Here is a 72,089-nt window from a genome sequence, read left to right as displayed (position 1 = left end):
CCATCACAGTGGAAGCGCAATTAGCTCAGAACAACTTGGACAGGGCATCACTTTGAGAGCGGAACCAACCGATCTTGAAATCTATCAATCAGAATCACCTTTAGATCAGCACCTTCGAACCCTTCCTTAACTCCAACCGGGATCATAATGAGTACACCCACAACTGAGGCCCTTTTCAGCGTCATCTGACTGATATTATTTGGTTGGAAATGCCAGCTCTCAGATATCATATCACTAACGATGTCCAACCACAACGCCCAGAACCTACCCTCCAAGAATATTCATCGAACACCAGGCCAACCAATACTTATAGAGGATTGGTCCCGTGAATATTCATTCCCTCATGACGCTTCACTTTACTTTGTAACATCACGAGGGAAAATCTTTGTCTCCAGGTTGAACCCACCTACAAAGTGGGCAACCAAAGTATTGGCGCTGATAATGCAGCACAGATAGAGGCAAACCCCTGAAACATGGCACCCTTCATTTGCCTCTTTTTTCATCTTCTGTCCATCAGATAAACAACAAATTATCTTAGCCACTGACGTCTGGCCACTAGGAACTGTTACCAAACGACAGTGATGGCAAAGGGAATAGGTACACCACCGAAATAAACCAGGTATCTTTGAATTATATTCAACAGTGGCCTCATCTTCTCTCCACACCTTCAATACATATTCATTACAATTAAAACATACTCAGCATTTATGAAAAGAATCACACATAAGGATTGCGCTCTTGCGGCCGAACCCTCACTATTTTATGAGGCTGCGTTTATGCCCATATTTTGTTATGGCGCTGGTTCCTTGATCGTCAGGACCACCCATGTCAGAAATACACAGAAACTCCAATCAATCCAATGCCCCAGGCTACTAATCATTTAGAGTGGCTGTCTGGCTATAGTCAGCCTCTGATGGTATTTCTCATTGAAGGCAGGCTTCAAACTCCTTGTGCCCTAGCCTTTGATTCTGCATGATCCATAATGCCATCAGCGGGTCCTGCATTTCTCTAGGTCAGATTGCATCCAGATAACAGTGCTGAACTCCTAGGTGATCCATAATAGCTTTTGGAGTTGAGCCTCAGTTGCTGCATAAAGTTTGAGGTCATCCATGTACATCAAAATGAGGAGGATGTGCAGGTTTTTCCTCCTTTTTTTTAGGGTATATCGTACTTGCTGTTATTGAGCGCGGTGGACTGTGGATTGAGTGCTAGATAGCACCACAGTTGGTTCAGGGCATTCCCTGACAGCCCTGGAAGAATTACCTTCTGATGGCAGTTGATCTGGTCATGGTGTTGTCAACATTTATTGTGGTCATCCATTTCGCCATGGTTACTTCTAGGAAGTTTTTCAGTGCTGGATTGAATCTGTAGGTCTTCAGCGTCCCTAACAGCCAACTTTGGGGAACGGAATCGAAGGCCTGGCGGTAAGCGAAGGCCGTGTACAGGTTGTGTCGCTTCTTGTAGGCTTGCTCCATAACTGCCCCGTCAATGATCAATTGCTCCTTGCTTCCTTTGTTGTTTGCTCGGGTACCACGGTGGTACCGTCACCATCCTCCCCACAACGGGTGGAAAAATGCCCGGGTTCAAAAACCCGTCATTGACAGTTTTTTAACTTTTAGTTTAGGAAATTTTATAGGCGTTTTTCACTCTTGGCTGAATTATTTGGTCTCAAGCGTATATAGAAAGGTTTCCCTCCAGAAACGGCTCTTTCTTCCAGCAAACAGGCAAATCGACTGAAGAACACTCGCAATTTACCGACACAATACATATGGACGATCCTAATGTAACTGTTTGTTCGTTTGTTTGTTTGTTTTGCATCCTTTACTCATCTGTTTACATTCCTTCTGCTGCTTGGCCGCAATGTTTTTGGCCATGCAGCTGGTTAGGATCGTGTACATTGTTGGGACACAGTTGATTGGTTTGTACTTCACCAGGTTTCTGGTGTCTTTGTACTTAGCCTTCAGATAAATGATTCCTAGAATAAGAAACGGTTGGGATTGTGCTAGGGTGACTTGTCATTTGAGCAAACAGTTCTGGAATGTGTGTGTGTGTCTTCTGGTACCTATAGTTGACGTTATCTATTCCTGGAATTCCTCAGTTGTAGGACTTCCTGCTAATAGTTGTACTTCTTTCTCCTGAATCTCCCTTTCTGTCATCTCTTGTATGTCCTTGGTAATGTCAGATCCTACCGCCCCATAGCTTTGCTCTCTCACCTGGGAAAAGTGTTAGAGAGATTAATCGCTAATAAAATTACCACACTGCAGGGAGCCACAAGATCCACATCCTCTCTTCAATACGGTTTTAGGCAAGAGCTTGGATGCGAAGACGCCTTATTAGAACTTCACCACCTCATTGACATCTCCACTTCCAAGTTCGTTATGGCAATCTTTATCGATTTTGAGGGCGCTTTTGATACTTTATGGTGGGAGAGTGCCCTCAGTAGACTCCGTTCCAATCACTGCTCTCTTTAGCTTTATAAACTTGTTAGAAACTACTTTGCCGATCGCACCGTCACCGTCATCACCAAAAGCACGAAGATTCACAGATCTGTCCCCCAAGGATCAATTTTGGGTCCCTTGATTTGGAACCTAGTTCTCAATGATTGGCTGCTTAGGACAACTGAATTTCAAAATGTGCAACAACTTGCGTATGCAGATGACATTATCATTTTAGTGAGTGGAAACTCAAGATCTGAATTAGAACTCCATGCCAATTAAGTACTCTTTGAACTGCCGTCTTGGTCCTCTAAGAACAAATTAAAATTATCCCCAACCAAATCGAAGATCATGATTTTTAAACACAAATTAGACTATCGCAGACCACCAGTTGTAAAACTTGACAAGAAATCACTTCCACTTGTCCGAAGCACCAAATTTTTAGGAGTCATCATCGACAACCGCTTTTCCTTTACTGAGCATATTCAACATCTGTCTGTCAAAGTTAAGAGTTTTACCGCAGTGCTGCTCCAAATTACCAGACAAGACTGTGGACTGAACACTAAAACCCTACATCTATTTTATAATGCTGCCATAATCCCAATGACAATCTATAGCCAGCCTTTGGTTTAGACGCACTGCACTTAAAACTGTACTGCACTTAGAACTTTATTTTTATTTTTATTATTTTTTTACTTTATGCTATTCTCATGCTTAATTTCTTCGTCTTCTGCTGTTCTGTCTCCTGGGAATGACTGTGTGTGTGTGTGCTGTTGCCGGCACGGGGTTCTTTTGAATGGTTCAAAATGGGTCCTTGAGGTTTCACAGACATTCTCTCAGATATGCCAGACAAACTGCACTTGCTACCTGGGAGTCTAAAATGCTGATGGAACTGATATTCGGGTGACACTCAAGTCAAGTGGACCCAATTTCGGCGAGGTCCGGATGGTCTGTGACAGCCAAATCCTCTGCTTGCACCTTCACGATGGTGGGACTGTTAATAATCCTGGGTATAAATAAATAAATAAATAAATAAATAAATAAGATCTTTATTGTACAGTTCACCGGTACACGCAGGTACCACGACCATACAATACCCTTCACGGCACCATGCCAGGGGTTAACAAACAGCAGAGATAATAAAGGAATTGTAAAGATTAAGCAAATTATATAATAAAAAAAAAAAAAAAAAAGTACTCATAGCAGATAACATTGACTTGAAAGGAAAACTAATACAAAATAACAAAAATAACAAATTGTGATAACAAAAGCTTTTCCTCAAGTCCAGTTTTCTGAGAGTCTCTTGCCCCGCCAGAACGATCTGAGATCAGTTGGTAGTTCTGGAGACCACGTGCAGATCTAGGATGATCCGTCTATACTTTTTATCATCTATGATTTTAAATAAGTCAGCATCCAGGGATTGAACCAGGTGGAGCTTCTGATAAGGGAGGAACCGATCTTTCAAATGTAGTCTTGAAGGAAGAGCAAGAAGCTTGGGAGTGGAGCGGAGACCTAGTTGGGGAATCCGCCAGCACACGGTGTCCCAAACGTTGGGTGCTGAGACTCTCCCGGAAATCATTTTTACGGTGAAGATGAGTCTTCTCTCGTGCATTAATGCTGAAAACCTGGTTAAATTCAGCGCGTTGGCCATCGGTGTTGTGCGCTGCTGTGGTGGGAGATGACACTTCCAGGTTGCCCACTTCAGGAGCCAGTATTCAGCGGCTTTTAATGCTTTAATTGTGGTGTCTGCAGCTGAGCCCCACAACTCTACTCCATACAGTACACTTCCAAAAATCATCATCCTGATATACATTTTTATCAGGTTTCTGTTGCATAACCTCCATGCACAAGTATATGGTGGGTTGTCTCCCACCACAGGACAGAACTACAACCTTAGCCACTTCACTGAGGATACAGTGACTGCCTGACATCATTGAAATACAACGACTGATAGCTACAGTTAAAATGATCACAGGACAGATCTCAACACCGTCCATTTGGGATTCGCGTTACTGGCGGATACCCAAGCCAGAACTTCGGTCAACCCCGATGCTGCTCTGCTCGAGGAATCGGAGGCTTCATAACTCAGACCGCTTCCTCCCAAACCAAAAGCTACCGGAAGTACAGCACCTGGACGCTGACTTGCAGAGGTTTTGCAGCAATAAATCTTACAGGAAATAAGTGTTAGCAGCTCGCTCCGATCCCAGAATCGAATGAGAACAAGTTCGTGCGCCCTCCACACCGTCTGCCAAGCTCTCCTGTGCCACGACAAAATTCGTTTGACAGAGAAGTGCCATTCACGTATATTTTTAATGTAAATAAGATATTTTTATTGTAAATATAACCGTACGATGTCACTTGTAAATATAGTTAATACTGTGTAATGTGAAGTGTAATGACATGGCCGTTGGCCGTGATCTTCAAAATTAAAACTAAAGCAGAGGTGTAGAAGAAAATCTGCGACAGACACGCAACCAGCAAAGGAAAATCCAGACGAGGGAGATAACGAATCGACAATTGATTCCGACCACGAGGATAATAATACCCGAGCCTCTCCCCTTACTCAGAGACCCCACTATCAGGAACCTCTGTGGACCAAATCATAGTTATTAGAGGGACACTTGATGAATATTTGGGCAAGAAATCCAACAGAGTCACTGCTGCTATCCGCACTGACATTCTCACCATCTTCAGCAAAACGGAGACGGTAATCCTAAATCTCCATATTGACCATGAACGACTACAATCCAAATTGGAAGTTCTTTAGCAGGAAAGGCGAATTTTTTTTTTTTTTTTTATGAAAACCCCAAACACGAAAGGCATCAAAAACTATAAGTACTTAGTACCGTGCATGGGTTCAAGGAGAAGTATGGGGGGAGGGGATGCCGGAAACTTTGCTCTAGAGACTAAACATGGGTTTCACCACTTCAAGCCTCCAATAAGCAAAGTGTGGTATTTCACCGGTTGATGAAAGTCATCCACCACCTTTAAATAAAATGCAACATCGCCCCCCCCAACCTTTGCAGAGGCATTGAGAAATGGCGCGCCTGTTGCACCTAACAAAGCTGACATTTCCCAGACCAAGAGGACAACACGAAAGCCAAAATCGCACATCGTTTTGATTGAACCGGTAGAGCATGTGCAGCTTGATACTAGTGAAGCCGTCAAAGGGACCCTGACAGCTAATCTAAAGGAGCAAATGAAGACTGTCAAGGTTAGGAGTATCCGGAAGACCAGGCACCCAGGCGTGGTGATAGAAACAGACACAAGGGAGGTGGTACAAACTATCCTTAACAATGCCAATATCACCAAGTTTGGACTAAGGGCAGAAGCTTCCAAGAAAAAAGGGCCTTCAATCGTAGTGTTTGACGTAGATCAGGGCGTCACCCCCGAAGAACTTGCAGAAGAAATTTACAGTAAAAACCTCAGCCTGCACCTACATGAAAATGCAGATCAAGATGACGTCATTCCAAAATACAGGACTAAATCAAAAACTCAGTCTAACGTAAACTGGGTAATCCATCTCTCCACTAGAACATGGCAAATCCCAGGAACGCAGAGCCGTATTTTCATTGGATTTAAAGAACATATTCTTGTCTCCAAATGCTATAAATGTCTTCGCTTTGCCCACACTTTGCACACGTGCAACCAGCGAGAGTCGAACTGTGGCCACTGTGCCCAAAAGCGCATGGATACAGGGACTGCCCAGCAAAAGATCAACCACCAACCTGTGTCAACTGTAAGGCGGCCAAGGGACGCCACCAGCATTCAATCAGGGACAGAAACTGTCCAGTATACCTAAAAGCTAAAAGTCTGTACCAAATGAGAGTCAACTATGGATAGACCAATAACTAAAAAAAATAAGAATTGTCCAACAGAATACACACAGAGCTAGGGGGTATTGCTGACCAGCTAAAAGTAAAAATAGAGGAAAATCAAATAGATGTGGTCTTACTTCAAGAACCCTATATCCGATCGTGAGTAGTTACAGGATATCCTGCAACGCACAAAACAGTTTATTGCACAACAAAGAACCCTTGGGCTGCAATAATAGTCAGAAATCCAGATATCATTACCACCAAGGTAACCCCACTCTGTACTGCAAACAGTGCCTGCGCACAAATTATAACTCCGCTGCGCCCGCTCTTCTTGTTGTCCTTATATACTTATCCTAGAGATGATATTGCCCCAGCAATCTCAACTGTCCAGACTGCTCTCCAACTTCTTTCAGGGGGGCAGTTGCTGCTAGCCATGGGCGCAAACTGCCGATCTGTGCTCTGGCACAGTCACACACCTGACAGGTCTGCTCATAGGAATGGTGCACGACTCGAAGATTTCTTCCTCACAATAGGACTTCAAGTTATAAACCGCCCTGGTCATCTCCACACCTACAGCGGCCGCCTCTGGGAAAGCAACATTGACGTTACAGCGGCAACTCCAGATATTGCTGTCAAGCTCGCCAGATGGACTGTTCAAGAATCCTGGACTACGTCGGACCATAGCGCGATATCATTCTCCCTGGTCCGCTCTCTGGAACGTATGGCTCTCAGTCCTCCAGAGATGTGATACGTTATAAACTTCAAGAAGGCTGGCTAGAAGCTCGAACTGAACTGTCAACGAGACTCCCTGAAGATATTCCACTCCCTGACACACTAACTCGGAATGACTGTGTGAAAAGCATTACCGCTACTATCAGAACCGTCTGCGACCTTTCCATCCCACGCAGAAGGCCCTACAGGTATGCAGTCCCTTGGTGGAACCACCACCTAGACGACCTAAGAAGAAAGATCCACCATGCCAGGAAAATATTCCAGAGGACAAGGGCGACGATGTCCCCCCCAAGAGATTACGGCAGCCAGGGAAGCTTACCGCACAGTCACGAATGAATATACTAAAGAAATTCGCAAAAACAAAAAGCAATCATGGCAAACTCTGGTGTCTATCTTCGGAAATGAGAACCCCTAGGGCATCGTTTTCGAAATTGTAACTAATGAATTACCACGTGGTGAGGTGCTCGATACAACACTGAAAATAGACGGTACTTCCTCCTATACCTGGGAAGACACTATAAATAACATTCTTGATACCATTTAGCCTGTTTAAGAGGCACCCATGCCGCAACAGCAACAAGAAATTATCATCCAAGATTTAAAAAGCCACACAGCAACGGTGGAGCCCCCGTTCACCGGTTTTGAGATGAACCTGGCAATTAACAAGATGAAAGACGGAAAAACACCAGGTGCGGACCTGGTGGACGTAGAAGTTCTCAAAAAATTCGCTGAGGCCTGCCCAGCTATACTTCTAAGCCTACTGAATAAGTGCCTGGCAGAGGGTACCTTTCCAGCTTCATGGAAGACTGCAACCTTAAAACTAATTCTGAAAAACTCGGACAAGTCACCACAGAACCCAGCCTCATATTGCCCGATTGCCGTACTCTCCGTGATGGCCAAACTACTGGAGCGTCTACTCTTGTTTCGACTTTCTGCCTTCTACGAGGAACACCATCTCTCATGAGAAAAACAACATGGCTTTAAAACAGGCTGCAGCACTAAAGACTATATCAACAATCTAATCACCCAAGCAACGCACTCAGCTTTCAAGTACTCTCTTGCTATATTGGTGGACTTTTCTGGAGCTTTCGACCATCTGTGGTGGCCCCGCGTTCGTCGAAGACTTCGGCAATGAAATGTTTCTAAAAATCTATAGAACAGTTTGAAGTCTTATCTAACCAACACAAAAGTACGAGTTACTAACAAATATAAGACAGTTACCAGGTTCATCCACGGGGATGTCCGCAGAGCTCTGTGCTTGGCCCGTTCCTCTGGTCTATTGTCTTTGACGAGTTCCTGGGCTTGGAAGTTGAGGGGGGCTGAGCTCTTGGCCTTTGCGGACAACCTTGTCCTGCTGGTGCGTACGGACACTAGGTCGTCCTTCGAAATTATTGCAAATGCGGCGCTTGTGAAGCTCCAGAACTGGGAAGCGTTGCACAACCTTACCATCTCGGCAGAAAAAACAAAATCCATTCTCCTCACGGGCAGACTACAAATTAGAAGATGAAATTAAACTTCACTCCCATCCCACTGTACACAGAGGTAAAATAGTTAGGTATCTACATTGACTCGGGTCTTACTTTCCATAACCACCTGAAATATCTAGCCAGCAAAATCCGGAAGTGTACCCCCATAATCAGGACGGTAGGCAGAGCCGACTGGAGCCTGAAACACAAAGCTCTGACCCTCATATACAAAGCAGTATATGTCCCGATTGTTTGCTACGGTGCCTCCACCTAGTACAGACAAACTAGACTAGCAAAAAACAAACAGAAGCTGGATACAATTCAAAGGTTCATGCTGCTTTCAATTAGTAGGGCGTGCCGCACTGTTAGAACCCCTGCCTTGCAAGTTCTAACAGGTTGTCAGCCACTCTACCTAGAAGTAGCCAGGCGAGGCCTATATTACCACCTTCAGAAAGGACCACCAGCTGAAATAGTAAATCCCCAGCTGAATCATGCAAATGACCCCAAGATAGAGAAGAGGAGAATCACCCAACACTTACAAGCGATATGGCAACAGAGATGGGAAACCACGCGGAAAGGAGACATCACGAGGCGATTTCTCCCAACTAATACTCACCCAGGGCCCCCTCCCTGGTTCTCGCCTGTTCTGCACATGACGTTTCTTATCATCGAACACGGGCCGTTCCGTCAGAAACTTAGAGCTATGGGGATTGAAAGAGACCCGCGGTGCCATTGTGGATAAGAGTCCTGGGGGCATCTCATGTATGAGTGCCCGGCCTATGACAACAGTAGAATCAAATTTGTTATCGCAATTTAAAGGAATCCACGTAATCAAGAGTCCTCGCTGCTGCTCGAAGAAAACACGTACTGGGCACTAACTGTGTATCCGCAGGAAATCTTAGCACCGAGGCTAGCCAAGATTGCTGAAATGAGAACAACATTGGATCATGCTATCGAAGGCCTGAATCAGACTGGCGTCGGTTAGCTCCTTCTCTGCAAGAGGGCACTGCCCTCACAACTTGCTAATCCTTTAAGGGTAGGAACACCGCTGGCACCATTCTGGTGCGAGACTGCTGGTACTCATCGAGTGCGGGATACTGCTGCAAACCCCTTATAGGGTAGGATCAGCCGGCACCGTTCTGGAGCGGGAATGCTGGCACTCTGGAGAACCCCTGAGTGCGGGATACAGAGTCCACTGGCCTCTGGTGATCATACAGGGGCACCTGTCCCCTGCTACTTTAACTCCCACTCCCAGACCCCTATTTTCAACTCACAAAGAGCGGACTGCTCCTCAACTTCAGTCCGTCCTCCTTTTCCCTGTTTCTGTTCCTTCTAACTCGTACCCCTGTTCTATGTCCCCCCTTTCTGTTTTCTTTTTTTTTTAACTTGGCCTCTGTCAGGAAGCTCAAACAACCCTGGCAAAGGCCAGCCTGAGTATAATGGGCAGCCTGGCTCACCTCCCAATTGTGGTGGGGGGTCTCACTAGGGGCTCTTCGGCCAAGCAGCCAGACAACAACAAAACATAACACTACTGTGAGTGAAACCAGACATTACACTTTTTCTGGCTTTTACAGAGATTCTGTACTTCTTTACAAAGTACCGCGGTGCAGATGTGGGAAACCACAGGTGGCGCCTTTCACAAAACACTATGCCACTATATTCCAAAATATAGTCCCCCCTTTTACTACAATAGTTTCTAAAGGCGTTTTCTTACAGTTTTCTTAGAGAAATTGGGCAAGGGACCTGTCAGGTACCCCGTCACTCTTTTTGAAACTATTTGAATTTTGCTTGAAGAATGGAATGCAATGTTTGTTTAAAGTTTCAGGTTACTTGTTTATCTGTCCTATTGGTTAATAAGCAGCTACATTCTTACCTGAGTTGTTTTCCAAAGATTTATTGTTGTGTTCGTAGCACAAAGACAGTAAACCTTTTTTAATATATTTTAATAATATTTATTTGCATAATAAGCAGAAATATATGCGCATTCGCTGCTTGAAATTGTGGGGAGGCCGCGATTCCCCCAACTATGTAACTCACGAGTGCCAAACTTAAGTCTCTGTCAAAATTTCGTATAAATCTTACAATAAAATCGGAGCCAGAATTTCTCCTGAAGATCAGGAATCTTTGAATGAGGAATGAATCCTAACATGCTAACTATACTCTCAGAATTGTTAGTATATTCAACCAATTTCTATTTCACTTTTACTTTTGATTGAATAGTACACATTCAACAAGAACCACTGTGCACAAAACACCACCTATGAACCCAAGGACTTGTCTATATGAGCTGCTCGCCATCCAGTGTCAGCAGCTGTAATGGAATTCTTACGCCAGTGTAACACAGGTTAGAAAAGAAAATTAATCCAAGCCAGAGCTTACACCTTACCTCTGTCGTCGGCAGCTTATGAGTGCCACGTAGAAGTCGCGGTAACGCTTGGACAGGAATGCTACAAGTGCTAGCTTGGACCACAGAAAAGATTTAAGTGGCGTTCAAAGTGGTGTGGTAGTCGGTAATCATTTATTGAATTTGTAGGTGAAGTTTGTCCACCGTCACCAGCGATACCCAATACTACTTGCGATTTTGAAAATGACAGACGTGGATTTGAACAGAATACAGTCAACGGACAAATATAATTCAAGTAAGAACATGTGTAGAACTCATTCAATGACTTCCATACAAAACTCAGTACACTTGGGATTTTCTTTTAGCGTATGTCCAAAGACTATTCAATTTCAAGACACTGTTTAATTTGTTTTTCCAGATTTGAAAGCATCTTTCCAATCTCTTCTCTATATTATAAGTGTCATATGTTCGACCAGATGGTGCAGAGCTCTTAGTACGGGAAAACGGAAAACTTGAAAGTCTTCTCACAATTAAAAAGCCTATAATGTTAGATTAAAGGAATCAGCTGGATACAGTAATCAGTTCCTCTCTAAATGGGATTATTCCGAAGCGATGTCGTAATCAGTTGAGGATGGAATCAACCTCACCGTATGAGACGATTAGCTCATTAATGAATAAAATTTGTTTGAACAAAACGTAGAGATTGAAACTCCCTAAATCAGGGAACAAAAAATTTACACTAACTGTCCAAAAAATTGCTAACCTTTGGCAATTAGCTTCGACCTATAATTAAAGAGACAGAAATCACGGATGGAAATCACTGGTGTATCGAAGTAACCATCTCAAAAATACACAATGAGTGTAAGACGAATGGAGAGTGCTCGAAATGAAAGATGCGGCAAGAAAGTCAGTACTCCAAGAGCTGCAGTTCCGCTATGCAATCAATAGACGGATGGTGAAATGGTTAGTTTCGATCTGTATTTCCTCAAACACTTAGTAGAATACCTACTACATTGTTTCTGGGATGTAATTTGTGTTAAAAGATGGATCTAATTAAAATACCACACGGCGTTTGGAGGGATCGTGCAGATCTTATTGGGACTTTAGATCAGTCATTCCGGATGTCCTCCAGAGAGGATATCCGAAAGCATTATCTGTTTCCGTAACTAAGTATTATTGTAAGCGGTGTGTCAGCCAGTAGTAATAAAGATTATAAGTCAATTAATATTCTAAAATCTTAAAATCTCATCTAACCAGCAAAATTGATCGCTGCTGTACTCACCTATCAGACTATTTCCAATAGCTTAAGTATACCAAACACAACAAATAAACAATTTCGAAAAAATTCTTTATTGTGAACTACAAGGTTGGAATTAATTGCTCCATTTTCTTGTGGATTCAACAAGGAAAGCCGCTCAGTGCGAAGTTATCAATAGCAATCACATGATCGCCCCCTGCAATAGCATTGGCCCTGAAGGCAATCTGTAAAACACAAAAGAAACACGTGGATTAAAATTACCCTAGTTTAATATTAGCTGCTCAAAGGTTTTCGTAATAAAGGATTGCAAAAAATTCTGGAAAATCGCTCTTACCACGGTTGAATCAGTTGTCATATCCACTTCAGCTGATATGTGTTGCCACCTGTCAGACCGAGTTCTTGCGAAATAAATATTTCTTCCGGTACCTCCATTAAAGGCGCTGAAGTAATTATTACTGTTGAAATAAAGGTCAAAGTGTAAACATCCTTTCCTTGGCCACTGCGTTTGCAGCCACTCTGTTTGAGTAGCCGCCTTTTGATTTCCGAGGGTTCCTATTTCGACATACATGAAGCTACCTGCAGAACAAAACAAATGAATAATCTCGAAAAACATCCCATCATTTGGAGTTGTAACCAATCATGGTTACAAATAAAATTATAGTGGTATATAAAATAATACAGAATATAGAAAACATATTTCGCAATCTGAAAATATGACGTCTTATGGGTATGTATTGTAAATCTTGGGAATATTCCTCTAGCCATTTAGACGTTTAGCACAGTGGATGGTTGTATTGTCGTGATGAAAGAATCCATCTCTTATGGTTGCAAATATGAAGCATTGCAAGGTGAACATGGTCCGATACGACAGAAGATTATTCATTTGAGGTAAAGCGACCATCTCACTGTATGAGTGGACCCAGTCCCATAGTACAAACGTTTTGGGGAGAGGGCGCCACCGGTGGTTTCCCACAACTGCGCCATAAGTACCCTTGCGAAGTATACATCACTCTGTAAAAGCCAGATAAAAATATTGTGTGTTGTATATGAGAAGTATTATGTTGGGTTCTGTTGTTGTGGTCTGGCTTCTGGCCGGTGGACCCCTAATGGGACAGCGCGTTGCTAGTACACACCGCTACGAGGTAAACCAAGTTGCCCATTATTCTCTGGCAGTTACTGCCACCTGATTGCCTCAGGATTCAGTGACAGGATCTACAAAAAAAAAAAGAAAAAAAGAACTGATAGAGATTGGGGAAGATGAAAGTCAAGGGGGAGGGGAAATAGTAAGAAATATTGAGACGTAGATGAAGGCATCCTCAATATTATTCGGTGGAGTAAATTGCACTGTTCGAGTTTGGGAAGGGAATAGGAGTCAAAAGATACCAGTCAAGAGAGTCTAGTATTGATTGCCACTTTGCACACAAATCAGGGTCAAGAAGCAAGGTCTTTTTTTGTGGTTTAGTCATGTCCAAATAACTGCCACAATTGAAGATGTGCAGGACACGGTTCGGAGATCAAGTAACATCAATGGTTTAGTCACTCATGTCCAGGTATTTCTCACAATTGTTTTGACTCAATGGTTTAGTCATATCCAGGAATTTGTCAATTGGAGGTTCTCAGTATGTGTCGTGTTTACGGGTTTATTCACATCAAGGTATTTAAACGCATCCAAGTGATTGTCATAATTGGTAGGTCGCAATATCAGCAGTTGGGTGTATATTATTCACTATTCAGTGATTACTCATCGGCATGTAGTTCCTAGGAGGGTTGAATGTTTCTTTGTCTTGCAAAGAGCTCCTGTGCAAAATTTGCTAATGCCGTATACTCCAAAATATTATACAATACGTGGAATTCCTGATTTCTGGGTAAGTACATGATTTTGGTGATTAATATAGAATGAAGTCCTCGTACATGCGACAATCATACATAAGATGGTGCCAGATTTCCAGCCCTCCACAAGCACAAGATGGATCTTCAATGATGCCCAGTGATGTTAGCTTGGCTTTAATGGCTCCATGGCCTGTAAGTTGTGTACAAACCCGGCGAGAACCATGGGGGAGATCTGGGGAAGATCATGTTTACATTCGGCAAGAATTTCCGGGAGATTTCCCCCTTTGTAGAGTTAGACCACCTACTCTGCCACTCCTGCTGCAGGTGGTCAGTTATGCGTTGCTTCTCTTCCATACATCCATTAGTCAGGTTGGTTGTGTAGTTGAGGATGGCATGTGAAACTCCTTTTGAGAGCTGGTATAGCAATCCCCTTAGTCTCGCCTCCAAATCAATGGACAGAGCACCTACAAGAACTGGAGGGTATGTTTGCTGACCGTATAGCAGGCGATGGTAATAACAAGCAGAATGGACCACTGTATCGAATATTTTCCTATTGGAGGCCATGACTGCTTTGGTGAACCAGATTCCTGAGGCATACCTGACAATCGGTATAAAAACAGCCTTATAGAATAATGAGAAGGTTCTTCGCTTAAGGCCCAAGTCCCGGCGTGAGACCCTGGCAACAAGAGTAGCATAGTTCCGGATTTTGGGTCGGAGGTATTTCAGATGTGACTGGAATGGGAGCTTGGTATCAAGCATTATTCCAAGGTACTTCATTTGCGTTGACAGTTTAATGGTCTTTCCATCTTTTTTAATTTGGGGTGGTCTACCAATATTTAGTTTGCCTTTCAAGAGTATAGAATTAGTTTTGGTTGGAGATATTTGAACGTTATTCTCTTTTGCCCAGTTTTTGAGAATGTAAAGAACATGATTAACAAGGGTCTGAAGGCCGGTTCTGGAGTCAGCAGCCACATCGATGATGAGATCAACGCTGTGGCTGCGATGATCTTATGGCTGAGATTTGACCCTCCCAGATCAATGATGAGGAAGTCATCCAAAACAATATTCCATAATAAAGGTCCCAGGACCAGACCCTGCCGGCAACCGCGGAAGATATTTCTGTACACTTTCTGATATGGAGCATTTACTACGACGGTTATGTTGGAGAGATATGATTTGATGATCTCATAAAGATTTTTAGGGATGGAAGCTCTGCGAAACCTACTAAGGACGCTCGGCCAAAAAAAATTAGTTTACTAAGGACTAGAAGAAGTGCGATTGAGCGGTATGATTCTGCTAACTCTGGAGGTTTTCTGAGGATCTTAAGGATCAGTTTCAAATCGGCTATTTTCGAATCATTTGGGAAAATTCCAGCTTGCAAACAGCAGTTTAGGAGATTTAAAATAACATCGGGGTATACTCGACAGTCGTTTTGATTATTTCAGGCTCCAACAGGTCTGGTCCTGTACATTTTCTATCACTAATCAGAGCACTTGCAGCGTGTAGCTCATCTAAACTAAATGAAGGCTCCAGGTTTTACATCGCTCTCGTGGCATAGTTTGAGCTGTTAAGCAGTAGAAGGAGCTGGCGGCTTTTGGAACGTCACATCCAGTAATGTTCCAAGTTTCATTGTCAAGATTATAGTTGAAGTAAGCTGTGCGCGCTTCTGAGATGCTCTTCACTCTGTACTGCTTGCTTTCGGAGTATTTCACAGGGTCTATTGTCCATGAATTGAAAAGGTTCACTGCGTTGTTTGGAAAAAATTCCTCAGACAGCACAGGTTGCACAGTATAGAATGCAACGGTAGGTAGGGGGTGTCATTACTGCGTCCAGCACGTGGAGTAGAGATAAGTACTAGAAGATTGGGGGCGACTTCTAGTACTTATCACATTGCATCCAGGAATATTCTTCTTCTTTCTCAGATGCCTACCGGTGTAAGCATCTGAGAAAGAAGAAGAATATTCCTGGATGCAATGTGAACTCTCCAGGGAGTTATATTTAAGTTGGTATATAAAACAGCCCTGGAGATGGTAAAAGCATTGCCCGTGACCCTGTTCATCCATCGCATTACCCAGTACTCGACTGCGAGGAATCTATTTATATACGACGTCGGGGCAGAAGACCAGATTGGTGATGCATACAGTGCGATTGGTTGTAAGCACCGCTGGACGTATTCACCGATTACATCGAAGTGCAGTAACCCCGTCAGCTCTTGTCAAATTGCCCACATCGCCGAGAAAGTCTTAGTTTTCATGATGGAGAAATGGTTCTGAAAAGTGAGGCCCTCGTCCCAAGTCAAGCCGAGGTCGGTGTGAGACTTCACTTTCTTTAACTGCACTCCGTTGTGATAGGCTGTGATGTCATTTTTATTCTCTTTTTTGTAAAGGTAAGTTGAGCTGATTTTGATGCATTTATTTCCAGACCTATTTGCAGTAAATATGCTACAAGGCTGTCGATCAGGATGGAGACTCGCTGATTAGTCAGGTGAGTTTGTTCAGCTTCTTTAGACGTTATGTATAATTTGAGGTCGTCTGCATACGATGAGAAATCAGTATACCTTGCGAGGTAGGGTTCAAGGGCAGCGGCGAACAGTACACAGGATAGCACACCTCCCTGTGGTACTTCTCTCCTTCTATAATGCAGTCCTGTTGGAAGGATTTATAGCTGATGATGAGTTGTCTGGGTGTAAGGATGCGGTTGATGGTTTTTAGCAGGCTTCCAGTAATGCCAAAGTACTTTTCTAGAATGTTGATGAGAGCGAGAATTGAGAGCTTATCATAAGCAGATGAAATATCCAGGAAGATGACGTCTAGCTGAGATTTACTGTTGAGAGCAGTTTGAATTTTAAATTGGGTGTACAGTAGGTTTGTATATGTAGATCTTTTGGGGATCACGGTATGCAGATGTTTCGGTCTATGAGAGAAGCATTGGTCGAACAGTGCTGATAAGATAGCTTTCTCAAACACTTTTAATAGAGAGCAACCCACTGAGATCGGTCTCAAGTCCTTAGGTTCCTTTGGGTATGGGTTGTACCCTGTACAACCCATAGCTTTTACCCTGTAGCGATTCCACATTGTCGGGATTGATCCGGACTTCAATATGCGATTAAAGATTACAAGAAGGGGCTCCACAATGAAGACACTTCACACTTTAACCATGAAGAGAAGGAAGCCGTCAGGACCAATTGTAGATTTATTAGGAAGTCTATTGATGGTATTTATAAGGTGTTGTTTTGTTAGCGTTATAGTTGAAAGGGGCTGTCTGGAGTGCATGATGAAATCACTTAGGTTTGAGGTTTTTGGGTCTAATGGCAACTCGTTGAAAGTCAGAGATACCCATTCCTGAAATACCTTCTCATCGATATGGAAATCTTTGTTGCATTTGGATGTAATACGTTTCGAGCGGTTTATTCTGTTGAATGCCGGCTGCCGGATTGCATATCGTTTACATTTGAGGAAGGTTGCCTGCTCTTTCTTGTACATCTGGTAGTCAGCTGAGTTATGGTACTTTTTCCATATTCTGAATGCTTTTTGTTTCCTCTTGATTGCTACTTGGACTTCGGCATTGAACCATATATTGGATCTATCAGAGAGTTTTAATTGTTTGGAAGCTCCTTGGGAGGCAATTTCAAGTAGCTGGTTAGCCAGGTTAGCTATAGCAATGTCTATTGATTCTTGATGTAGATCTTTCCAGTTTATTTCTGTGAGACGTGCAAGGATGATCTCTTTGTTTAAATATTTTATGGAGAATACTGTTTTGGTAATCTTCTCGTTCCTGAGATGTTCATCAACGTTTGAGTTTACAGTGACGTTGAACTCAAACGTGATGGAAGAGTGGTCAGAGGGAAAGCTGTGGTGTTCAGTGGTCAGACCTAGGTGTGGGAGATTGTGGAATAATAGAGCCAGCATCTGGTTTCCCCTAGTAGGAGGTGTGGTTTGGTGAAATAAGCCAAATGTGCCAATGGCTGATATGAGATCCTCAGAGGCCTCATTATGTCTAGGCGTAGGCATGTCGAAATCGCCTATAATGAAGGTGGGGATATTGGGGGCTTTGACTGCTATCCATGCTATCGGTTTATTTCGTGAATCTTCTGTGTGGTCAGGGGGTAGATAGACAAGACAAAGTTCCTGGTACCACTAGGGAACGGCTTAAGGAGCAGGGTTCTTCTTTTTTATGGACTTGTCACACGAACTAGTAATTATCCTTATTATCTCCCGCTGGAGTTCATTTGGCTGTTTCTGTTGGTTTTACCCTATTGTAACCTGCCTTGTAGAGGTATCAGCGAGGTCGTAAAGAGCTCCCAGTTGGCTTTGCTTATTGCGTATCTGTTAAGATCTCGCTTATGAGTAGGAAATCTGACAAGGGTTCTGGAGAGCTGGTATGTAATGATGCTGTGGTACGAAGTGGTCCACGAGTCCTCAACTGTCCATCCAGTGATTCTATTCGCAATACTTCTAGTGACAAAGGTGATGTCAATAGTTGTCTCCCACATAGTGTTGCAGAAGGTTGGTAGATTGTTCGGTTGATTTAACACTGCAAAGGGAGAGTTGGACAGGAACTCTTCGAACCGCTGACCGTTTCTTGTACCCTGCCTGTCCGAAGTGGTACTAGTCCACACAGGCGACCTGCAATTGATATCTTATAGCACCAACGATAAACTTCATCGTTTGGAAGAATTTGCAAGACATTTTTAAGGCAACTAGTGTCAAAGGCAATGTCCTCCCGTGGTCTGCAAAACAAAGATATAACATAGCAGCTTCCCATTGAGCTAATGATGTGCGCACCTACTGCCCAGGCCGTGCATAAGTGGTAGACTTTGTTAACAGTGATTTCTGGGTTTCGCACCGTGATTGTGGACCACGGTGTATCCTTCTATGATTAAATTATTTTATAGGTTAGTGGGTATCCTCTGACATGTCTCATTGTGAGTATCCGCTTCTTGGAGGATTATTATATCAAAAATTTCTTCATCGCTTTTATTCTGATTTGGGCGGCCACTGATCTTGCCCGCTGAGCATTAATTTGGAAGAATTTGGTCATTGACGTATTATATCTTTTAGGGCCTGCTGCCGTAGACCAATTTTGATTGGTGATAACTCTTGGCCTTTAGGTTCGCAGGGCATTTCTTATCCCGGATGGAGTGAGCATAATCAATTTTTAGGGATTTACGGTTCGCATAGTCAGGTTCCTGGCCTTTGTTTTGGCATGAATTAAAATCGTGCCCCTTTCTGAATAGTGACCACAGGTCGCAACAGCCTGGGAACATGTGTGCGACGTGTGGCCAGATTTACAACACTTGTAACACTTGGTCACAGCCACATGCTCACGAAAGCGGTGGCTGCACCAATTCACGCAGATCCTTGTTTGTGAACGTAGTACTTCCCATGCGGTTGGCGCTAACTCGACAATCCAATTTGTGCTGTTGCCAGTTTTCGACTTTGTCCAGTACTTTAGGTAGATTAATTTTTGTTTGCCCTGGGATGGGAGAGATCCTTGGAGATTACACTGATATATTTCTTCAACAAGTTGGTCATGGATAGAATCTCTATCCAAATGAAATATAATTATTGAAGGTCCCTTCTTTTTGGGGTACTTGGCAGACAGGCCAAGAGTGGCGATTTTTGGATTCGCCTTAATGTTGTCAGCTTCTTCCTTTATCTCAATATCTATTACTACATCTACATCGCACGTTTTGCGAATGGCTTTATTCCTTGTAGTTTTAAAGTCTCCTTGCAAGTTTGTCATGATTTTATTTATTATTTTCTCGCTTGATTGTTGAGTATTTTCATTCAGCAGGCGAAGGACAACTGGGTGCGTCAATTTGATTAACGTTTTCCTCCTAGGCTCAACTTCTTTCCTGGTTTTGTACTCTCTTTGGTTATCCTCAGCGCATCAGCGTAGGAACGGGTGGGCTGTGGCATTTGATTTTCCCGTTCCTCATGAATGGCTTCCAACTTTGCCATTGTTTTTTCGTTATCAACATGAGTTGATAACGCGCGTAAGTTGACACCATGAGGCATAGTGTGGACAACGTTGGGTCCCAGCAGGAGTCTAGCGGCTAAATGTCCAGAAGAACAACGAAACGAAACACTACACTCATATAATATCCATATACTTTTAAATCTCTGGCATTTCCCAGTGAACTGTTAGACCCACAATGCATGCAATGCGGAGATGGGGGAAACCCCATTAGACACGAATACACTATACACTATCATCATAAGTTTTAAAGAGAATGTATTGCATCTTCCTCCATATTTGCATTATATCTCCCCGAAGGGCGGTAGTAATTCTGCATCACCAGTTGCAGCTCCGACCGCAGGGCCTGAACTTGTGCCACAACAGAGCCCTCAGGCAGCATTGTTTGATCCAGTATACGTACTGGTTCAGGAGGCACTGCAGCTAGGGACATCATATCATTGTTTCGGGGTATTAAATCCTTAGACTGTGGTGACATTTAATTTACATGGGCCGTCATGTCATATATATGGACATTAGGATCAATTTTCATGGTTTTGCTCCTAATTTCCTTTGAAGACGACGACAAAATGCTTTCTTCAGTGTCATTTCCTGTCTCAATTGCAATTAAGAAATTTTATTTTCATCTGTGAAATCCACTTCACTCTGTACATTTTTCTTAACTTTACTTAATTCCTTATCCGAATCATTCTCAGGCGTACTGGTCTTAACTTTTCTCCTTTTGCTTCCTCTTAAAACAGGAGATCTACTGCAAGATGAATACAGTGATCCAACTGAGCTTTCTTCCCCCCCATAGCCTTTCCGCCTTTGATGGCGTGTTTTGATGGGACGAATTGCTGAGGAGGCTTCCATCCTGCAGTGGGTTGATAATGGCTGCACTTTACCTTTTTAATCAGAAGATCTACGTGGTGTCAAAAATGCAGCGCCCTCATCATCCTTATGATTGGCACTATCCAATTCTGCCAACTTGACAGCGTTAACCGTGAGAATCACCTCCCATTCCATAATTTTTTCACCCGCACCTCCGGAGACCGAAGCGTAAGTAGATTATCTGCTTAATCCCTTTGACAGTTTTCCTTGTGACATATTTTGATCCTGAAACTCCAGCTTACGCACAGAATTCCAATTCTTCCTCAACTTACGTGTGAAATTTTCCGACTTAGTGGTTTCTCTATTAGACTCCCTTTTCTTAAATCCATAAAATCTGCAACATCCTTTGGTTCCACACCACAAATTTCGTAACATGTGAGACCACCCCTCTGTGAATCTGACTCCATTTGACAAACTTTTTTTATATATATACAGGGTGGACCAAAAGTAGGTAAACAATACTGTATACCTACTTTTGAAACCTTTTATATCATGGAGAGAAAGTGAGGTACACCCGATCAATGGTGTATACCTAATTTTGACCCATGGTTGTACATGCCTTAACTAATTAAGCATCAAAGTCTTTAAAAATCAATATATTTTCGAAAAGATGATATTTTGTCCCAACATTGAATGTGACTAATCAGTGTGGAAACCCACCACCTAATGAAAGTCCCCTGCATCCATAATTTTCAGAATTTAAATAGCAGCTCTTAAAACTTGCAAGTATCAACATTATGATAAATCATAGGCAGCTGGAATTTGCAGTTAGAACAAGAAATGTTGTAACTGACAAAACAGACTTATTGCAAATTTAGTGTAAATGTTCCCTTTCCTTGATAATAGATAGTCCAACCTGATGATAGTTTATTATTATTATTATTATTATTATTATTATTATTATATTATTATTATTATTATTATATAAACCCCAAACAGGTGACGTACTGAAACCTATAATACTTAGTAGCGTTCTTGGGTTGTTTGGAGGTTGAGAAGACGAAAGAACATATTTGCTGACATTGGACTTGAACATCTGTAGACTGTAATTTTCAGAAAATACGTATGTTCCAGAAAACGGCAGTTGAATGAATAAACGAGGAAGATGAAAAGTTGGTTCTATGAGTTTGAAGTTGGACAGTAAATAGGTGTTGGCTGGACGTGTTCGGACTGTTTTGAAAGAGAGAGCGGGAATTATAGAAGCCAATTCAGAAGAACAGTGCCCATGGAAGTATCTGTAGAAAAGGCACGTAGCAAAATCAGTAAGACAGCGAGTGGAGAGACTCTGTTAGAGATGAGTCATTAATTAACCTAACTGCCCTCTTCTGAATGGAATCAAGAAGCCTGAGAGAGGTTTTGGGGGCACCACCCCAAATGTGGGAACAATATTCCATGGCAGGGCGGATTTGCGATTTATACAGAGTGAGCAGCTGTTTGGGAGAAAAGTAACGCCGAGAGCGATAGAGAAAACCAAGTTTTTTAGATGCAGAGGAAGCAATATTTGTAATGTGCTTGTGCCAAGAGAGATTAGATGTCAGGGTAATCCCCAAAAGAGATATATCATTTTGCCTAGAAATCGGAGTGTCACTAAAGATAAGCATAGGAGCAGAAGAATCATTTTTGTGAGATATAAGACAAGACTGAGTTTTAGAAGGATTGAAACCAACCAACTAAGTTGTCTTTGCCCCACTGGAGAATTACCTGAAGATCGGTATTTAAGGAATTGGTAGCAGATTTTCGAGAAGTTGAAGCTGATTGAGCAGGACAAGGTTTCTCAAAATGGAAAGTGGAGGGCAATGTTCTATCATCGGCAAAACTATGGATAGGATTTTTCTAGTCAATGGTAGAAGGTTATTAATATACAAGAGGAAAAGAGTGGGGAAAAGAACTGAACCTCGGGTGACACCGGCATTATTGGAGAAGTTACAAGACAGAGAGCCATCTACCATCACCTTCGGTGACCGATCAGAGAGAAAACTGGATAACCAATTACTAAAAACAGTTGGCAAACCATAAGATGGAAGCATGTTTAGAAGACCTTTACCCCAAACACGATCGAAAGCCTTTGAAATGTCAAGAGCAACTACTTGTGTTTCACCGAACCTTTCCATTGAATTAGTCCATAAATGGGTAACATAAGCCAGAATGTCACCAGTGGATCGACATTGGCGGAATCCATACTGGCGATCGTTGATCACACCGAAGGTTTCTAGATAGTTTAAGAGTGGTGGTTAATTGATTTCTCCATTACTTTAGAAAGAGTAGAAGTAAGTGCAATGGGACGATAATTGGGTCGGAGGGATTTGTCACCCTTTTTAGGAACTGGCTGGATATGAGCAAATTTCCAAGCAGAAGGAAAAACACCTTTTGGAATAAGAAAGTGAAAAAAGGCGGCAGAGAATAGGGGTAAGTTCAGGAGCACAGGTTTTGAGAACAAGTGGAGAAATACCATCGGGACCTGCAGCTTTCTTAGCATCAAGATTCGGCAAAATCCTTCTGACATCCTTTTGACGGAAGACCACAGGAGGCATTGAATGGGGCGTGTTGGGAATGGTGGGAAGTGTTTTACCAAGATCATTAATACATGAGTTAGAAGAAAACTGGGATGTTAACAGGTCAGCTTTAACCTTGGCCGAAGTGACAACAGACCCATCTGGTTTTGACAGAGGTGGGAGCAGAGATGGGCAAAAGTTGCGCCCAATAGCTTTGGCAAGAGACCAGAATGCTCGGCTACCATTAGGGCAAGAAGCAAGTTTTCTACTCTTAGCCTGTTCAAACTCTAGTTTCGACTGATTAATAACTGCTTTACAATTATTGCGAGCTTTGGTGTAGGCAGAAAATGAAACTGAAGAATTAGAAACAAACCAATTCCGGTATGCAACGTTCTTCTCTTCGATAGCCTTAGCACGTTTATTGGAAAACCAAGGTTTAGATAAAGGACGAGATTTTAGAGTGGAGTGTGAGATAAAGGATTCCATTGCTGCAAGAATAATTTCACTGACACGATCTGAGCAAACGTTGACATAAGAAGTTTTGAAACAGTAATCCGACCAAGGAAAAGAAGAAAAGAAGTCTCGCAGGTCATCCCATTTTGCATTCTTGTCATGCCAAACTATACGAGGTTGGAAATAGCCATGAGATAAAGGCTCCATTGGAGAAGAGACAATCACCAAGTTGTGACCTGAAGTGCCTAAAGGACCTCTCACTTCGACCGTGTACTTAGAAGGGTTGTTTGTGAGAAAACGATCAAGCGTGTTGGCTGCATGGTTAGGATAGTCCGGTATTCTTGTAGGTAAAAGAACAATCTGTGCAAGGTCATTAGTAACATATGGGAAACAGCAACCCCAGAGCAACGTTCTGAACTCTGTGGTAATACACTGACAGTAGTAAGGAATGAAAAGGACCTGGGGGTAATTGTGCAGGCAGATATGAAGTTCTCTGACCTGTGCAGACGGGCTACAAGAGTAGTTCATGGTGTCTTATCACTGATATACAGGAAGTTTTCTAGCAGGGATAAGGAGGTGATTATTCCCTTTTATAAGGCAATGGTCAGGCCGCACCATGAGTACTGTATACAGGTCTGGAGGCCTCATTTCAAGAAGGATGTAGAGCTGCTGGAACGAATACAGAGCAGGGCCAGAAGATTAGTGAACAAAGGGGTGCTCTTACGAAGAAAGGCTTAAGTTTTTCAAATTACAGTGTCTTGAGACTAGGCACCGGCGAGGTGATCTGATAGAGGTGTACAAAGCCTTGAATGTTTTGAGCATGCTCAATGCTGATGGGATTCTTCCTCTTGCTCAGAATAATCACCTGAGAGGGCATAAATTCAAATTGAGGAAAGACAGATGTAGGATAGATGTGTGAAATTTGCCTTTATCCAGCGGGTAACTGGTTGGTGGAACAGACTTCCATCACTTGTCGTGGAAGTTGATAGCCTAAATAAGTTTAAGGCTCAGCTGGACAGGTATTTTAAACAAACAGAGGGAGGGGTGAAGTCGAATTTGTTTTTTGTTTTTTTTTGTTTTTTTCTGGCTGCTGCTGCATAAGCTTTCCTGCATCATTTGCCTCCACTAATGCTAATGCTAATTGCAAAAGCCTCAGCATTTCAACCAGCTGGGTCGGTGTGACTTGAAAACGGAAGCCAGCTGGAGTTGTGAACATTAAAAGTTTATGACATTTCCCAAAAATAATTTAAAATAAACAACTTAAAACCATATTTATAAACGCATTTAACAAGAGGACATATAATATCAATCAACACAACTAACCACTAGTGGCGTTCATTGGGACTCTCCCAGTGAACATACCACATACTGATATCACCTTGAGCCGCTTGAATAGTGGACAAGAGAGAGTTTGGATGGATGGCTTCATGAGGTTCGCACCACACTTTCGCCGTACCATTGGAGCAAAAAAGTGCAATGAGACTCGTCAGACCATTTCCGATTGTGCCACAGTTAGCGTTGGCGGTACCATTACTTTTGAATCTTTCTATATTTTACAACGTATTACAGAAATCTGAAGGAATTCTTTCGTGAACATCGATTTTCAAGCTGTAAATGGCTTTTTTGAGAGACTAGAACAAAGCCTTTTTCTGTATTTCTCCTTTGCCTTCGAAATGGAGGTCATTTGTTGATATCCAGGGTATATGTTTCAGAAAAAAATAAGCTATGTGTCTTTGTTTCGCAGAGATAAATTTCTAAGTAAGCAGCGTCTACTCATGTAAAATGAAGCAATATTATCTGTTGCACTGTCCATTTTGAAATTTGGAAATTTCAAAATGAACAGCGCAACATTCTTTTTAAAATTTTCCATCTACACTCGAAGATTCATGAAGTGTTTTTACAAAATAAAAAGAAAATTTCTAAAAATATAAAAAATAGTAAATTACTTGTTCTTCCTCCAATTGTTCCTTGTCCGTATGACCAATTCACTTGTCCATTAACATTCTTCGTAAAACCACAATCGTCTTCTTCGAAATCGCAGGTGATATTGGGCATCGCAGGAGGATCGGGGATTTTCACACCTAGAAACAGAAGTTCATCTGTAAATGCAAAGCTTTCAAGCGGTAATCCAATGATATAACGATAGAGGATTATTTGATCTGTAAAAACAACTTTAAAAGTTATACACTCCCGCCTAAACGTTTGGGATCAGAACGTAACAGTTTTCATATTCTGATTCAATGCAGTTTTCAACTTCTAAGGCACTCAGGAGTCTTCAGAAAATTTTCTAGAATAGTCTCAAATATTCTCCAGATTTCTTAAATATTATTTCAGGATTTTGTATTTTTATATTTAACACTAGAAAAATGAAACGTGATTCCAAACTTTTAGGAAGGAGTGCATCAAGGGCGGGTACACTCTAGGAAGGATAATGGCACATACCCGGGACACACTGGTACATTGTATTCACACGCCTGATATCACTTGCGCTCATTCCTGGCTTGCGTATAACGTTTGGTAATGCCTTCCCACTTTTGGCCTCCATGGTGAATGCCCTCCCATCCTTTGAGAAGGCAGTGTTATGATACAACATTATGGAATCGTAATCGAAATTATCTACTAGTATGTTCATCCACTCGTGCATTTTTTTAAAGTTGTGAGCGTGACCTGAAAAAAGAATAAAAATGGATGTCATTTTTCATTAATATTCGGGTGTCCGGGTGTTAATGGTATTGCACGGCAAACATGCAATCAATGGATTTCTCCCCACCCGCTAGATGACGCAAAATTGATTGAAAAATTCGATTCTCACCATCTTTGATGTTATTCCAATGAATTGTGAGGTAGTCGTCTCTGTCGGATCTGTTTTGTTCGTGGTCAAATCCTAATGCGTGTAGAAGTTCGTGGGTTACTGTCTGCTTCCAGTAACAGCCAGAAGCTAGTGAAACATCCTGTCCTCCAGTTCTCATTCCTAAAGAAGAATAACATCTGAAAGCAAAAGAAAATAGAATCATGAGAATAACACAAGGGAACCATTAGATGAAAGGAGAAACAATTTTGCCAAAGGAAAAACATTTTCAAACAGCTTTATGAATATTCTGTAAGAAGAAAAAAACTTTTTCTTTGCATTTAAGTAGTCTGTATTTAATACACAAATGTATATGTTGAAGTGTGGACAAAGATATTTACCCTTTTATGGGCTTCATTATTATATAGTTGCTCTCTGTTGTTCTTTTTATGAACCGAACACAGGTGTGGTTATGGATGTCTTCGATGCCCTGCATGATGACATTAGTATATTGAGCTAAAAACACAAAATATATTATATGTGAGGAAAGTTCAGTAACCATTTCGATGCATGGTAGCAAAGAGTAGTGAAAACTTCATCAGTGTATTCAAAACCAGTTTATTACGAAGCAGGATTTGTAAACCGTGTACTACTTATCGGAAGGTGTAGTCCAGCCTTCTTCATGAAGATATATAAAAGCACAAATACAAAAATACTCTTATTGCGCCTTATTATTTAATTTAAAATTATAACCTTTTTTAAAGAAATTAACAGAGATTCAGTTAGAAATAATTCACTTACAAATTGAGGGGTCAATGATGTACGGGACCTCGCCTTTTGGCCAGTATCTCTTCAGGTTCACAATGGCGTTCCTATCCTGAAAAATGGGTGTTGTTTAGTGGATCGCATAATTAGAGTCCATTATCATAACAATCCAAAACAAGAATACTTACTCCATGTGGATCAATACCAGCAATATCTCCTTCGAACAGATCTGCAATGAGATTGAGATGTTTCCAATGATTCTTAGCGACAGAAAATAACCGGGACATTATTCTAAAACTCAAATAAGAACAGAAAGAAATGCATAAAATTACCTTATAAAATTAAATTTAGGTGAAGATAGCTTTCTTTTGCAAATACGAGGGGGTGATCATATAATTCGCGGATTGGTGCAAGATTTTATATTTACCACTCGAACTTTCCATAACTGCAACTAGAGGCATTCTCCCAGATCGCGTCTGAGCAGACTCTGTGTGCGCATGCCAGTACTTGTCCAGCTAGTGTTGCGGGATGTTTTATTAGCGGCGTGTCACTGACGATCGTTTTGAAGCAAGTATCATGTCGGACATACAGACAGATTAACAGCGATGTGTGATTTGTTATTGTGTCAGATTGGGCTTAAATTAATCGGAAACAGTTAAGGAGATGAATGAAGCATATGGTAACAAGTGGCTTGGTAGAATGGCCATATTCCAGTGTGACCGAAATTTCTAGTGTGAAGTTATTTCTCTATCAAGACAACGAGAGAGGTTCTACCACATCCACAACAGAAACACTTTGAAGTCTTTTGAAAAATGTCTTGCGAGCAGCATTTAATGAGTGGGCAGGACGGTGAGCAAGTGTGTAAATTTCAAGGGAGAGTATTTCGAGGAGAAATCCACAGAAGATTCAGATGATGGCAGTTAAGATAAGATCTTGCACCAGTCCGCGAATTAAATGCCCACCCCTCGAATTCAAATATGTTCTCATCATAAAAATATATAACAAAGCGTTCTCTCCAGTGCAATAAGAAACAAATATATTTCCGCAGCGTAATATAAAACAATCATTTCTCCTCACAGTGATATGAACCAAATATTTCTACTCAAACTATTTCATTAAAGTTTTGAGGGCTCCAGGGTTTCCACTATTCACTCATCCTATTATGAAACAAACCTCTCCCTCCAGAGCAATACGAAAAAGAAATCTTTATCCTCAAAATAATATAAGACAATCATTTCTCGCCATCGCTAAATGAACCACATGTCTCCCAGAGTATCAGGAAACAATATTTGGCCACCGTCCGTCCTATCTTCACTCAGTCATCGAAAACCATTCAAATATAATAAACTTATTAGAGACAAGTTGCAGAATCTACACCGCCGTGAACAATTAAAATCAAAAAGATATCCTCTTCCTGGACATTAAAGCCGTTTATGGCAGGATAGCAATTCAACCCCTGCTTTACTCCCTGGAGGCTCACTTTCGCATTACACGAAACTTACTCACACCCTTGCAGAAATTACTAAGAGAAAGGCACATTATTGTTAAGCATGAAGGTTTTAGCATCGATTATGCACTAGGTAGAGGCGTTCCCCAAGGAGGGGTTCTCTCTGCGACACGTTTCACTGTAGCCCTTGATCCGTTCCTCTCAACCTGCAATAACATCTTACCAACACCGACGACATGAAAATGTTCTTTTCATCCAGCAATTGTATTAGTGAGCACAAGGTTGCTCTTCAAGCCAAGCAGCAGTTAACCAACTTGGTCAACTTCCTGGCTTCGACTGGTCTTGAAATAAACTCTATCAAAACAGCCCAGATGTCCTTCTTCCAAAAGCATAAGAAGCATAACATCACCATACTCTTAAAGAGTCATGATGATTCGCTAGTTCTATCAGGCATCATCTCTCACCCACGAAGTCAGAGGCAATCATGCAGTCTGCAAATGAAACCACTGCGGTTCAACTCATGCAGAAATTCGAATATCACAAAGACCTGGGAATTATCTGGAACAAGAAGTTATCCTTCACGGAGCATTTCACTACCACTAAGAAGAAGATCCCACCTGCCATCTGGCATTCAAAACAGGAATTAACTGGGGTCCATGCTCAATTGGTTAAAGAATACAATGTTAAGTGCGTTGCTCCTGTTGCCTTATATGCTTCGGTCATTTGGTCATCCAGAAACGTACGTCAAAACCTTCCTAAGCATTGAGAAATGCTTAATTCGTGCGCAAAATTTGGTAATCTTTAGATGTTGTGGATACTGCTCTTTGAGATACACAGCTGAAGGACTTTTTTCAGCAATACTTTAACCAACTCAGGCTAGACTTTTTTCTTCGTTTTTCTCATTTTCCTTCTTTTATTCGCGAAGACTTTCTTTTATTCGCGAAGAAATAGAAGCAAAATTATTTTATAAATATTCATATGAACTGCGCAGTTAGATGCCCAATCTCCGGGATAAATTAAAAAACTGCAATTTTTGCTCACCTGGGTTTTCCATTGCAGCTGCTGCCAGGGCCACTAAAAGAATAAAAATAAAAGAAAATGTGGTTAATATTTCCGATTTTTAAATCAATTTTTTTGTTATTTTGCTTATTGAATTATTTTTAAAAAAACACACATTAATTGCATTTCGAGAAACCTACCATCTTCCTCTGTAGGGATTCGGTCACCTCTGGAGAGGGCTACCACCGCCAGTATCAGGGCGAAGAGAATTGCCATTTTAGGAACTTAATGGGTGTTCTGGACTTTATTGCTATTTATACGTTTTGGTCCCTTGCTGATCGTCCCAGGATCTGTTTATGGCAGATAACTGCTGAATCTGACAGCAACTGGAGTTGTTCCCGTACAACACAGTGAGGGTAATTTTCCTTTGCTGTGTCAGCAGATAGTTATCATAATTATCTTTAACATTCAAAAAAAACATATCGTGCAAAACATATGCCGGATTCTCAACGTTCGTTTCACTTTGATAAATGTGGTTTCATGGTCGAATAAAGTCCACAGCATGGCTGAACTTCTTCAATATTTCTTACGCTTTTAAGTTCTGTGCGTGGCCGCGATTTCGACAAAAGGGAAGTTAGTTCTTGTAGCACGATAATCCAGACTGCTTCTGATCTATTGATTTCGAATACAAAGTTGGTTTTTGCAGGCTATCTTAACTACAATATGGCTACTGTATACTGTAGTTGAATCAGTGGATGTTATATTTGTTGCTGTGCGCTGATTGGAAGAATGAACACATAATATGGTGAATACGCTGAAACGAAATGTTCTAAGTCTTCGGTTCACTCATAAAATGTTTGCACTTTTGCCCGTTTTTTTATCAGTTTACTAAATATATAATTCATGAAAGGTTTACTATTCAAATAAAAGAATACTAATAATTCATGATCTACTGTAACATTAACCATAGCAGAAAAGTTAAATACGGGTTCTATTACAACTGTTATTAAAATTGAGGAAGAAATAAGTAAATTGTAATACGAAAGCGTTGACTCATTAACTCTGTTCTTTAGTTTGTTAATCACAGAGCGTTAAATCCGTGTTACATCCAAGCGACGTTGATTACAAAGTATAACAAAATGGGGAGTGAATATTACATTGTGAGGTATCTGCAGGGAAGTGAAAATAATTACGTTTATATATTATTAGATAATGAAGTATTATTGGTCATCTGCTTCGGTTTATTTAATAATATCCACAAATATAGAAAGAGTCCTGAGGTAACTATTTAACTTTCGTTTAATATCAATAGCAAGCTGCGAAAAAAAAACCTTATCATATAAATTCTACACCTTCACAATGGAAGCGCGCGTCATGGAATTAGCTCAGAACAAGTTGGACAGGGTCGTGGATCGAGGTATTGCCATCACATCCATTCACTTCGAGAGCCGAACCAACTGATCTTGAAATTTATCAATTAAAATCACATTTAGAAAGTAAAGAAACCCACTTAGTTTTGGTGTCCAGCACCTCTAAAACTTTCTGCAACTGAAACCGGGATCATAATGAGTACACCCACAACTGGAGCCTTTTTCAACTAGCAGGAGGACGTCACTTAACTGATATTCCATAGTCGGAAATGCCATCCCTCATATCACATCACTGAGGATGTCCGACCACAAAGCACACGACCTACCCTGCAAGGATATTCATCGAACACCAGGCTAACAAATCCTTATAGAGGATTGGTTGGCCTGGTGTCGCATGAATATTCATTCATTCAATACGCCTCACCTTACTTTGTAATATCACGAGGGAAAATCTTTGTCTCAAGGTCGAACTCAACGACAGAGTTGCGGACTATCAAAGTATTGACGCTGATAACGCAGCACAGATAGAGTCAAACCCATTGGAATAAATCATCCTTCGTTTGTCTCTTTTGTCATCTTCTGTTCATTAGAGAAACAACAAATTATCTTAGACACTAACCTTTGGCCATCAGGAACAATCATCAAACCATACATCGACAGCGGTAGCAGAGGGAATAGGTCCACCACGAAATCACTTAACTTTTCAGCATTCTGCAATAAAATCAATGGATTCTGCATAGCAACGACGAACCCAGGTAAATATCAATCCCAGACGCCTCCTTTAGACATTTATCCAAAGTGTCAGAAGCCTCATAAAAAAAAAATGCAATTCCTGGTTGAAATAAAATTATTTGTATCACAGGAACCTGGTTAACTAAGACAACCACCGAGACGCTGATTATCTGGCAGCGCCTAGGTGGTTGTCAACTTTCAGACCATATCCATAATTCAACCTAATAAAGATGCGTAGATACCAGTTTGTGTAATACAGCGTTCAGTCAAAACGTTATGGAAGTGATTTGACAGATTGGAAAAAGGGCTGATTGTCGGTTACCAGGTGAAGAGTAGCAGTATTAGCAAACTTCTGACCTTGTGGGCTGTTTTCAGAGTGCTGCAATTAAAGGTGTTCTAAGAGTGGATGGATGGATAGTGGAGAGAGCAGCAGCAGCCGGACAAATGGTGGTGGTGAACTCAGGCTGTCCTCTTTTGTGCGAACCGATAAGCAGAAAACTGTGGAGCAGATTAGCATTAGTAGAGGCATACGATGCAAGAAAGCAAGCTTATGCAGCATCAGCCAAAAAAAAAAAAAAAAAAAAAAAAAAACACTCCCATTTCATCCCTCCCTTCATTTGAAATACCTGTCCAGCTGAACCTTAAATTTGTTTAGGCTATCAACTTCAAAAGAAATGATGGAAGTCTGTTCCACCAACCAACTACCCGCTGGATAAAGGCAAATTTCCGCACATCTATCCTACATCTGTCTTTCCTCAATTTGAATTTATGCCTTCTTAGGTGATTATTCTGAGCAAGGGGAAGAATCCCATCGGCATTGAGCATGCCCAAACCATTCAAGGCCTTGTACACTTCTATCAGATCACCTCACAGGTGCCTAGTCTCCAGACACTGTAATTTGCAAAACTTAAGCCTTTTTTTGTAAGAGCACCCCTTTGTTCCATTCACTAATCTTGTCGCCCTTCTCTGTACTCGTTCCAGCAGCTCTACATCCTTCTTGAAATGAGGCCTCCAGACCTGTATACAGTACTCAAGGTGTGGCCTGACCATTGCCTTATACAAGGGAATAATCACCTCCTTATCCCTGCTAGAAAACTTCCTGTATATCAGTGATAAGACACCATGAGCTACTCTTGCAACCCGAATGCACTATTCAGAGAACTTAATATCTGCCTGCACAACCACCCCCAGGTCCTTTTCATTCTCTACCACTGTTAGTGTAGTATCGCAGAGTTGTTACGTTGCTCTGGTGTTGCTGTTTCCCATATGTAGCACTTTACATATGGGTTGAGCACGCTGAATTCTGATGGGATCCTTCCACTTGTTCAGATTAAGAACCAAAGAGGGCATAAATTCAAATTAAGAAAGGAGAGATGTAGAACAGATGTGCGGAAATTTGCCTTTAGCCAGCGGGTGGTTAATTGCTGGAACAGCTGGAACAAACTTCCATCTGCGTTGTGGAAGTTGAATAAATTTAAGGAGGAACTGGACAGGTATTTGGAGGAATGGTGGAATGGTGTGATTTTTTTTTTTTTTTTTTTTTTTTTGGCTGATGCTGCATCAGCTCATATACTTGCTTTCTTGCATCACACGCCACTACTACTACTACTACTACATTTGTCAATATTAAACTTCATTTGCCACCTCTCAGCCCATCTGCTCAACCTTTCCAGATCCTGTTGCAACAGCATAGCGTTAGTAGTGTCCTTAACAACCCTGCCAACCTTTGTATGTTCTGCAAACTTAGATATTCAGCTTGATATACTGTCATCAATATCATTTATAAATACAGAAACCAACAACGCCCCAAAACTGAACACTGAGGAACTCCACTAATAACATTAGTCCACGTTGAGCAGTGTCCATTGATAACCACTCTCTGTCTTCTGCCACTCAACCATCCCTATATCCAATATTTTGTCCAGTGAGTGTATAAGATGGTAAAGTTATTTATAATTTATAATGTGGAGGGTCTCGTGAATAAAAAACATCTATTGAAATGCAAACTGAAATCCAAGATTTCAAATTTTTCATAAAATTGAAAGTAATATCAACGTACCGTGACAGTAAAGTAATAACTCCTCATGATAAACAGCAGAACCCACAAATTATGAACATGCGAACAACTTTACAACTCGCAAGCATCGAGTAGAACATTCACTTAATTTCTCCTTAGTAACCAGGTGAAAACAGTAAATTCTCTGACGTCACCAATAATAATTTGTCCAATTTTCTTTAAACGATGAATTATACTTATTAGAACAGTGGTGAGTCCTCGGACCTTTCCTCTGGTCCATCGTCTTAGATGAATTTTCCGGTAAAGATCTGGGTATGGTGGGTGCATTGCTTTTGCCGATGACCTGGTCCTCACGTTCCTTTAAATACAAGAATTCTTCTTGAACAACAAACAAAAACTGTCATCGGCTGTCTCACCCAATGAACTCCGGAATGTAAACTATCAATATCCCCTGACAAAACAAAAGCCATCTTTTTAAAGGGAAAAATGAATACCAGAAGACCACCCGTCATTAAAATTGGCACAACTTCCATTGCTTTAGTTCCGGACCTAAGGTAACTTGGAATTATAATCGACAGTGGCATCATCTTCTCTTCACACCTTCAATACTTTGCTGAGAAATTTAAAACATATTCAGCATTGATGAAAAGAATCACACATAAGGATTGGGGCTCTCGCGGCCGAACTCTCCTCACTAATTTATAAGGCTGCCTCTAGTTTGTTATGGCGCTGGGTCCTGGGTCGTCAGGGCCACACATGTCCGAAATGCACAGGAACTCCAATCAACCCAACGCCCCTGGCTACTGATCATTTCGAGGGCCTGGTGCTCAGTTAGTAAACTGCCCTCCAGGTTCTGGTCGGCGGGCTACCCCTTGACCTGGAGATCATCCCTAGCCTAGTGGACTACCTATTGTCTCAGGAAAAGCATACCATCTTTGGCAAGAGTATATAAACCTGTCTCTGATGGATTAATGGCTGTCATTCAGTGTAGCCACGTGTTCTGGAGCTCCTGAATGTTGAGTTATTTTAATGTGTTTAAAGTGTTTTCTTCCACTGGAAAAGTGTACCAGCTAAAAGAACTTCGCAAGTGGATTAAGTGAGTGAAAAAATTTTGTTATTACGAGGGTTATCTGGTCTGTACTCTCTCGTCATAGACCTAATCCCTTTAGGCTTAGCATTCTGCTAACGCTTTGCTGTAGTCACACACGCATTGTTGACAGTTAGGCCTAGTGGATAATCCTGGGAATACGATACGTACATAAAGTTTTGAATTGGAGCAAGTTCGTGCGTGTATAGTGTGTGGCAGCCTGCGAATGAGCTCCAAAGTCTCCAAAATAAGTGTATCAGCTTCCAAAAGAAGTCATCAGGTAAAGTTATTTTATTAATTTTAGATCTGCATAAGCAACCTTATTGACAAAAGATTTTCCAATACAAGTAATTCAGCTCGTACAAGAAGGGCCGATTAAGCTACCCCAAGGTCAAGTTAGCGCACATATTGGGGCGTACTTTTACCGTTTCCTCCTTGCCACTCCTCGCCATATTACTATTTAACCATCTGAGGTAAATACCTCAAGGGCAAAAACCCTTCAGGATGACAGAGGCTTTTAGTGAAGCTTTTAACTTGCCACGTGACAAAGGAGACTTCTCCATACTTGATCCCTCCCAAGAACAAACCCCCAACGTGGAAGAAAATACAGGCGCCACTAATTTGTCGGTAAACACCGATGAGTTTCCACCCCTCGTTTCTTCACAGGAACAAAGTAAGACAAGGGAAACTACAAGTGTAACCGCTCCTAAGGCTAAATCAGAACATCTTGAATCTTCAAGCAAAGTACCAAATTCTACGACCACAAATATCGTTACTGATTCTTCACAAATAAAACATTTTAGTCCGGACATGTTGACTAGGGCTGCTACTGCAACTGCCAGGAAAATTAAAATACCAAACGTCGGGACTATTTTACTTTCAGATCTTTCCCCTGTCGATGCACTTACTTTCCTGCGAGAAGAAATTGAAACTTATTTATTAAACGACAATAGTAAGGTTACAAAAACTGCCATCAAAGCTATTCTTCATTCTTGGAGCGGTCTTGAATTAGTTGTGAATGGCTTGATTACAGAAAACGAAGCTCTTAAGATGAAAATAAAGATGCGGCAGATAAGAAGTGATGACTCAAAAACTATGCCCACACCTCTCTCATATGCTTCTGTGGCAAAATCTTCAACTTCTACAGAATTAGTTGATACTTCTTTGAACGTAGTTTCTCCTGAAAACTTTTCTGAGGCTACTGCACAATCCCTTGCAAAAAATTCTATTAACCAAACAGACAGTCTGCAATCCGCTAATGTTAAAACTACTTCAACCAGAAAACCACATTTATTACTCCTAAAGGCATCCGAGAGTTCTACTCTTACTACGAGCACTGATGTTAAAGAACGTGTAGTTAAAACCTTAAAGCAAGAATTGAAAGAAGTCAAAGTTAAAGCTCTCCGTCTTATTAAAAACAAAGGCGTAATTTTAGAAACTGATTCACGTAAAGATTTGGATACCATCTCTTCCTCAAAAATCCTGTCTGATGTTGGAATCACCCCTGAGATACCTAAGAAATTGAATCCAACCTTACTGGTATATAATATTGATAATGATTTAACCAAAGAGGATATACTTGATGATTTCTACTTCAAAAACCTGAAAGAATTTAAATTCACACGTGAAGAAATCTCACAAGAGATCACTCTCCGATTTAAAACTAGCTCCAAATCAAAGAATACTTCGAATTGGGTGTTTGACTTTACCCCACGTATTTTTTCGGCTATCTCTACTTTAGACAGGTTATTTATTGGGTGGACCTCTCACCGATTTAAGCCGTTCACTGTTGTGACGAAGTGCTATTGTTGTCTTGCTTTCGGACACACTTCAAGTATGTGTAAACAAGAAAGACCTTCTTGTGGACATTGTGGCAAATTAGGCCATATCTTTGCTGAGTGCCCCAGCAAGGATCAACCGCCTGTCTGCATTAATTGCAAGAGGCACAAACATGATGCTAATCATTCGGTCAGAGATATCAACTGTCCTGAATACATAAAGGCTCAAGACACAGTAAGGCAACGAACAATTCCCTTTTAATATCACAGTCTTATCGAGTTCAAGCGCTTCCCAGCCAAATATTTCGACTGTAAACTTAAAATTTCTGCAAGCCAATGCTCACCATTCACGCACCGTGGCAGATGAGCTACGTCGTGTATCTGAGGAGGAACTCATTGACATTCTCATTCTTCAAGAACCATATCATAAAAAAGGACGAATTGTCGGATATCCTTGCTCTTCTCGGATTTTACAACCGACTCATACAGATCCTAAGGTAGCCATCGTAATATTTAATAAAAATGTTGACGTTTTACTCTTGTCCTGTTTAACATCACAGCATGCTATTTGCATTCAAGTCTTGAGTCCTAATCACTCGACTTATGTTATCTCAATGTATTGCCCCCCGTCATCTGACTTGACTCCTCACTTACACTATATTGATTCCGTATTCAGTTTATTAGGCCCTATTCCTCTGCTAATTTTACTCGACTCAAACTCCAAGTCTGCATTGTGGCATAGTTCTTTCACAGATGCGCGGGGATTACTGCTTGAGGATACCATCTTCTCCCATCAACTTACCGTCTTGAATCAACCAAACCAGCCATGTACCTTTTCCAATTCCCTGGGTGAATCAAACATAGACATCTCTCTGGCTACAGCCCGTATTGCTCCTTATATTATTGACTGGCACGTAGAAACTGACCTAACGACAAGTGACCATCGCTCCATCGTCTTCCTGCTGGGATCAACTCTTGCTCCTCAACAACCTCTTCGTAATCTCATACGTTACTCTCTTAGAAACATAAAATGGGAACGTTTTAATCGTTCCGTTCTCTCTCAATTGCCTGAAGACAACCTAGAAAATTTTAAATCTCTTACCACCGAACAACTAGCACTGCAGATTCAAAACATTATCATCACTGCAATTCAGAAATCTACGCATAAAAAGAAACTAAAAACTAACTGCACACCTTGGTGGAATAACGAACTATCCTCTACTCGGAAACTTGTACATAAAGCCAGAAGAAATTTTCAGCGTAAACGGCGTACTTGGCCTCAAGAAGAAGTCAACAGATTACATGAAGAATACAAATCTCTCAAAAGAAAATACGTAAAATTGATTTATGAAAGCAAATTGCAATCCTGGCACAATTTTGTCCGTACGTCTGGTAATAATAATCCTTGGGGCGTCATCTATAAAATTGCTAAAAATAAAATGATCTTGGGTGACATTTTTAACTCCGTTACCTCCAACAGTATGGAAACTATTACACTAACAGACTCCATAAATGCCATCTTGGACCAACTGCTGCCTAACGATGATCTCACTATTGACACTTCACACCATCTATCTATTCGTGATTTAAACCAAAAATACCTTCCTTTAGAAGAAACAAGTCCATTCACTGCAGAAGAACTTACTTCAATCTTGAATAAAATTCAGTCAAACAAATGTCCTGGCGATGACCTGATTGACAACATATTTATCAAACACTTTTATGACCTAAGGCCCAAAGTTCTACTTAAATTATTCAACAACTGCTTAAATACTGGAACGTTTCCCAAACCGTGGAAACACGCCATTCTTAAGATTTTACATAAACCTGGTAAGCCACTAGATAATGCGAGATCCTACCGCCCCATAGCCTTGCTCTCTCACCTGGGAAAAGTGTTAGAGAGATTAATTGCCAATAAAATAACCACACTGCAGGGAGCCACAAGCTCCACATCCTCTCTTCAATACGGATTTAGGCAAGGGCTTGGATGCGAAGACGCCTTATTAGAACTCCACCACCTCATTGACTGCTCCACTTCCAAGTACGTTATGGCAATCTTTATCGATTTTGAGGGCGCTTTTGATAATTTATGGTGGGAAAGTGCCCTCAGCAGACTCCGTTCCAATCACTGCTCTCTTCAGCTTTATAAACTTGTTAGAAACTATTTTGCTGATCGCACCGTCACCGTCATCACTAAAAGCACGAAGATTAACAGATCTGTCTCCCGTGGTTGCCCCCAAGGATCTATTTTAGGTCCCTTGATTTGGAACCTAGTTCTCGATGATTGGCTGCTTAGGACTCCTGAATTTCAAAATGTGCGACAACTTGCGTATGCAGATGACATTATCATTTTAGTGAATGGAAACTCAAGATCTGAATTAGAACTCTATGCCAATAAAGTACTCTTTGAACTATCGTCCTGGTCCTCTAAGAACAAATTAAAATTATCCCCAACAAAATCGAAGATCATGATTTTTAAACACAAATTAGACTATCGCAGACCACCAGTTGTAAAACTTGACAAGAAATCACTTCCACTTGTCCGAAGCACCAAATTTTTAGGAGTCATCATCGACGACCGCTTTTCCTTTACTGAGCATATTCAACATCTGTCTGTCAAAGTTAAGAGTTTTACCGCGATGCTGCTCCAAATTACCAGACATGACTGGGGACTGAACACTAAAACCCTACATCTATTTTACAATGCTGCCATAATCCCAATTACAACCTACGCTGCCAGCCTTTGGTTTAGACGTACTGCACTCAAAACAGTACAAACCAAGTTATCCACTATTCAACGTTGCTTTCTCCTCAGCCTACTTCACGTTTGCCGAACAGTATCAACTCCAGCTTTACAGACTCTTGCAGGCACCATACCACTTGACTTGCATGTTGTGTTTAGAGGGCTTTGCTTTTACATCCGCAAAGGCATTTCCGTGGAATTTCAGGGAATCATTGTTAACCCTCAGACTGATCCCAAAACTGAGCGAACCAGATGCTGGAATTTGTTAGTGAATACCTGGCAGAATAGATGGAATTCTACCGAAAAAGGAGCTATCACCAAAAACTTCGTTCCCGACGTAACTGCACTACTTGCATCATCCACCAGAAAATGGTTTTCACCCTCACTGTTTACCTCCTACATACTAACTGGGCATGGTTCGCTTAACGCAAAACTCTACCAATTCAGACTTTCCAATACAGTCTCCTGTCGATGTGGGCTACCGGAAGACTCTCCTCACGTACTTTTTGAATGCTCCATTTACGATGATCTAAGATCGGCTCTTAAGGCAACAGTACCAAACTTGTGTCCCGGAGGTGAGAAGATACTCATTTCTGTCAACAATTTCCAGGCCCTTCAAACCTTCTGCAATGCTGCTTTTAATCGCAGGAAGGCTCTCAACCTCAATGTTAATTCAAGAAATGAAACTGAAAATGCATCATAAATCATAATACAACTGTGCGCTGCCTCGTCGTCCTGATGACGTCATATACAAAATTGTTGTGGCTTTCAAGAACACACAAAGATTTTGACAGATGCTGCACTTCTCTGACTCATCCTTTATCAAGACTCTCTTCAACTAAACCTCTGCTCAGTGATACCGTCATCTACCAGAGACTTCTGACACCACTCCAGATTAACAGAATTCAGAATTATATCTAGAACTTGTTCCTGCCGATCATGATTGAATGACATTACAACTTCTGTTTGACAATACACCTTTTCTCTTTGTGGACCACTTTGGGCAGCACTGCATACAGATGTGGGCAAGAAATGGATAAAGATTTTATTTTTATTTTATTTTTTTTTTTTTTTTACTTTATGCTATTCTCATCCTTATTTCTTCGTCTTCTGCTGTCCTTTCTCCTGGGAGTGTGTGTGTGTGTGTGTGTGTGTGTGTGTGTGTGTGTGTGTGTGTGTGTGTGTGTGTGTGTGTGTGTGTGTGTGTGTGCGCGCTGTTGCCGGCTTGCTGGCGCGGGGTTCTTTTGAATGGCTCCAAATCCTCTTTGGACATTCAGTACGTGACTGTTGAGGTTGGCCATGGTTCTTGCGCAGTTGTGGCCTACCTCCCCGTGGTGTAGACGGACACTGGGCAGGCTTTCCAGGTGATCGCCTGCCTGGTGACAAAACGGCCAGAAACAACTAAACAACACAACAACACACACACTGCACGAACATAACGTTACACACATTTCTGGCCTGTTACAGTGCTTTCTGTAACCATCACAGTGTACAAAGACGGAGATGAACTTTCGTTCAGGTGCCGTCCTACATAAGATACTATACATGTCTACATGTCTACATATAAACCTGTCTGCGTGGGTAGCACAGTGGTACCGTCACCGTCCTCCCCACACCGGGTGGAAAAGGACCGGGTTCGAATCCCGTCGATGACGGGAGGAACTTCAGTGGGCTTTTTCCACTCCGTGGCTGAGTTAGTCGGTCTCAGGCGTAGATGGCAAGGTTTTTTTTCCCTCAGAAACTGGAGTTTTTTCGTACAGCAAAACAGGCAAATCGACCAGAGAACACACGCAATTTACAAACACGAATACTGGTTAATGTATTTAATTACGGGAAACCCTAAAATAATAATTTTTTTATAGTATATAAACCTGACTAATAACCTCAAACTTGAGAAGAGGAATCTCTCTAATCACCTTTATCAGATATGACAATCCCGATGGGATATCACATCAAAGGGCCGTGTTACCAAAAAATTCATCCAACAAGTTGTCGTGACCAATTAAAGCCCTCTGGTTTGCCCCGTAATTATTTTCCTCTTTCATCATCACTGGACATGGCTCCCTAAATGCCAAACTGCCCAGCGTAGGCATAATTGAAGACCCGCATTGCACTTGCGGACTTCTGGACAGTTGGGAACAAATATTTTCCCATTGGATACATTGGGACGATTACAGAGCTAATCTAATTATCGCTTGCGAGGATTTCCTTCAGTTCAGGATCACTGCTTCCTTAGCGATCAAGAGAGCTACACTGCACTTTGGCTTTCGCCCAAGAAGCCCTTACCAGCCGCAGGAATACGCTGAGACCTCATCAGCGTTGTCTGAACTAAACATTTTTGACCAAATATAAAGCTCGATGACTTGACCCCTTCGCCGTTACCCGCGTGGAACCTGCTGACATCGGCTCGCCCATATGGAACTGCTAGTGCCTGCCGTGCAGAGGAATCCATATTGCGATCACATTCTATGTCTTTTACTTTGGGCCCCCCATTTGCTACTCCATTTTCGTTCTTCATCTGGCTAATAGCCACTACTTCGAACGGCTGTCTTCACTACAACTCTCAATACACTCTCTACTCTCCTATCCATATACTTTTAAATCTCTGGCCTTTACAGTGAACTGTATCACACCACCATGGGCTGCAGTTGTTGTACGAAACCCCAACATAACTGTCACCAAGATCTCACACCTGTGTCACGAGTGGGCATCCTGTGCACACATCATAACTTCTCTAGGGGAACTCTACATCATTTCCCTGTACTGTCGTCCAGAAGCAGATATCCTCCCGTACATTCAATATCTGCATCAAGTGCAAACCGAACTAGCAGGAGCCAAGATCCTTGTATCCGCCGACTTAAACTGCCGCTCACCTTTGTGGCACAGTGAGACCCCAGAGCGTAGAGGCTCCAGAAATGGGCAACACATGGAGGAGTTCCTGGCCAATAGCAGCTTTGTTGTCATAAATCGCTCTGATAATCTACCAACATTCAGTTCAACTCTCTGGGAGGCCACACTGGATGCCACCATGGCAACTAGATCCCTAGCCGGTCACCTCAATGACTGGAAAGTGCAGGAGGATTGGACCTCCTCCGACCACAGGGCTATCACCTTTACTATGCATAGATCACTCCACCGTACTCAGACAAACTGTTACAAACAGAATAGATATGCTGTCAACAAAGCAGACTGGGGAAAATTCAAAGAAGCCATCACTAGAAATGCACAAAACTTGCCATTCAACCAGCTCCACAAACAAACTCCGGACCAACACCAACGCGCTGTCACCAATGCCATTGTAAATGCGGCTAATCAAGCAATCAGGAAAAGGACCCCTCGGCCAGGAGCCGTTCCGTGGTGGTCGCAAGAACTTGATATTTTAAGAAGAGAAATGAACCAGAAGAGACGCGCCTTCCAAAGATCCAGACGGACCTGGCCGGCCCCTGAGGTGGAACCACTCAGGCAACAGTACAGGGAGGCCAGGAACACCTATACTGCGACGATCAGGCAGCGGAAAAAGCTGTCCTGGGAGCATCTGGTCTCTACTGTCGGCAACTCTGACCCCTGGAGTATCATCTATCGGATAGTCACAAATAAGCTGCCAAGGGGGGAGGTAACCCCTTCCACCATCACTCCCCAGGGTGCTATGACCAACAACTGGCACGATACTGTAAACAATATACTAGACGCCACTTTTAAATCCATTGAAGGAGACAACACTCCTGAACAGCAACTGCTATGCCAAGCCAACGATGCATACAAATCACCCAGGACGGAGGAGCCCTTCACCCAAGCAGAACTACAAATTGCTATTAACAAGATAAGAAACAGGAAAACCCCAGGATTAGATATGCTCGAGCCGGAAATAGTAAGGAAAGTGGCTGAGTACACCCCGAATCTGCTCCTGGACCTTTACAACCACTGTCTCCACTCAGGCTGGTTCCCTACGGACTGGAAGGTGGCAAACATTAAATTGATCCTTAAAAACCCTTCAAAACCACAGCACAAGCCGGACTCCTATCGGCCAATAGCACTCCTGACTGTGCTCAGGAAAGTGTTGGAGCAGCTGCTCAGACATAGGATTGAATCACACTACCTCACAGCTAGCTTAACAGCAAACAAACAGTTTGGCTTTAAACCGGGAAACTCAACCCTCGACGCACTGGAATGTATCCTTAACATGGCGGAGAGCTGCCGACAAAAATACTTTCTCCTCATCTCTATTGACTTTGCAGGGGCGTTCGACGCCCTCTGGTGGCCGAGCGTCCTCGCAAGACTCAGGGCAGCCCAACTGCCATCAAATCTATTCAGCTGCATAAGAAGCTACCTAACAAACAGACGGATCCTGGTACAGGCCCCTTACTGCAAGGTAGATCGACAGATACACCGAGGATGCCCCCAGGGCTCAGTATTAGGCCCCCTCCTGTGGAACTATGTATTGGATGAGTTCCTCTCCCTCGACTTAGGGGGTGTACAGGCATTGGCCTATGCAGACGACCTATCCCTAGCCCTTACTGCAGATTCAAGAGCCCAACTAGAAACTCTCGCGAATGCAGCAGTAACCACACTGCAAGAATGGACGGAAAGGCATCGGCTCACCATTTCGGCCACCAAGACTAAATCTATCTTACTTAAGGGCTACCTAACCCCAACTAGACCGCCGCAAATAAGAATCAACAATAGGACAATTAAGCTAGTCACAGAACTAAAGTACCTGGGAGTTATCCTGGACCGTAATCGGTCTTTCACCCCACACCTAAAATATATACAGGCTAAGATGAAAAAATACGCTGGCATGCTTGCCAGAGTCACACGTTGCGAATGGGGCCTGAAAAGGCGCACAGTTGCGATCCTTTATAAAGCAGCCATTATCCCGGCAATCGCATACGCCTCCGGCGTCTGGTTCCACAAAGCCTCAACAGCGGTAAACCGCAGACGACTGGATATCATACATAGACCCATCCTATTGACCCTCACCCAAGCATGCAAGACAGTCTCTACTCATGCACTACAAGTGATCACGGGCGCTCTCCCTCTTGATCTTGAGGTGATTCGCAATGGCATGCTTCAGCAACTCAGACGTGGCAAAGTCACAACCTTCCAGGACCACACTACGGACCCGGCTAATAACTGTGAAGTTGAGAAATACAGGCTGCAAACGTACTTGACATCAATATGGCAACAACGCTGGACGATTTCTGACAAAGGAGACATCACGCGAAGGTTCTTTCCGAACTTGCAAAAGGTGTACCCAAAATATCCGACATGGCTCTGCCCTGGTCTCCACGTCACCTACCTTCTCACAGGACATGGAGCTATCCGCCACAAGCTACACCTCTTTGGACTGACAGATAACCCAGCCTGCGCATGTGGTTCCCTCGAGACCTGGGACCACCTGCTACACGAGTGTGAACTGTACGAAGATCTGCGTGGACACCTCATCACACGAGTCCAGTTCAACCCCAAAAATCAGGAGCACTACCTACTGGAGGACGAGGGAACCTACAATGCCCTAACCAACTTTGCTCAGTGCCTCTTTGTAAGACGCCAGACTCTTCCTTTGCCGGAAAATCTAGGACAACTAGGATAAATACAACAACAATCACAACAAATGATGAACCAAGATAAAACTGGACTGTGCCTGAACTGCACTCTCCCAAATACTGACCGAGGGAGGACACCGATTCCATTTGAGAACTGTTAACCAAATGCATTGACTACAATCGGACCTTCGGGAGTCCACCCTGACTGTGACTGAAGCCTATCCTACTGAATATCCACTAGTGGATGGACCTGGATCCCACGAGTAACTACTTAATAAAAGACCAAGCATGATCTGCACAAATGTCATACAGACCTGGACTGAAAACCTGGACAGAGATATCTTCACTCCACTCCTGGGAATACCAAATGGGGCAGCCCTGACGCCTTGGCGCCCGACTGAAGCCACCCCACATGTATGCCCTGTTGGCAAATAGGCCAGCTCCCTTGCCTGGCCTACTTTCTACCCGTCCCTGGCGGGGGATGAGGGGACAGCCCTGCTGTCACCTCCCCTTCTCGCCACCCCTTCTTTTCCTTCTGGTGGGGCATGGGCATGCCCCACTGTAAACTGGAGTTGTCTTCCCTATCTGCTCCATACTTCTATCTATCTCCCCCCCAGTCTTCAGTCTCCCTCCCCACTCTACCTGCACGCTAGTGAACGCCCCACACAATCTAAATTCCACAAGTGAAAATCAATTTCTTTTGACCTCCTAGCACTTCCTCCTCAACGTGATCACATTTTTATTTATTTATTTTTATTTTATTTTATTTATTTATTTATTTATTATTATTTTTTTTATTTTATTTATTTTTTTTATTATTTTTATTTTAGGTCCTAGCCACTGAAATCTCAGGAAATTAGGTGGCAGGACCTGCCAGAGTGAACTATATTCAAGTGGATACCTGGTCTGCCTCCACGGGGCGAAAGTGGGGCAACGTCGGGCCTCAGTAGAGGTCTGGCGGCTAAATGACCAGATGAACAACGGTACAAGGCATCACACATATACAAAGTCCATACACTTTTAAATCTCTGGCTTTTCCAGTAAACTGGTTCACATACAATGTAACCTACGCGGAGATGGGGGAAACCCCTGGTGCCGCTTGACCCTAAACACACTTTACACTTTACACTTTACACCACAATGTAAACTACGCGGAGATGGGGGAAACCCCTGTTGCCGTTCGACCCTAAACACACTTTACACTTCACTTTCCGCGTCTGAACAGCCAGAAGAAAAACACAACTCTACACTATACTAACACAAACCATACTTTATACACATCTAGCCTTAACAGAGTTCCACACGCTTCACAGAGCAACAAAAGCGGAGTTGTGGGTAACCATCAGTGCCCTGGACAAACAGCATTATTTAGCTATGTGTGTGCGCGCGCCAAGAGACAAGTATTAGTATTAGTAGTGACAAATGATGCAAGAACACAAGCTCATACAACATCAGCCATAAAACACTTTTCTCACATCACCTCGAACAATTTGTCTGGTTCTTCCTTCAGTTTATTCCAACCATCCATCTACAACATCAATCCTCAATTTGAATTTGTCCCCTACTGTGTGTATTCTGATTAAGAGGAAGGATTCCATCGGTATGCCATCAACATTGAGCTTGCTCAATGCGTTCAGGCTGTAAACATCTCAATCAGATCTCCTCACCGGTGCTAGACTCCAGACGCTGCAATTTGCTGAATATTGAATTGAATACCATACTTGAGACTGCTAAGATGCCTTTCCATTTAGTTTGGCTGGACTCTGTTTTTTCTGATTTTATCTATTATTAAATTTAATACTAAATTTCATTAACCATTTACAAATTCTACTGCTTTTTCTGATTTTATTTCAAATAAAAATAAATTATCAACAGCATCACTCGTCCAATTTCATTGGACCAGTGATGCTGTTGTTGTTGTTGCAGTGGAGTGTTAAGAGCATCGGCCACTAAGGACACATTGCTCCGTGTATGCTGTCTCTAAGTTGCGTGTATTCTGAGGTCCATTTTCTGTTCGTCGGATGAAAAACCCGAGTTTCCGGGAGAAAAAACCATGCTACCCGCGTCTGAGACCGACTAACTCAGGCACGTTGTCAAAAGGGCCATAAAAATTCCTTACGTCATCAATGAGATTCCAACGCAGGTCTTTTCCACCCGGTGTGGGGAGGACGGCGATCATACCAAATGTGCTACCCACGAGGGCAGTGCTGAGATCTCTCCAATCCAGAAAGGTACTCATGGTAGGTAACAACAGGCCGGTTAGTTTTACTTCTGTGGTAGGGATGGTCATGGAATCTTTGGTTAAGTGTACGGTTCAGGATCATATCGACAAGAACTTAAATAGATCCCAGAATGGGTTCGAAAAAGGGAGGCATGCGTTACCAATGTGGTCAATTATTATGATATAGTAATTATACAATTGGATGCAGAACACAATTTTGACATTATATATCTAATTAAAAAAAATATATTTTGGTACAACACCTCACAGGAGGCTGCTATAAAAACTGGAAGTTGGATCTGGACTGGTAAGATTCAACGCCAGATTGCTGGCTGTCTAAAAGATAAGAAACAAAGGGCTGTCATAAATGGTCCATTCAGATTAACAAGTAGAGATGGTTCCTCTCCTATTTCTAATCTTTTTAAATGTTAAGCGTACCCAAGATAAGTTAAAATTTACTGACGATTTGAGGTGGAGAGGGTAGTTAACAATCCGAGCACGTAGCTTCAAACAGATTTGGATCTGTTCGATGTATGGTCCAGAAAATGCCAACTAATGTTTAAAGTTTAATGTAAAAAAATCCATACTCATTGGATTCAGCTCCCTGTGATTTTTTTCCCATCCAAACTTAAACCCCCTAGTAGGATCAAAGATTTTCATCCAATTCAGGAAATTATTCTGAAAGCGATACAGGAACTATCATCCACACCAAAATAAGACTATCAGAATGTTTCCAGAAGAGGGTTATTTATTATTTTTAAACATACTTACTCAGTTGAATCCTGTCCTTTTCTCCAGGAGCAAGAATTGATTGAGGGTTGGGATGTGAGCAGAATACAGGCGCAGAAACCAGGTGAAAGGAAAAGAAATTAAGATCATTACTTGGAAATTTGTTAAAGCCATACGCATTTCAGTAATGTGGACTGGTTGAGGGTTGCGAAACTGAGTAAAATATGGTGATTCGAATCCCGTCAAAAAGGAGGAATTTTTATGGGTACTTGGTTTCCTAGCCACCTGGTAACTGAGATGGTTTATGAAGCAAAAAAGGCAAATAGACAATAAAATATATGCAATTCACAGGCATTATATAAAGTCTCTCAAGACCTTAATTATTTGGTGCAAATATAAACACCCTTTTAACAACTGTCCTTCATGCTATATCCTTCGAGAAATGTCTGTTAGAGTACTGTCCCTTAGTCACAGAACCCGATTGTGCAACTTACGAATATGCCATCGCATCACTCAAACACCATCTGTACAATGCAGACTTGTCCAATGCGGTTTTCATATATTTGGTGCATTGAAAACAGCTTTAATAGGACGCTTCAATTCGGATGTTGAAGTTCTTTTCATAGTCGAAACCTGTTGAACTGTTGAGTCGTCTCAGACTAGATTTGTGCCACCCAACCGGATTATATCCTTAACAACCTAACACTTCACCTGAGACTGGTTGACAGTTTTCCGGAATTCTGCCTGCTATCTCTAGATGCCACAGCGAAAATTCACATACAAGAAGCGTGTCTTTTTGTCCACAAAGTTAGGATGAACCCACAGATTCAGCTTGCTCACCTAAAAGCAATGGCTCTATGGGCTTGGAGTTTGACAGTAGATTGATGCTAATTGGTTGTGGCACGTGTCCATAGTTTGGAAGAGCGAATGGGAATTACAGCAGCCAATTCAGAAAAACTGTGCCCACGTAAGTATCTATAGAAAAGGCATTCAGCCTATGGCTCTCCAAGTGGTCTTAACAGGTCTCTTCACAGAAAGTGGAGAGTCCTTGTAAGAGACGTGTTCCTGTGAACACAGTTGAGAGGCAAGGCTCCAGGAAAGATAAAATCCTCCAGATTTTGGGTGATAAAAGGACTGCCATTCAAAACATGTTAGAAATTGATACACGAGGATTGGTTCTACATTTCCACTTCTTGGAGCGCGCATGTTACCTGTCACAAATACTTGCGACAAATCCTTTAATTCAGTAAGGACGGTCAAGAGGTGCACCCACCATCAGAGGCATCTTTAAGTTCTGCAAAACGTCCTCCAAAAATACGCAGAAACTCTGGTTTAATAAATTTCCAGAATATCAGTATTTATCCGGGCAACGGCAGCAATCCACATGACAGCTGTCCCTCGAAAATAACGTGCTCGCGTTTACCATTGATCAATTAAAAATTTTCCACATTCCCTAATATCATCATATCATGATAGTCTATTGTCAATTAAGTAAGGAATATTTCGAAGCTATTGTGGAAGCCAAAAGATCCTCATGGCAGAAACTAGTGTCCCATACAGGTAATTCTGATCCATGAGGATTAATATACAAAATTTGTCGTGACAAACTTGTAACTCCTGAGATATATAGTTCTGTTTCCTCTAACGGAAGTCTGACTACTGATTGGCTCTTCACGGTTGAAGTTATTATAGATAGACTTTTCCCTGATGATCACCCAGAGCAAGACACAACCGAACAAACTCAGATAAAGTTCGTTAACGGATCTTACAAGGGATCAAATGACACGGAACTGTTTAGTCTAGATGAACTTGCACTTGCAATTTCTAAAATTAATCTGTCAAAATGTCCTGGAATGGTCTTAGTTGAAAATGTGGCAATCAAAAGATTTCACCGACATTTTTTACATATATGGTTGAATGTATTCAACAAATGTCTATTAGAGGGGACTTTTCTAAATTTTTAGAAGATTGCGTTAGTAAAGATGCTCAGAAAGCCTGGAAAATTGGCAAAGGACCCCAAGGCATATCGCCCAATATCCCATCCAGGAAATCTTGGAAAGCTTTATGAGAAATTATTAGCGCCTAGGATGCAGAAGGTTTTGGCTGCAAGTAGTATGATTTCTAATTCATAATTCGGCTTTAAGAAAGGCTCCTCCTCTAAAGATGCCATCAGAAAATTGGTGAATCTATGTAAAACTACAGACAAAAAATACATGATGATTGTTTTTATCGACTTTGAGGGCGCTTTCGGTGGGAGAGCGCCCTCAGGTCATTTCGAGAGGCAGAATGTGATGATTTACTATATCAGGTTATTAGATCTTATTTTTCAAATAGGCAGATAAAAGTCATCTCGCAACACTTGGTATTTTCAAAATTCATTTCCAGAGGGTGCCCACGGGGCTCGGTCCTTGGGCCTCTCCTCTGGAATTCTGTTTTAGACCAATGGCTACTAAAAGAAAGTCAAATTTGCAATAAAATAGCATATGCCGACAATTTAGGTTGTGCATACCAGGCAGGTCAAGACTTTTGCTAGAAACACATGGGAAAGAAATCCTGGATGATTTGCTGGAATGGTCTAGAATAAACAAATTAAAAATTTGTTTATTCAGCGGTTTGAATTTGGACATATTTTAATTTTTAACATTGTGTGGGACATGCGCTGGTGTATAAACAGAGTAGGGGAGGGAGGCTAAAGACTGGGGAGAAAAGCCAGACGTATGGGGACAATAGAGTAGGTGTCCCCAAAATAAGTGGGGCAGGCCCATGCCCCACCAGGAGTAGAGAAGCGGGGAGTGGCAGGGGAGCGAAACAGGAAACCGTCACCCCCTGCCTGGGGATTGGGAATTAAAGGTGAATAGGACTAGGGAGTCCTATTCAGACCGCCATATGGCGTAATGCAAATAGTTCCTGCATTTATGTCCAGTCCGGGCTTCTTGTCACTTGGTTTGTTTGCATGTACTCATCTTCGTCGGTTAGTTCCTGTGGTTCTGTCTGACCAGATTCCTTGTCACTTTGCTATTTTCTTGATCTTCGTAGGGTCCTGTTAGGTCCTTTGATCCGTTTGTGGCCTCACTTTGGTGGGGGTTGTCTTCTTCCATGATCATTTTGATTTCTTCTTACTCTTTGCAGTCTTGTGGGGTGGTCGATTTTCTTTGAGTATTTAATTTTTCATTCATTGTGGATGGCAATTTCCGTTCTTCTTCGGTCGAAGATTTCTCGTTCAAACTGGCTGAAAGCCGCGTAGTCGTCTTCTGTGTGCAAGAGATGGTGTTCTTTGTTTTTTGGTTTGTACTGTATTTTAGTTATTAGCACGCTTCTACGTTCCTCATAGCACTCACAGCCGTGCATTATATGATACCATGTTTCAGGCTCACCACAGGTGCAAGGTTCCGGGAAGATGGCGCAAATGCAGGAAACCACAGGTGGCGCCTAACCCTAACACTATGCATTCCGTAATATATCCATCCGCTCAAGAAATGAAGCGCCGGCTACAAATGAAGAGACAACCAAATCTTCAAAATTAAAACTAAAGAAGAGGTTTAGAAGAAAATCTGCGACAGACTTGCAAACCAGCAAACGAAAATCCAGACGACGGAGTAAACGAATCGACAAATGATTCTGACCACGAGGATAATAATACCCTAGCCTCTCCTGGTGGTGTTATAATTATCTAGGAGAGGATTATTGTACTCTCCTAGATAATAATACCCGAGCCTCTCCCCTTACTCAGAGTCCCCCACTATCAGGAACCCCTGCGGACCAAGTCATTGCTATTAGAGGGACACGATGAATATTTGGGCAAGGAATCCAACAGAGCCACGGCTGCTATCCGCACTGACATTCTCACCATCTTCAGCAAAATGGAGACGGTAATCCTAAATCTCCATATTGAACATGAACGACTACAATCCAAACTGGAAGTTCTTTCGCAGGAAAGGGGAAATAAAATGCAACATCGCCCCCAACCTTTCCAGAGGCATTGAGAAATGGCGCGCCTGATGCACATAACAAACCTGACATTTCCCAGACCAAGAGGACAACACGAAAGCCAGAATCGCACATCGTTTTGATTAAACCGATAGAGGATGTGCAGCTTTGTGAAGCCGTCAAAGGGACCCTGACAGCTAATCTAAAGGAGCAAATCAAGACTGTCTGTCAAGGTTAGGAGTATCGGCAACACCAGGCACCCAGGCATGGTGATAGAAACAGACACCAGGGAGGAGGCACAAACTATCCTTAACAATGCCAATTTGACCAAGTTTGGACTAAGGGCAGAAGCTCCCAAGAAAAAAGGGCCTTCAATCGTAGTGTTTGACGTAGATCAGGGCGTCACCTCCGAAGAACTTGCAGAAGAAATTTACAGTAAAAACCTCAGCCTGCACCTACATGAAAACGAAGAAGAAAATGACGTCACTCCAAAATACAAGACTAAATCAAAAACTCACTCTAACGTAAACTGGGTAATCCATCTCTCTCTACTAGAGCGTGGTAAATACTAGCAACGCAGAGCCGTATTTTCATTGGCTGGGGAAGCCACAGATTTAAAAAACATATTCCTGTCCCCAAATGCTATAAATGTCTTCGCTTTGGCAATACTTCGCACACGTGCAACCAGCGAGAGTCGAACTGTGGCCACTGTAACCGAAAAGGGCATGGATACAGGGAATGCCCAGCAAAAGACCAACCACCAACCTGTGCCAACTATAAGGCGGCCAAGGCATCCCACCAGCACTCAATCAGGGATGGAAAGTGTCCAGTATATCTAAAAGTCTGTGCCAAATGAGAATCAACTATGGATAGAGCCCGATAAACCAATAACTAAAAAAGAAATAAGAATTGTCCAACAAAATGCACAGGGAGCTAGAGGGTAACCGACCATCTAAAAGTAAAAATAGAGGAAAATCAAATAGACGTGGTCTTACTTCAAGAACCCAATGTCCGCTCGGGTGTTGTTACAGGGTATCCTGCAACGTACAAAACAGTTTATTGCCCAACAGAGAACTCTTGGGCTGCAATTATAGTCAGAAATCGAGACCCACCATCACACCACCAGTGGTTGTGGGGAACAACGTGGATTCCCACTAGGGGCTCTGCGGACAAACAGCCAGACACACAACAACAAAACATAACACTACTCTGACAGAAACCAGACATTACACTTTTTCTGGCTTTTACAGAGATTCTGTACTTCTTCACAAAGTACCATGGTGCAGATGTGGGAAACAACAGGTGGCGCCTTTCACAAAACACTATGCCACTATATTCCATAATATAGTCCCACTTTTACTACAGTAGTTTCTAAAGGCGTTTTCTTACAGTTTTCTTAGAGAAATTGGGCAAGGGACCTTGTCAGGTACCCCGTCACTCTTTTTTGAAACTATTTGAATTTTGCTTGAAGAATGGAATGCAATGTTTGTTTAAAGTTTCAGATTAATTGTTTATCTGTCCTACTAGGTTAATAAGCAGCTACATTCTTACTTTAGTTGTTTTCGAAAGATTTATTATTGTGTTCTTAGGACAAAGACAGTAAACTTTTTTTATAATATTTTAATAATATTTATTTGCATAATAAGCAGAAATCTATGCGGATTCGCAGCTTGAAATTGTGGAGAGGCCACGATACTAACAACTGTACAACTCACGAGTGCCAAACTTAGATTTTGTCAAAATTTGCGTATAAATCTTACAATAAAATCGGAGCCAGAATTTCTTCGGAAGATGAGGAATCTTTGAATGAGGAATGTAGGTATGTATGTATTTGCCTTGGGGAATGAGGAATGAATCTTAACATGCTGAACTATACACTCAGAATTCCATCACAGCTGCTCACCTTCCAGTGTCAACAGCTGTGATGGAATTCTTACGCCAGTGTAACACAGGTTAGCAAAGAAAATTAATCCAAGCCAGAGCTTACCTCTCTCATCGGCAGTGTATGAGTGCCACGTGGAAGTCGCGGTAACGCTCGGACAGGAATGCTAAAAGTGTCCAATCAGTACTAGCATGGACAACAGAAAAGATTTAAGTGGCATTCAAAGTGGTGTGGTAGTCGGTAATCATTTATTGAATTATTCTATTTGTAAGTGAAGTTTGTCCACCGTCACCAGCGATACCCAATACTACTTGCGATTTTGAAAATGACAGGCGTGGATTTGAACTGGATACAGTAAACGGACAAGTATAATTCAAGAAAGGACATGTAGAGAAGTCATTCAATGACCTCCATACAAAACTCCAGTACACTTGAGATTTTCTTTTAGGGTATGCCCAAAGACTATTCAATTTCAAGACACTGTTTAATTCGTTTTTCCAGATTTAAAAGCATCTTTCCAATCTCTTCTCTATATTATAGGTGTCAAACGTTCCAACAGATGGTGCAGAGCTCTTAGTATGGGATAACGGAAAACTTGAATATCTTCTCACAATTAAAAAGCCTATAATGTTAGATCAAGGGAATCAGCTGGGTACAGTAATCAGTTCCTCTCTAAATGGGATTGTACCGAAGCGATGTCGTAATCAGTTGAGAATGGAATCAACTTCACCGTATGAGACGATTAGTTCATTGATGAATAAAATTTCTTTGGACAAAGTCTAGAGATTGAAACTCCCTAAATCAGAGAACTAAAAAATTACACTAACTGTCCAAAAAATTGCTAACCTTTGGCAATTAGCTTCAACCTATAATTAAAGAGACGGAAATCACGGATGGAAATCACTAGTGTATCGAAGTAACCATCTCAAAAATACACAATGAGTGGAAGACGAATCGAGAGTGCTCGAAAAGAAAGATGCGACAAAAAAGTCAGTACTCCAAGGGCTGCAGTTCCGTTTGGCAATCAAAAGCTGGATGGTGAAATGGTCAGTTTCGATCTTGTTTTCTCAGACACTTAATAGAATACGTGCTACATGGTCTCTGTAATTTGGGTTAAAAGATTCATCTAATTAAAATACCACATGGCCTTTGGAGGGATCATGCAGATCTTCTTGGGACTTTAGATCAGTCATTCCGGATGTCCTCCAGAGAGGATATGCGAAAGCATTATATGTTTCCGTAACTAGGTATTATTGTAGGCTGTGTGTCAGCCAGTATTAATAAAGATTATAAGTCAATTAATATTCTAAAATCTTAAAATCTCATCTTACCAGCAAAATTGATCGCTGCTATACTCACCTATCAGACTATTTCCAATAGCTTAAGTATACCAAACACAATAAATAAACAATTTGGCAAAAATTCTTTATTGTGAACTACAAGGTTGGAATTAATTGCTCCATTTTCTTGTGGATTCAACAAGGAAAGCCGCTCAGTGCGAAGTTATCAATAGCAATCACATGATCGCCCCCTGCAATAGCATTGGCCCTGAAGGCAATCTGTAAAACACAAAAGAAACACGTGGATTAAAATTACCCTAGTTTAATATTAGCTGCTCAAACGTTTTCGTAATAAAGGATTGTAAAAAATTCTGGAAAATCGCTCTTACCAGGGTTGTATCAGTTGTCATATCCACTTCAGCTGATATGCGTTGCCACCTGTCAGACCGAGTTCTTGCCAAATAAATATTTTTTCCGGTACCTCCATTAAAGGCGCTGAAGTAATTATTACTGTTGAAATAAAGGTCAAAGTGTAAACATCCTTTCCTTGGCCACTGTGTTTGCAGCCACTCTGTTTGAGTAGCCGCCTTTTGAGTTCCGAGGGTTCCTATTTCGACATACATGAAGTTACCTGCAGAAAAAAAAACAAATGAATAATCTCGAAAAACATCCCATCATTTGGAGTTTTAACCAATCATGGTTATAAATAAAATGATACTGGTATATAAAATAGAATAAAATAATATAGTAAATAAGGCAGGATATAGAAAGCATAGTTCGTAATCTGAAAAGATGTCGTCTTATGCGTATGTAAATCTTGGGAATCTTCCTCGAGCCATTTAGATGTTTAGCTCAGTGGATGGTTGTGTTGTAATGATGAAAGAATCCATCTCTTTTGGTCGCAAATATGAAGCATTGCAGGGTGAACATGGTCCGATACGACAGAATAATTGAGGTAAAGCGACCACCTCACTGTATGAGTGGACCCCGTCCCATAGTACAAAGGTTTTGGGGAGAGGGCGCCACCGGTGGTTCCAACAACTGCGCCATAAGTACCCTTGTGAAGTATACATCACTCTGTAAAACCCAAACAAAAGTAATGTGAGTTGTATATGAGACGTATTATGTTGGGTTCTGTTGTTGTGGTCTGGCTTTTGGCTGCAGGACCCCTAATGGGTCTGCGCGTTGCCTGTGCACACCGCTAGGAGATATACCAAGCTGCCCATTATTCTCTCGCAGATACTGCCACCTAATTGCCTCAGGATTGAGTGAAAGAATCTATAAAAAAAAGAACAGATAGAGATTGGGGAATATGAAAGTCAAGTGGAAGGGAAATAGTAAGAAATATTGGGACGTAGATGAAGGCGTCCTCAAAATTATTCGGTGGAGTAAATTGCACTAGGCGAGTTTGGGAAGGGAATGGGAGTCAAAAGATACCAGTCAAGAGAGTCTAGTATTGATTGCCACTTTGCACACAAATCATGGTCAAGAAGCAAGGTCCTTTTTTGTGATTTAATCATGTCCAAGTAACTGCCACAATTGAAGATGTGCAGGACACGGTTAGGAGACCAAGTGTCCTCAGTGGCTTAGTCATGTCTAGGTATTTTTCATGGTCCAAGTAACTGTTTCAATTGAAGATGTGGAGGTCACGATTCGTAGACCAAGTCCCATCAATGGTTTAGTCAGTCATGTCCAAGTATTTCTCACAATTGTTGGGACACCAAGGCCCCTCAGTGGTTCCGTCATATCCAGGTATTTGTCAATTGGAGGTTCTCAGTATGTGTCTTGTTTACGGGTTTTATTCACATCTTTAAACGTTTAAATACCTTTAAATGGTATTTAAACGCATCCAAGTGATTGTCGTTATTGGTAGGTCACAATATCAACAGTTGTATGTATATTATTCACTATTCAGTGATTACTCATCGGCATGTATGTTCCTAGGCGGGTTGAAGGTTTCTTCGTCTTTAAAGAACTCCTGTGCAAAATTTGTTAATACCTTGTACTCCACAATATAATCCAATAGGTGGAATTCCTGATTTCTGGGTAAGTACATGATTTTGGTGAATAATATAAAATGAAGGTCCTCGTACATGGGACAATCATACATAAGATGGTGTCAGCTTTCAAGCCCTACACAAGCACAAGATGGATCTCAATGATGCCCAGTGATGTTAGCTTGCCATTAATGGATCAATGGCCAATAAGTAGGTAAGTTGTTTACAAACCCGATGAGAACCATTGGGAGATCTGAGGAAGATCTTTTTTACATTCGGCAAGAATTTTCGGGAGATTTCACCTTTGTAGAGTTAGACCACCTACTCTGTCACTCCTGCTTCAGGTGGTTAAGTAGGCGTTATTTCCCTTCCTTACATCCATTAGCCAGGTTGGTTGTATAGTTGAGAATTGCATGCGAAACTCCTTTTGAGAGTTGGTATAGCAATTCCCTTAGTACCACCTCCAAATCAATGGGCAGAGCACCTACAAGAAGCTGGAGGGCATAGGTGCTGAACGTACAACAGGCGCGTGTAATAACAAGCAGAATGGACCGCTGAATGGTATCGAATATTTTCCTATTGGAGGCCATAACTGCTTTGATGAACCAGATTCCTTAGGCATACCTGACAATCGGTATAAAGACAGCCTTATAGAATAATGAGAGGGTTCTTCGCTTAAGGCCCCAGTCCCGGCGTGAGACCCGGGCAACAAGAGCAGCATAGTTCCGGATTTTGGTTCGGACGTATTTCACATGCGGCTGTAATGAGAGCTTGGTATCAAGCATTATTCCAAGGTACTTCATTTACGTTGACAGTTTAATGATCGTTCCATCTATTTTAATTTGGGGTGGTCTACCAATATTTAGTTTGCCTTTCAAGAGTATAGAATTAGTTTTGGTTGGAGATATTTATTTGATTTATTTGAAGGTTATCCTCTTTTGCCCAGTTTTTGAGAATGGAAAGGGCATGATTAGCAAGGGTCTGAAGGCCGGTTATGGAGTCCGCTGTCACAGCGATGATAAGATCATCGTTGTGGCTACGATGATCTTATGGCTGAGATTTGATGTGGCTGAAATTTGACCCCTCCCAGATCAATGATGCGGAAGTCATCCAAAACAATATTCTATAATAAAGGTCCCAGGAGCAGACCTTGCGGGCAGCCGTGGAAGACAATTCTGTAGACTTTTTGATATGGAGCATTAACTACGACGGTTATGTTGGAGAGATATGATTTGATGATCTCATAAATATTTTTTGGGATGGAAATTCTGCAAAGCCTGCCAAGGACGCTAGGCAACCAAAGTGAGTCGAATGCCCCAGCAAAGTCGATAGCAATAATCAAGAAGTACTTGTTGTCTGTGTGAGCAGGGGCTATCAGAAGATTCTGCAAGGCATCAACTATGGAGGAACCATGTCTAAACCCATATTGTTTTTGGTAAAGGCACGTTTGCACCACCGCTGTGCTGCAAATTCCGTTGTGGAGTTATCTTTCGAATAGTTTACTAAGGGCTAGAAGAAGTGCGATTGAGCGGTATGATTCTGCTAACTCTGGAGGTTTTCTGAGGATCTTAAAGATTAGTTTCAAATTGGCTATTTTCGAATGCTTTGGGAATATTACAGCTTTCAAACAGCAGTTGAGATTTAAAGTAACCTCGGGGGTGTACTCGACATTCTTTTAGATTATTTCAGGCTCCAACACGTCTGATCCTGGGTATTTTCTATTCCTAATCAGATCACTTGCAGCGAGTAGCTCATCAACACTACATGAATGCTCCAGGTTTTACATCGTTCTCATGGCATAGTTGAGCTGTTACTCAGTAGAAGGAGCTGGTGGCTTTTGGAACATCACATACAGTAACGTTCCAAACATGTTACCAATAGGTTCTTCCCAGGAGGTGGTCATTGTGCCCTGTCGGGTCCTAGTAGAAGTAACAATCTCACCCATAGGGAGTTTGTTGGTGGTGACTTTTTACACCACTCCCCACGGGTCACTATTCGTTGAAACAGATACCAACGCCTCCCAGGATTGCTGCTTACACTTCCTTATTATTGCTGTGTACATGTTCCTGACTTCGCTGTACAGTTGCCAGAGGGCTTCAACTTCAGCGGCGGGCCAAGATCTTCGGGCCCCTTTGGGAGGCCTTTCGCCTTGAGTTCACCTCCTTGCAGAACAGTTGCAGTTCCTGATACCACCAGGGAACGGCTCCAAGAGCAGGGGTCTTCTTTCTTATTGCCTTGTCACACGAACTAGTAATTATCCTTATTCTATCCCGCTGGAATTCATTTGGCTGTTGCTGTTGGTTTTACCCTATTGTAATCTGCCTTGTAGAGGTAATCAGCGAAGTCTTGAAGAGCTCCCAGTTTGCTTTGCTTATTGCGTATCTGTTAAGGTCTCGCTTAAGAGCAGGAAATCTGACAAGGGTTCGGGAGAGCTGGCATATAATGATTCTGTGGTCCGAAGTGGTCCACGAGTCTTGAACTGTCCATCCAGTGATTCTGCCCGCAATATTTCTAGTGGCAAAGGTGATGTCAATAGGTGCCTCCCACATCGTGTTGCAGAAGGTTGGTAGATTGTTTGGTTGATTTAACACTGCAAAGGGAGAGTTGGACAGGAACTCTTCAAACCGCTGACCGTTTCTTGTACCCTGCCTGTCCGAAGTGGTGCTAGTCCAGATAAACCAACGATAAACTTTATCGATTGGAAGAATTTGCAAGACATTCTCAAGGTAACTAGTATCAAAGGCAATGTCCTCCCCTGGCCTACAATACAAAGATAATACAAATCAGCTTCCCATTGAGCTAATGATGTGGGCTCATACTGCCCAGGCCGTGCATAAGTGGTAGATTTTGTTAACAGTGATTTCGGGGTTTCGTACCGCGATTGTGGACCACGGTCTATCCTCCTATGATTAAATTATTTTATAGGTCAGTGGGTATCCTCTGACCTGTCTCATTGTGAGCATCCGGTTCTTGGAGGATTTTTATTTCTGAATTTTCTTCGTCGGCTTTAATTCTGATTTGGTCGGCCACTGCTCTTGCCCGCTGAGCATTACTTTGGAAGAATTTGGTCATTGACATATTATATCTTTTAGGGCGTGCTACCATAGTCCAGTTTTTATTGGTGATAACTATTGGCCTTTAGGTACACAGGGCATTTGTAATCCCGGATGGAATGGAATAGGCATGTTCAATGTTTAGGGATTTACAGTTCGCACAGACAGGTCCCTCACCTTTGTTTTGGCATGAATTAAAATCGTGCCCCTTTCTAAACAGTGACCACAGGTCGCAACGGCCAGGGAACAGGTGTGCGACGTGTGTCCAAATTTTCAACACTTGTAATACTTGGGCAAAGCCACATGCTCACGGAAGCGGTGGCTGCCCCAATTCACGCAATTGTTGTTTGTGAACAGTGGGGATATTTGGCAGATAGGCCAAGAGTGGGGATTTTTGGATTCGTCTTGATGTTGTCAGCTTCTTCCTTTGTCTCAATATTTATTACTACACCTACATCACGCGTTTTGCGAATGGCTTTAATCCTTGTTGTTTTAAGGTCTTCTTGCAAGTTTGTCATGATTTTATTTTTTATTTTCTCGCTTGATTTTGTTGAGCATTTTCATTCAGCAGGCGAAACACAACTAGGTGCGTCTATTTGATTAACGTTTTCCCTCCTAGGCTCAGCTTCTTTCCTGGTTTTGTACTCTCTTTGGTTATTCTCAGCGCATCAGCGTAGGAACGGGTGCTCTGTGCCATTTGATTTTCCCGTTCCTCATGAATGGCTTCCAAATTTGCCATCGTTTTTTCGTTATCAACATAAGTTGATAACGCGCGTAAGTTGACAACACGAGGCCTAGTGTAAACAACGTTGGACCCCAGTAGGGGTCTAGCGGCTAAATTGTCCAGAAGAACAACTATACGCAACACTACACTCATACAATATCCATATACTTTTAAATCTCTGGCATTTCCCAATGAACGTTTACACCCACAATGAAAGCAACGCGGAGATGGGGGAAATCCCGTTAGACACGAACACACTATACACTATCAACGTAAGTTTTAAAGAGAATGTTTTGCATCTTCCTCCATATTTGCATTATATCTCCCAGAAGGCCGCGGTGGTAATTCTGCCATCACCTGCTCCAGCTCAGACCGCAGGACCTGAGTGCCATTGCAGAGCCCTCAGGGAGCATTGTTTGATCCAGTATACAAACTCGTTCAGGAGGCTGTGCAGCTAGGGACATCATTTCATTGCTTAGGGGTATTAGATCGCTAGACTGTGGTGACACTTCATTTACATGGACTGTCATGTCATATTTATGGACATTAGGATTAATTTTCATGTTTTTGTTCCTAATTTCGTTTGAAGACGACGACAAAATGCTTGCTTCAGTGTCATTCCCTGTCTCAATTTTAACAAAAGAAATTTTATTTTCCTCTGCCAAATCCACTTCACTCTGAACGCTTCTCTTAACTTAATTTAATTGCTTATCATTCTCAGGCGTATTTGTCTTAACTTTTCTCCTATTTCTTCCTCTTAAAACAGGAGGTCTACTGCAAGATGAATACAGTGATCCAACTGAGCTTTCTTCCCCCCATAGTATTTCCGCCTTTGATGGCGTGTTTTGATGGGATAATCAGAAGATCTACATGGTGTCAAACGTGCAGCGCCATCGTTATCCTTATCATTGTCAATATCCAATTCTACCAACTTGACAGTGTTATCTGAGAGAATCTCCTTCCATTCCATTATTTTTTTGCCCGCACCTCCGGAGACCGAAGCATCAGTAGATTATCTGCTTAATCCCTTTGACAATTTTCATTGTGACATATTTTGATCCTGAAACTCCAGCTTACGCACAGAATTCCAATTCTTCCTCAACTTACATGCGAAAATTTTCGATTTAGTGGTATCTGTACTACCATTAGACTCCATTTTTTTAAATCCATAAAATTAGCAACATCCTCTGGTTCCACACCACAAATTTCGTCACATGTGAGACCACCCCTCTGTGAATCTGACTCCATTTGACAAACATTTTTTTATATATATATACAGGGTGGGCCAAAAGTAGGTATACCGTACTGTATAGCTACTTTTGAAACCTTTTATATAAAGGAGAGAGAAAGAGAGATATACCCGATCAATGGTGTATACATACTTTTGGCCCATGGTTGTACATGCCTTAACTAATTAAGCATCAAAGTCTTTAAAAATCAATATATTTTCGAAAAGATGATATTTTATCCCAAAATTGAATGTGACTAATCAGTATGGAAGCCCTCCACGTAATGAAAGTCCCCTGCATCCATATCTTTCAGAATTTAAATAGAAGATCTTAAAACATTCAAATATCAACGCTATGTGAAAGCGTAGGCAGCTGGAATTGACAGTTAGAACAAAGAACTAACAAAACAGACTTATTGCAAATTCACTGTAAATGTTTGCTTTCTTTATTAATAGATAGTCAAAACAGATGAAGATTGTTTTTTTGTTTTTTTTTGTTTTTTTTATGTAAACCCCAAACGCGAGAGGTATTAGAACCTATAGTACTTATTACCGTGCTTGAGTTGGAGATTGAGAAGACGAATGAAGATATTTGTTGATATTGGACTTGAACTTCTGTAAACTGTAATTCTCGGGAAATAGGAAGGAAGGTTGTTCCAGAAAACGGCAGTTGAATGAATAAATGAGGAAGATGAAAAGTTTATTCTGTGAGTTTGAAGTTGGACAGTAAATGGATGTTGGCTGGTGGCCGAACGTATTCGGACTGTTTTGAAAGAGAGAGCGGGAATTATAGAAGCCAATTCAGAAAGACAGTACCCATGGAAGTATCTGTAGAAGACGCATGCAGCACAAACAGTACGTCTATGAGACAGCGAGTGGAGAGACTCTGTTCGAGATGAATCATTAATTAACCTAACTGCCTTCTTCAAAACGGAATCAAGAAGCCTGAGAGAGGTTTTGGGGGCACCACCCCCAGATGTGGGAACAATATTCCATGGCAAGGCGGATTTGCGATTTATACAGAGTGAGCAGCTGTTTGGAAGAAAAGTAACGCCGAGAGCGAAAGAGAAAACCTAGTTTTTTAGATGCAGAGGAAGCAATATTTGTAATGTGCTTGTGCCAAGCACATTACAAAGGTCTTCTTGCGAGTCAGGGTAATCCCCAAAAGAGATATATCATTTTGCCTAGAAATCGGAGTGTCACCAAAGATAAGCATAGGAGCAGAAGAATCCTTTTTGCGAGATATAAGTCAAGACTGAGTTTTAGAAGGTTTGAAATCGACTAAGCTGTCTTTGCCCCACTGGAGAATTACCTGGAGATCGGCATTTAAGGAATTGGTAGCAGATTTTCGAGAAGTTGAAGCTGATTGAGCGGGACAAGGTTTCTCAAAATGGAAAGTGGAATGCAATGTGCTATCATCGGAAAAGCTATGGATAGGATTTCCAGTCAATGGAAGAAGGTCATTAATATACAAGAGGAAAAGAGTGGGGGAAAGAACTGAATCTTGGGGACACCGGCACTAGTGGAGAAATTAGAAGACAGGGAGCCATCTACCATCACCCTCAGTGAGCGATCAGAAAGAAAACTGGATAACCAATTGCTAAAAACAGTTGGCAAACCACAAGATGGAAACTTGTTTAAAAGACCTTTATGCGAAACACGATCGAAAGCCTTTGAGATGTCAAGAGCAACTACTTGTGTTTCACCGAACAATTCCATTGAATTAGCCCATAAATGAGTAACATAAGCCAGAATATCACCAGTGGATCGACACTGACGGAATCCACACTAGCAATCTTTGATCAGACGGAAGGTTTCTAGGTAGTTTAGGAGTTGAGGGTTAAGTGTTTCTCCATTACTTTAGAAAGAGTAGAAGTAATTGTATGGGAGGGATTTGTCACCCTTTTTAAGAACTGGCTGGATATGAGCAAATTTCCAAGCAGAAGGAAAAACACCTTTGGAATAAGAAAGTGAAAAAAGGCGACAAAGAACAGGAGTAAGTTCATGAGCACAGGTTTTGAGAACAATTGGAGAAATACCATAGCAACCTGGAGCTTTCTTAGCATCAAGATTGGTCAAAATCCTTCTGACATCCTTTAGACGGAAGACCAGAGGAGGCATTGAATGGATCGTGTTGGGAATGGTGGGAGGTGTATTACCAAGATCATTAATACATGATTCGAAAGAAAAATGGATTGCTAACAGTTCAGCTTTATCCTTGGCCGTAGTGAAAACATTACCATCTGGTTTAGACAGAGGTGGGAGCAGAGATGGGCAAAAGTTGCGGCCAATAGCTCTGGTAAGAGACCAGATTTCTAGGCTACCATTAGGACAAGAAGCAAGTTTTCTACTTTTAGCCTGTTCAAACTCTAATTTGGACTGATTAATAACTGCTTTACAATTGTTGTGAGCTTTGGTGTAGGCAGAAAATTAAACTGAAGAATTAGAAACAAACCAATTACGGTATGCAATGTTCTGCTCTTGAATAGCCTTAGCAAATTTATTGGCAAACAAAGGTTAAGATAAAGGACGAGATTTTAAATGGGAGTGTGGGATAGAGGATTCTATTACTGCAAGAATAATTTCACAGACACAATCTGAGCAAACGTTGACATCAGAAGTTTGGAAACAGTAATCCGACCAAATAAAAGAAGAAAAGAAGTCTCGCAGGTCATCCATTTTGCATTCTTGTAATTTCAAACAATACGAGGTTGGGAATAGCCATGAGATAAAGACTCCATTGGAGAAGAGACAATCACCAAGTTGTGATCTGAAGTGCCTAAAGGACCTCTCACTTGGACCGTGTACTTAGAAGGGTTGTTTGTGAGAAAAAGATCAAGCGTTTTGGCTGTATGATTAGCATTGTCCGGTATTCTTGTAGGTAAATGAACATTCTGTGCAAGGTCATTACTAATTGCAAAAGCCTCAGCATCTCGACCAGCTGGGTCGGTGTAACTAGAAAACGGAAGCCAATTGGATTTGTGAACATTATACGTTTATGACATTATACCCGAATTTCCCAAAAATAATTTAAATTAAACAACTTAAAACCATATTTATAAACGCATTTAACAAGAGCACATATAATATCAATCAACACAGCTAACCACTAGTGGCGCTCATCAGGACTCTCCCAATGAACATTCCCCATACTGATATCTTCAGCCGCTTGAATAGTGAACAAGAGAGAGAGAGTCTGAATGGATGGCTTGCTGCGGTTCGCTCCACACTTTCGCCGTACCATTGGAGCAACGAAATGTGTATCGAGACTGGTCAGACCACATGACCATTTCCGACAGTTCCACAGTTAGCGTTGGCGGTAACAGTACCTTTGAATCTTTCGATTTTTTACAACGTATTACAGAAATCTGAAGGAATACTTTCTTGAACATCGATTTTCAAGCTGTAAATGGCTTTTTTGAGAGACCGGAACAAAACCATTTTCTGTATTTCTCCTTTGCCTTCAAAATGGAGGTCATTTGTTGATATTCAGGGTATACGTTTGAGGAAAAATAAGCTATGTGTCTTTGTTTCACAGAGATGAATTTCTAAGTAAGCAACGTCTACTCATGTAAAATAAAGCAATATTATCTGTTGCACTGTTCATTTTGAAATTTGGAAATTTGGAAATTTCAAAATGAACAGCGCAACATTCATTTTGAAATTTTCCATCTACACTCGAATATTCATGAGCTGTTTTTACAAAATAAAAAGAAAATTTCCAAAAATATAAAAAATAGTAAATTACTTGTTCTTCCTCCAAGTGTTCCTTGTCCGTATGACCAATTCACTTGTCCATTAAGATTCTTAGTAAAACCACAATCGTCTTCTTCGAAATTGCAGGTGATATCGGGCATCACAGGAGGATCGGGGATTTTCACACCTAGAAACAGAAGTTCATCTGTAAATGCAAAGCTTTAAAGCGGTAATCCAATGATATAACGATAATGGATTATTTGATCTGTAAAAACAACTTTTACTGTTATACACTCCGGCCTAAACGTTTGGGATCAGAACGTAATAGTTTTCATCAATGCATTTAAAATGAGCGACGACAATGTGCTGAAGCTTCCTAAGGCACTCAGGAGTCTTCAGAATATTTTCTAGAATATTCTCAAATATTCTCCAGATTTCTTAAATATTATTTCAGGATTTTTTATTTTTATATTTAACACGAGAAAAATGTAATATGATTCCAAACTTTTAGGTGGAAGTGTATCTAGGGCAGGTACACTCTAGGAAGGATAATTGCACATACCCGGGACACACTGGTACATTGCATTCACACGCCTGATATCACTTGCGCTCATTCCTGGCTTGCGTATAATGTTTGGTAATGTCTTCCCACTTTTGGCCTCCATGGTGAATGACTTCCCATCCTTTGAAAAGGCTGTGTTATGATACAACATTACGGAATCGTAATCAAAATTATCTACTAGTATGTTCATCCACTTGTGCCTTTTCACAAAGTTATGAGCTTGACCTGAAAAAAGAATAAAAATGGCTATAAAAACACTCGCATAAATTTCATTTTTCATTAATATTCTGGTATCCGGGTATTAATGGTATTGCGGTGCACATTGCAAACGTGCAATCAATGGATTTTCCTCACCCAGTAGATGACGCAAAATTGTTCGAAAAATTCGATTCTCACCATCTTTAATGTTATTCCAGTGAACTGTGAGGTAATCGTCTCTGTCGGATCTGTTTTGTTCGTGGTCAAATCCTAATGCGTGTAGAAGTTCGTGGGTCACTGTCTGCTTCCAGTAACAACCAGTATCTAGTGAGACATCCTGTCCTCCAGCTCCAGTTTTCATTCCTAAAGAAGAATAACATCTAAAACAAAAGAAAACAGAAACATGAGTAAAACAGAAGGAAACCATTAGATGAAAGGAGAAACAATTTTCCCAAAGGAAACACAACATTTTCATACAGCTTTATGATTCTCTAAGTAAAAAAAAAAAATTTGCATTTAAGTAGTCTGTTTTTAATACACAGATGTATAAGTTGAAGTGTGGACAAAGTTATTTACCCTTTTATGGGCCTCATTATTATATAGTTGCTCTCTGTTGTTCTTTTAATGAACCGAACACAGGTGTGGTCATGGATGTCTTTGATCCCCTCCATGATGACATTAGTATGTTGAGCTAAAAACACAAAATATATTATATATGAGGAAAGTTCAATAACATTTCGATTCATGGTAGCAAAGAGTAGTGAAAACTTCATCAGTGTATTCAAAACCAGTTTATTAAGAAGCAGAATTTGAAAACCGTGTACTGCTTATCGGAAAGGGTAGACCATCCTTTCTTTGTGTAGATATACAAAAGCACAAATACAAAAATACTCTTATTGTGCCTTAAAATTTAATTTAAAATAATAACCTTTCTTAAAGAAATTATCAGAGTTTCACTTAGAAATAATTCACTTACAAATTGAGGGGTCAATTACGTATGGGACAACTCCATTCGGCCAGTATCTCTTCATGTTAACAATGGCGTTCCTATCCTGAAAAATGGATGTTGTTTAGTGGATCGCATAATTAGAATCCATTATCATAACAATCCAAAACAAGAATACTTACTCCATGTGGATCAATACCAGCAATATCTCCTTCGAACAGATCTGCAATGAGATTGAGATGTTTCCAATGACTCTTAGCGACAAAAAAATACCGGGACATTATTCTAAAACTCAAAGAAGAACAGGAAGAAATGCATAAAATAACTTTATAAAATTAAGTGAAGATAGCTTTCTTTTGCAAATACGAGGGGTGATCATATAATTCGCGGATTGGTGCAAGATTTTATATTTACCACTCGAACTTTCCATAACTGCAACTAGAGGAATTTTCCCCAGATCGCTACTGAGCAGACTTGTGTGCGCATGCCAGTACTTGTCCAGCTAGTGTTGCGTGATGTTTTATTAGCGGCGTGTCACTGACGATCGTTTTGAAGCAAGTATCATGTCGGACATACAGATTAACAGCGATGTGCGATTTGTTATTGTGTCAGATTGGGCTTAAATTAATTGGAAACAGTTAAGGAGATGAATGAAGCATATGGTAACGAGTGGCTTGGTAGAATGGCCATATTCTAGTGTGACCCAACTTTAAAGTGTGAAGTTATTTCTCTATCAAGACAATGAGAGGGGTTCTGCCACATCCACAACAGAAACACTTTGAAGTATTTCGAAAAATGTCTTGCAAGCAACATTTAATGATTGGGTAGGACGGTGGAGCAAGTGTGTAAAGTTCAAGGGAGAATATTTCGAGGAGAAATCCACAGAACATTCAGATGATGGCAGTTAATATAAGATCTTGCACCAGTCCGCGAATTAAATGCCTACCCCTCGCATTCAAATATGTTCCCATCATAAAAATAAATAACAAAACTTTCTCTCCAGTGCAATAAGAAACAAATATATTTCCGAAGCGTAATATAAAACAATCATTTCTCCTCACAGTGATATGAACCAAATATTTCTACTCAAAGTATTTCATTAAAGTTTTGCGTGCTCCAGGGTTTCCACTATTCACTCATCCTATTATGAAACAAACCTCTCCCTCCAGAGCAATACGAAAAAGAAATCTTTCTCCTCAAAATAATAAAAGAAAATCATTTCTCGCCATCGCTAAATGAACCACATGTCTACCAGAGTAATAGGAAACAATATTTAGCCACCGTCCGTCCTATCTTCACTCAGTGATCGAAAACAGTTCAAATATAATAAACCTATTAGAGACAAGTTGCAGGATCTAAACTACCCTGAACAATAAAAGTCAGATAGATATCCTCTTCCTGGACATTAAAGCCGTTTATGGCAGAATAGCAATTCAACCCCTCCTCTACTCCCTGGGAGCTCACTTTCGCATTACACGAAACTTATTCACATCCTTGCAGGAATTATTAAGAGAAAGGCAGGCACTTTGTTGTTAAGCATGAAGGTTTTAGCATCGATTACGCACTAGGTAGAGGCGTTCTCCAAGGAGGGGTTCTCTCTGCGACACGTTTCACTGTAGCCCTTGATCCGTTCCTCTCAACCTGCAATAACATCTTACCTACACCGACGACATGAAAATGTTCTTTTCATCCAGCAATTGTGTTAGTGAGCACAAGGTTGCTCTTCAGGCCAAGCAGCAGTTAACCAACTTGGACAACTTCCTGGCTTCGATTGGTCTTGAAATAAACTCTATCAAAACTGCCCAGATGTCCTTCTTCCAAAAGCATAAGAAGCATATCATCATCATACTCTTAAATATTCATGACGATTCGCCAGTTCTATCAGGCATCATCTCTCACCCACGAAATCAGAGGCAATCATGCAGTCTGCAAATGAAACCACTCCGGTTCGAATATCACAAAGACCTGGGAATTATCTGGAACAACAAGTTAGTGAAATGCTCCTTCACGGAGCATTTCACTACCACTAAGAAGATGATCCAACCTGCCACTTGGCATTCAAAACAGGAATTAACTGGGGTCTATAATGCTCAATTGGTGAAAGAATACAATGTTAAGTGCGTTGCTCCTGTTGCCTTATATGCTTCGGTCATTTGGTCATCCAGAAACGTGCGTCAAAACCTTCCTAAGCATTGAAGTATTGGCTTCTTAGGTGATTAAACCGGATCGACAAATTTCCCTTCACTGTACCAAGAGGTACTCTGTATACAACTAAAGAGTGGACACCTTGGAGGTTTATTGTTCATCATATACTGGCCAAATTACTGACAGGTAGATATGATGCGCCAGTCCTATCAGGCATCATCTCACACCCACGAAGTCTGAGGCAATCATGCAATCTGAAAATCAAACCACACAGGTCCAACCTAATCTCCTTGGAAAGCTTTAACAGAATTTTCTCGCTTAATACAGTGGAAATCCTAAACCAGTTTCAAGTAAACTGTGAAACATTATGCTCCAGTAACACCTACAGATCTTCCAACAAACAACCAAGTCACAACAGTACTAACTGGAAGCCATAATCACTTGCATGCGGTATAAGTAAAAATTGAGTTCGAAAGCCTGTCCGCCGTTGAAGATGGTCCCAATGCGCAGTTCTCTGCCGTGGTTTCGGATGTCGTTTTGGAGGTTGAATGCCTAACGACAGAATCTTTTTGCTTCTCAGTGTTATGCTGCCATCAAACAGTTCGCGCGCGAAATTTGGTAATCTTTAGATGTTGTGGATACTGCTCTTTGAGATATACAGTCGAAGGACCTTTTTCAGTAATACTTTAACCAACTTAGGCGACGCTTTTTTCTTCTTTTTTTCTAGTTTTCTTTCTTTCATTCGCGAAGAATGATAATATTCGAAAATAGAAGCAAAATTATTTTATAAATATTCATATGAACTGCGCAGTTAGATGCCCTATCTCTGGGATAAATGAAAAACTGAAATTTTTGCTCACCTGGGTTTTCCATCGCAGCTGCTGCCAGGGCCACTAAAAGAATAAAAATAAAAGAAAATGTGGTTAATATTTCCGATTGTTAAATCGATTTTTTGATAATTTGCGTATTGAATTCTTTAAAAAAAACATACATTAATTGCATTTTGAGTAACTTACCATCTTCCTCTGTAGGGATTCGGTCACCTCTGGAGAGGGCTACCACCGCTAGGATCAGGGCGAAGAGAGTTGCCATTTTCGGAACTTAATGGGTGTTCTGGACTTTATTGCTATTTATACGTTTTGGTCCCTTGTTGATCATACCAGGATCTGTTTATGGCAGATAATTGCTGAATCTAACAGCAACTGGAGTTGTTCCCGGATAACGCAGTGAGGGTAATTTTGCTTTGCTGTGTCAGCAGATACGTTATCAGAATTATTTTAATCTTTCAAAAAAACATATCGTACAAAACATATGCCAGATTCTCAACGTTTGTTTCACTTTGATAAATGTGGTTTCATGGTCGAATAAAGTCCACAGCATGGTTGAACTTCTTCAATATTTGTTATGCTTTTAAGTTGTGTGCGTGGCCTCGATCTCGACAAAAAGGAAGTTCTTGTTGGACTATAATCCAGACTGCTTCTGATCTGTTGAATTCGAATACAAAGTTAGTTTTTGCAGGCTATCCATATACTGTACATTGAACTACAATATGCCTACTGTATACTGTAGTTGAATCAGTGGATATTGTATTTGTTGCTGTGCGCTGATTGGAGGAATGAACATATAATATGGTGAACACGCTGAAACGAAATGTTCTAAGTCTTCGGTTCACTCATAAAATTTTTGCACTTTTGCCCGTTTTTGTTATCAGTTTACTAAATATATAATTCATGAAAGTTTTACTATTAAAATAAAAGAATAGTGATAATTCATGATATATTGTAACATTAACCATAGCAGAAAAGTTAAATACGGGTTCTATTACAACTGTTATTAAAATCGAGGAAGAAATAAGTAAATTGTAATACGAAAGTGTTGACTCATTAACGCTGTTATTTAATTTGTTAAATCACAGAGCCTCAAATGCCTGTTACATCCAAGCGATGTTCATTACAAAGTATAACAAAATGTGGAGTGAATATTACTTTGTGATGTATCTGCAGAGAAGTGAAAATAATTACGTTTATATATTATTAGATAATGAAGTATTAATTATTTGGTCACCTGCTTCCCGTTTATTTAAGAATATCCACAAATATAGAAAGAGTCCTGAGGCGCTGACCCCATATAAATGTGGGAAGAAGGCGAAGATAAAGAAGAAGAAGATTGAAAGAGTCCTCCTTTAGACGTTTAATATCAATAGCAAACTGCAAAAAAAGCCTTATCATATGAATTCTACACCTTCACACGGGAAGCGCACGTCATGGAATTAGCTCAGAACAACTTGGATAGGGTCCTGGATCGAGATATTGCCATCACATCCACTCACTTCGAGAGCCGAACCAACTGATCTTGAAATTTAACAATTAAAATCACATTTAGAAAATAAAGAAACCCACTTAGTTTTGGTGTCCAGCACCTCTAAAACTTTCTGCAACTGAAACCGGGATCATAATGAGTACACCCACAACTGGAGCCCTTTTCAACTAGCAGGAGGACGTCACTTAACTGATATTCCGTAATCATAAATGCCATCCCTCATATCATATCACTGA

The 72,089-nt window shown here is 41.4% G+C and overlaps 2 protein-coding genes across 2 annotated transcripts; both read right to left on the bottom strand.

Annotated features, from left to right (window-relative positions):
* Positions 1 to 12,193: 12,193 nt before the first annotated feature.
* LOC150087538 (zinc metalloproteinase nas-6-like) lies at positions 12,194 to 29,952 on the bottom strand. The gene is made up of 8 exons (XM_090372521.1): positions 29,877 to 29,952; positions 29,719 to 29,751; positions 26,867 to 26,981; positions 26,490 to 26,665; positions 26,120 to 26,344; positions 25,624 to 25,758; positions 12,388 to 12,629; positions 12,194 to 12,277 (listed from the first exon to the last, which is right to left on the bottom strand). Exons 1-8 carry the CDS (start codon positions 29,950 to 29,952, stop codon positions 12,194 to 12,196), a joined length of 1,086 nt encoding a protein of 361 aa, XP_090228647.1.
* Positions 29,953 to 55,180: 25,228 nt separating this feature from the next.
* Positions 55,181 to 70,626, bottom strand: LOC150087537 (zinc metalloproteinase nas-6-like). The gene is made up of 8 exons (XM_090372520.1): positions 70,551 to 70,626; positions 70,395 to 70,427; positions 67,020 to 67,134; positions 66,642 to 66,823; positions 66,246 to 66,470; positions 65,736 to 65,870; positions 55,375 to 55,616; positions 55,181 to 55,264 (listed from the first exon to the last, which is right to left on the bottom strand). The coding sequence occupies exons 1-8, from the start codon at positions 70,624 to 70,626 to the stop codon at positions 55,181 to 55,183; spliced, it is 1,092 nt and encodes a 363-aa protein (XP_090228646.1).
* Positions 70,627 to 72,089: the final 1,463 nt, after the last annotated feature.

The sequence above is a fragment of the Mastigoproctus giganteus genome, chromosome 4, assembly GCF_048544385.1.
Source record: "Mastigoproctus giganteus isolate SK-2022 chromosome 4, ASM4854438v1, whole genome shotgun sequence".
NCBI classification, from domain to species: Eukaryota; Metazoa; Arthropoda; class Arachnida; order Uropygi; family Thelyphonidae; genus Mastigoproctus; species Mastigoproctus giganteus.
The sequence above is the reverse complement of the archived record's forward strand: the minus strand, read 5'-3'. Positions and strand labels throughout refer to the sequence as shown.

Bases quoted from the DNA above. Each gene is read 5' to 3' on its own strand.
- LOC150087538 (XM_090372521.1), bottom strand. From the start codon at position 29,952: ATGGCAATTCTCTTCGCCCTGATACTGGCGGTGGTAGCCCTCTCCAGA. The intron at 26,666-26,866 runs GTAAATATCTTT...TTTTGCTTTCAG, and splicing joins ATAATGAAGCCCATAAAAGG to ATGTTATTCTTCTTTAGGAA. The intron at 12,278-12,387 runs GTAAGAGCGATT...TGTGTTTTACAG, and splicing joins TGACAACTGATTCAACCGTG to ATTGCCTTCAGGGCCAATGC.
- LOC150087537 (XM_090372520.1), bottom strand. From the start codon at position 70,626: ATGGCAACTCTCTTCGCCCTGATCCTAGCGGTGGTAGCCCTCTCCAGA. The intron at 55,617-65,735 runs GTAATTTACTAT...TTTTTTCTGCAG, and splicing joins AACACTTGGAGGAAGAACAA to GTAACTTCATGTATGTCGAA. The intron at 55,265-55,374 runs GTAAGAGCGATT...TGTGTTTTACAG, and splicing joins TGACAACTGATACAACCCTG to ATTGCCTTCAGGGCCAATGC.